The sequence below is a fragment of the Artibeus jamaicensis genome, unplaced genomic scaffold, assembly GCF_021234435.1.
Source record: "Artibeus jamaicensis isolate MK-2021 breed Jamaican fruit bat unplaced genomic scaffold, CSHL_Jam_final contig_519, whole genome shotgun sequence".
Classification (NCBI taxonomy): Eukaryota; Metazoa; Chordata; class Mammalia; order Chiroptera; family Phyllostomidae; genus Artibeus; species Artibeus jamaicensis.
Genome location: NW_026521871.1, coordinates 29,746,782 through 29,818,870, shown reverse-complemented (window position 1 = coordinate 29,818,870; position 72,089 = coordinate 29,746,782). Strand labels below are relative to the sequence as shown.

The window sequence follows — 72,089 nt, the reverse complement described above, 5'->3', positions numbered from 1 at the left end:
TGCAATAGAAGATGCAATGATAATAATCTTCTTTGTTTGGATCATTTGCAACACCTTTAACATGCTGGACAGACATCTTGAGGGTTTTTTTTTGTTTGTTTGGTTTTATCAGAAAATCTCCCTGTCTGAGCTATTGAAAGCACAACCTAATCCAGAGCAAATGTAACCCAGGCTACTGCTTTGGGTTCTTTTAGAAGAAAGTTATACATTCTCCTAATTGGAACCCATTACCTGTGATTTATCACTGTGGAAGTGGTTTTGTAGACCTCAAGAAGACCAGCTAATAAGTGTGAGTCCAATTCTGCTCATTAGGCATCAAAATGAGAAGATACAAAAGCACATAAGGCCTGGGGAGAAAATCAGATGGAAAACTGTCTAATTAGATTTCACAGAGTTCAGGAGAGCCAACAGGATAGAATTTAGGAGAGAGATTTATAAATTAGCAGCCAGAATTCGCTGCTTGCATGTTCACACTCCCATAGCGTCTGGAGAAACCGCTCGCTGTGGAGTAAGAGACGAAGGTCCCCAAGACCTATTTGCCTTTCCAAGCCTGAAAATGAATCCATTGGTGCTCACAGACAGAAAAAAATGCAGCCTCATGCTGGCAACAGTCAAATCTCCCCCCTGACTTTGGCTCTGTTTCTTTAGAAAAGTTTTGTGGTTACCCGATGGGTAACCTAGCAGAGCTAGCTACCATGTGGCTCATGAACAGTGGGAATGGCTTCTTGTGTAACTTTTATTTCAGCTTTCTTATACACACTACCTGCAGTTATCTTAGAAGAAGTCTTGGTGGCAAAAAAAACTTAGGAGATTCATAAAAGGGAAGAAATCTGGGCCATGTTTGAGGTAGCATCATTAAAGTTTCCAACACATGGAAATGCAGGAGGGTTATTGTGCAGATGGTATGGGTCTCATTAGTGTGGAGTTGAGTTTGTGGTTATCCCTGCAGACACACCACATGCTAAATATACTGACTGCCATCCTGATGCACAGGCAAAACACCAGTGTCTTCTTGTCTCGTGGAGGTGATCTTGCAAATTTGATTTGCCTTTTTTGCAAATAAACAAGTTTTAATGTTTAATTTTCTGCAATTTATTTCGCTATTGAATTGTTTCCAAGATATCTTCTGTAGGAAATCCAGAGGTAAATGTCAAGCATCTACAAAACAGGGGAAAAGTTATTATGGGTACAGCTTAACTCATAAGAGCATCACGAGGTTTTGGGTTTTTGTTTTTTTGTCTTGTCTGTGGAAAAAAAAAAAGACAAAGAAAGATAACATAAGCCCAGGATCTGCAAATCCAACACTTTGTACCACAAGGTCATGAGCGAGATGTACAGAGGAAAAATCTCAGAGAAAGGCATTTTCTTTACAATGTGTTTTGGTTGGCTCAAAGCACAGTGGCATGTTCACGGTAAGAAATCACTTCCCAAAGCAGAGGTCAGCACACTATGGCCCATGGGCCAAATTCATTTCACCACCAATTTTTGTAAATAAAATCTTATTGGAACCCAGACACATTTATTTATTCGTGCATTGGCTATGGCTGCCTTCGCACTGTGATGACGGGAATGAGTAGTTGGGATACAAACTGAATGACCTGCAAAGATTAAAACATTTACTATCTGGCTCTGGGAAAACAGGAAATGGCTTTCCAACTCCCCAAACCAAAGGCTTGATGCAAATGGCTTCCTTGGTCTCTTTATCTTAGCATCTGTGTTTCATTACTCTGGTAGTAAAGGCAGGGAAGGAGAGAGAACCAGGGGACATGGGCACCCGGGAGGAAAGTGGGGCATTCCTCCCTGAGACCGCTGGCAGAATATCCCAAAGTCACCCATCCTCAGCTTTCTCAAGCCAGGAAGTGCCTCCCAATGAGGTGGCAGCTCCCATCAGCCCTCGGAGGAGAAAAGGATGCTCTAGAAAAACTTAGGAAGCAAATAGACCTTGATGAACTAGTAAGTGTGATAACTACTTAGATGACTTTATTCTCACGCCTCATATTCTATTCCTCACAGCTGGGTACCTTCTATACCTCAGACAAATCCTGTTTTTCCCCCACTTCATATTGTCTTTTATACCCATCTCCCAAAGAATGAAGTTGCTGTAGATGTATTAACAGCTATATGCATAAAGATGGGACATGGAGCAATCTTCAAAACGTCACCTCTCCCCTCTCCACATCCAAAACTATCCTTCCTAACACCATGACCCAATAACCCTGTGGCTGTAACTCGTATTAGCAATCGGTCTTATTGAGGTGGACTTCTGTGTGCATGTTGTATTTAGGGGGCAAGGGATAAGGAGCGGGTTAATCATACTTTCCTAGAGGCCAACTATGGTTATATCTCTACCTGTCTTTAGTAGCATAAATGGTTCTGAAAAATAAAGGTTCTGTTGGGACATGCCACTTATTCTGGGGCCATATTAAAAATTTTCTATGCACATAGAAGATTAAGGTCTCTAAGAAACAATGCAATAGAGAAATCTACTTAACTCTGCTTAACCCAATATATTAGGCAGCTATGGCCACAGTAGCACTGCATGACAAACAACCCCCTAAATCCTATGGTTTACAGCAAGCAATTAATCTAATACTCACAAGTCTGCAGGTTTAATGATTTGGCTGAGCTAGGCTGGGCTCAGTTGGGCACCTCTGCTTCAGGCTGAGGGTTGGCTGGGCTGGGCTTTGGTGTATAAAGCAAGAGCAGAGTGTCAATGCCAAAGGAGCATAAAATCAGGGGTGGGAAGTAAGGATGGCTGGGGTGGTGGGGAGTAGTTGGGAGGAGGTGGGAAAAAAGAGGAAAAAAAGAGCAGAGTGGACATTTTGGACACCCTTGACAGTCTAATACGGAGTCACTGTCAGCCATGACATTTATGCCAAGTGCTATGGCAAGACCAAGGCAATGGGGTGTAATGGGAATGCCCTTAGGAGAGGCCCAGAACATTCAAAACCACAAATCTGAACACTTGGATGAGGACTCCATCTGGGCACTGATATGAGTGGGACCACCACCCTTAAGGGATATGAGAACTCAGAGCTCTGAATATCCAACCACCAAGTTTGTCTCTATCATACACAGGTCACAACCTCAGAGCCATGCTGGACTTCCACTCCACAGGACACACGCCATACCACTGTAGCTGCCTGGCTTGGGACCAATGTCTGCCACTCCATCTTTGGACACCACCAGTGACCAGGACTTTGCATCGGACATTCTCTGCTCGCTTCTATCATGTAAGCTCCCCATTTCTGTGTGTAACCTGCCTCTGACCATATCGGCTTATTGGGGAGGTCTCCTCTAATAAACCTGGCATTGTGGAAAGTCACAAACATGTGTGAGCAACTAGGGAATATTCCCTTGCTCAAGACACTTTGGGAAATGGGTTGGACTCAGGTCAACTTCTGAGGTATATTCACTCTGGCACCCAGAATAAAAGGGGCAGCAGCCACCCAGGAGAAACTCTTGCACAAGCATATTTTCAGCTTCTGCTCATGTCAGGCCTGCAAATATCCCACTGGCCAAAGCAAGACCCATGGCCAAACCCTAGTGAAGGGGCAGGGAAGTACATCCCACCTACTGTGAGGTCGTGGCCTGAGTATGGGTGTGTTATTCTACTACCTTCCTTCCCACTCAGACCCCACCAATATTTCCACTGGTGTCCCAGCAGTTACTGTTTCTGACTACAGGACTCTGTTCTGATGCATAGCTGCCAAACTTAGTTCCATGGAACATACTTCATGCTAATTTGTACACAATCGATCATATGCACCACTATAGAATGAGGCTTGATTTTCAAATACAATACACATGAGACTCTTCTGCTGTGAGAGAGAGAAAAAGAGGAATATCCAGATGCCATCCTGTCTAAATATGCATGTGCTTTATCTATACAATGTTACCAGAAAGAATATGAAATTGTAAGACTAGCCTCACACAGAATTTGAAACCTCGTGCAAGTCTATGCCAGGAAATGACACAGAAATCCTCGGCAGCGTATGTGTCCTCCTTTTGGGTTTGCAAAGCCATGGCTTTGCCTCTTGCAGCTGTTATCCGGCCACCAGTGCCGACTCATTGGAGTAGATTTGCTTCAGTGGTTGTTGGACACTCCTTGTCACCAGGAGTCTCAGAAAGTTCAGCTGGGAGCCTGAGCTGGGTTAGGATGGGAAATGTCAGCTTCTTTATCATCTGTTTATTCTCAATTTCAAGAAGAGCTAAAAAGTTGCATCTGGCATGAAATGAACTGAGAGGCAAGCAGACAATGGTGTCAACTGAATTGGTTGCTTGCATAGGCAGGTAACAAGGACTAGATACAAAAACAGACATCGAGGCCAGAGCAGCCAGGTCCAAGGCAAAGGGAGGAGGAGACATTGCCTAGACAGTCCTGGGGTATTGAGGGAGCTTGACCTTGCCAGTGAATGAAAAAACCTGGGTCAGTTTGAACCAGTTGTGAGCTACCAGGTGAAGCTTGGGGACACAACTACCCATTAGTCTTGGTGATCATTACATATTTAATATAAGGGGTTTATTTTAGATTAGAATATTCTAAAATACTTCCAGGAAACACAAGTCTCATGTTATGCCAAAGGATATGACATGAAACAGCTTTCCATGAACTAATGAGGTCTAGAAACTCCCGTTAGCTTATCTTAGAGGATTATTTTTTGCAGCAGGACTTCATAATGACAATGTGTAGTGTAAGTCTCCAAGCAGAACATTAGTTCACAGCACTTCACAAGCTGATTAGTTATGAGGCCCACCTTTTCAGAGCACTTTAGGAAAACACACTAAGCATGAATACAGGGACACAAATGGATTAAATTTGCTTTTAGCTTACAAACTGCACGGTACCAGAGTCAAGTTATAAGAGAAGACTTAAGTATAACAAGTTATATTGTCACCAACTTAACCATTTTTCTTACCTATAATTATTTTCTTCTCTCTTTTTTTTTTTCAAAATCTACATGGCAGGGGTGTCAAACTCTTTCTCACCAGGGCCCACATCAGCCTCATGGTTGCCCTCAAAGGGCCAAGTGTAATTTCAACTCCTTAACAGTTGAGGAGTAGTTACATGTATACAGTCCTAAAATTATTTCAGCCCCTTGAAGGCAACCGCGAGGCTGATGCAGCCCTCAGTGAAAATGAGTTTGACACTCCTGCTCTATGGGATAACATTTTAATACGGTTAGGTAGCTTTCTGTTCTGCATGTCTTCATACTGGAAGTCCCATGAGTATATCAGAAACATCAATTTCCCGTGAGAAGGTTAACGATTGTCATAGTGAGAGTGAAAAAACCCAGCTAGGCCCTGGCTGGTGTAGCTCAGTGGATTGAGCGCGGGCCTGCGAACCAGACAATCACGGTTCAATTCCCAGTCAGAGCACATGCCCAGGTTGCAGGCAGGTTCCCTGCAGGCCAGTTCCCAGCAGGGGACGCACAAATGCAACCATACATTGATGTTTCTCTCCCTCTCTCCTTCCCTTCTCCTCTAAAGATAAATAAATAAAATCTTAAAAAAAAAAACAGCTAATATTCAGCTTCAGAATTCCAAAACAGAATTTTATAGCAACTTCATGGTCTGTAAAAGCAAGATTTTTCAAGAGAAAACAAAAGGGGGGGTGGTATTTCCTAAATCTCTTTAAGTTCCATTAACTTGTCAAGCGCTAGGCCAAGGTAAGCTAGATCACATTTTCTTCTACACCTGTGCCTCTCAAGGCTTAGTGTGCACATAGGTCTTGTTAAACATGCAGATTCTAAGTGGGGCCTGATAATCTGCATTTCTAATCAGCTCCCAGATGATGCCGGTGCTGTGGGCCCGTGGACCACACGTTCAGCAAGGAGACACAGAGGGAGGCGACCCCTTGCACAGTTGATGGCTCACCGTGAGGCTTGCTGCCCAAGGGTAGAAGGGAGAGAAGGTGTGGAGGAAAGCCCAAGTGTTCCCCTCTCGACCTGAAGGATGGTGGGAGGAATACGGGAGGCAGAGGAAGGGAGCATGTATCTCAACCTCTCCTATTTGGACTATAGTCCCAGAGAACAGAGACCGATCAGGGAGACGCTGAGGACATTTCCAGAAGGAAATGACATTCTGCCCAGCTTGTGGCTTCCAACCCTGGGATGAAAATACCCACAGAAGGTCCCCTGTCTCAAACAAAATTACATGATAATTGATTGTTAGAAAGAGGAAAGTTCTCTGTGAACTCTCTAAAGCCGTCTCTGGTCCCATGGAGGGCACCTGAAGCTCCCCAAAGCCCCTGAGAGTCAGTCTGGGGAGTTTCACAGGAGCAATCAGAATAGGGAGTCCCAGCCAGTCTTCCCTGGTCCCCTCAGCACAGCCAAGAACCAGGTGAGTGCTAAGTTAACACAAAAACCCAGTGCACGAGAGGTGCCACACCACTGGGGTTCAGCAGCAGACATTAGCTGAACACCCCTCTGGTGGAGCTCATTGACTTTGGAATTCCACCAGTCAGCACCTCTGTCACAGAGATCAGGGAAGTTCCAGGAAACAATAGAGTTCAAGAATCCCATCCCCATGCCACCAGCCAAGGTCACGCAAGCCACACTCCTTAATGTACCCACCATGACTTTGAAGAGGTCCAATGGGCAGGGAAAGAAAGAGTGTTTATGCAAAGAAAATAAACAGGAACCTATACAGGTGGTTTAAATTACTGGGTTGGACTAAAATTGTTTCAATAGACTAAACACTAGGACCTAGCAGGGTAGATCAGATGCGTTCATTAGGAAATAAATTATATATTCTCTTCACATAGAGAGGGTGTAGTCCCAGCCACAGATGCAGGCAACCTCAGACTATGTTAGCGTGGCCTGGACTTAACTACAGCTGAGTTCAACTGTGATTTCAGATTCGGTGATTACTTCTAGCAACCCTCAGCCAGTTAGAGGAATTAAATGACTCCAAGTAGTTAACGTTCCTCCTCATCTAAGTTATCCTCCTTCTTACATGGGACTTCAAACTTTGACCCTAACTTTAGCTCTTTTCCTCAAATAATTTTTTATGGATGCCCTGACACCCTGAGGAATGTTCTAAAACAAAATACCTTCCCATCCCAACATGGTTGGGTTGCCCAGTGAGGAACCCACTGTCCTTGGATCCCAAGTGAGAAATGATCTGACCTGCCAAAGGGATTTACCAAGAGGATTTAAACTCATGTCCCAAAGCCAGGGCAGACAGAGAACACCGAACACTGATGACTGCGAGATACACAGATGACCCCACTGCTCCCCAGAGCCTGGAGTTACAGCAACGTCTGCTAGCCAAGCACCACACAGCAGGTGGAGGGGAGGGTTCCTCCGGATTTCCGTGATGTTTCCCTTGGGGACTGGTGATATGTCCTTTCCTACTTTGCCCCAGTCCCATCTCCATTCCCATGAATCACTGCCTCAGGGAGCCACTGTTACTGATGGGAAAGTGTTTTGTCTTTCAAGTTGCTCAGATCAAATATATACATATGTAAATGGTCAACATTGGAGAAACTAGCTACTGTGTCAACAACCCAGATACAAACTGGTGCCTTACAGAGTGTATTGGGGGGACAGGAAGCCCTGTATAAAAATTAATGAAAAGCAGATAGTATTTTATTTAATTTTTCTAAACTAATTTTGGCTCTGTGTATTTTTAAGGTTTTGTTTGTTTATTTTTAGAGAGAGGGGAAGGAAAGGAGAAAGAGAAGTAGAGAAACATCAGTGCCTGGTTACCTCTCCTGTGGCCCCCACTGGGGACCTGTGCCCAGGCACATGCCCTGACGGGGAATTGCATCAGTGACCCTTTGGTTTGCAGCCCACGTTCAATCCACTGAGCTATACCAGCCAGGGCAGGAGATATAGTATTTTAGACAAGTATGTAAGCCAAGGCAAAAAGACCTATTGGTGATCAGTAATAAAAAGCAAGAAGCTAACATTTCAGAAGAGACATACAAAGAACATCTACCCAACTACATCATTACCATCTGGCCATGTACAGGGAATAATCGCCTCCATTTAGTGGGTAGAAGATAGATCTCTTGTGTCCATTACTGTTTAAGTGCATAGTTAACTCTACTTGGTTCTCAGAACAAGAGCATGGTTTCAGGAATTCTCTATAAAATCACCTGCCATCCTCCTAAAAGTCTGGATACAATCTTAAATATCCAGATCGGTTCTGAGCGGATCCCACCTATTCACAGAGTCAAGGTCACGGTGCCCCCACTGAAAGAAAGCAGGCAGCATCTCTGCCCTGGCAAACTCTGTCCTTGTGAGCTACCAGGGTCACATGCATGTGGCACCAATGTTTATTGTCTCTAAGTGAGTGATGCTCTCCTCCTACTGCTTAAAGAAGCTGGACCCTGTTCCTGTGCAACATGTTGGAAACCAGCAAACAAAACACAGTTTAACAAAGGCCAACGAGTGTCCTCATGCCCCAGGCCTCCACCAGCTCCAGGCACCACGATGCAAACCAGGGGCCTCCTCACAGCCCTGGCGACAGGGAGCTTTTCTGCTGGGGCTCATTAGGTGTCCTCCTTGCCTTCCCAATCATACCGGCGCAGGAAGGCTCAGATCGAATGTCACTTCCTTAAAGAAGCCTTCCTTGGCCCTTCAAACCTTCCTTGATCTGCCCCCTTCACTGACGCTTCTCGAGCAAGTAATGACTATACCATAATTGCATGTTATATCATGTCCTGTCTTGTATTTCTTAAGTTATTTTTCTAATACCAGTGCATTCTCCGACGAGAATTTGAAGATCTCATTACCAAAGGGTTTCTCAAATAAGAAATTAGGTTCTAGGTTTTTTTTAATGATCTGGTTATGAGATGTTCTTTGTCAAGAGCCATATCGTTTCCTGATTTTACCAGGGCAAGGGCTCGTAAGATGCTGTAAATCAGAATGATTGCCTCAGAAGAAGCTGGTGTTCCCTTATAGCCCATTAGCTCCCTGAAGTCCCACTATCGATCTCACTGTGACACAGCCACCCACTGCTTATCCTGCTTCTGACTCACCCAGCTTGCGTTTCTGACCTCAGCTTCTCTTTCACCCACTAGTCTGGGCATGAGAAATAACTGCCTCTGCTTCAGACCCAGCTCTCCTCCTTTAGGGCTAGATGTGTCCTTGGCAGAGGCTCTTGAGGTAGCCAGCTCTTGGCTGCTGTTCTAACAAATCCCCCAACCTGGTAACCTTGGTTCACCTGGCCCCATCTGTTCAGCAGCTCTCTGCTGTCCCCTGCTGGCAATTTGTGGCATTGTGTCAGCTCATTCAAGGAACTCAGCCAATTGCCCTAACTCTTCAAATTATCGTAAAATTCTGTGGATTTGGCACATCTGGCCGACCACCTGAGAGATCTTTTTTAAAGTTAAACTGCTGTTTCTTTAACATTTAATTTCCTTACTCTCACATTCAGCCACTCACACTCAGCTAGCCCTGCCTTTATTAGATAGTAGTCGTCTAAAAGACTCTCCTAAAAAAACAACCATCTATACTAGACATTTTTTCATATATATATTTTTATTGGAAATGTTACTATACATGGGATGCTGAAATTTTAAGTAAGTCATCATACCGTCGTGTTTTTCTGATTCCTCACCCATACAATAACAGATACTGTACAATGGTGATTCACAAAGATTAGTTTATGTAAGAATTGCCTTGGTAAGCTTGTTAAAAATCAAAATGCATGAATATCACCCTCAGAGGCTCTAATTTTCCAGGTGGACCCTAAAGTTCTCTATTTCTAACCAGCACCAAGCAATTCTACTGCAAATGGTCCACGAGAAACACGAATCCACTGGCCACCTTCTATTTCTCTCGATTCTATTCCTTGCTCCAGGCAAAACCGCATATGCTAAGGGTTTGGAAACAGAACCAGCCTAACAAGCACCTGGGGTAAAAACAGGCTTTAGTGAATAAGCACCTTTCAGAAGCACAATCATCATGTTTCTCTACTTGCTCCATGATGATTACAGAGGCCAAAATATGCCTACCACCAGCACCTGATGCAAGAGAGCGTCTTGTAACTTAATAACTCTCTTCCATAATTTATCTCCCTGGACCCTGCAGCTCACGGAGATGGTAAATGACCAAGTCAGCAAATGTCCAAGCACCCAGGAGACAAATAACAGCTATCAGAGTGCACTAGATGTGCCCTTCCTTAGGCGCGGAGAAAAAACTTGGAGAGCATTTTTTGAATTTGTTGTTTGCTTACTCACATGAAGGCTTCGGATTGACTGGGCTCCCTCATATTGTTAGAGCAAACACCAGCGGGAAAGCTCTCCCCGCCCGCCAGCTTCCACAGGCGCTGGGAGGCCGGTTCCCTGCACGTCCGGCGGGGTGCTCCATGGCTGTGCCTCTCTGACTTCAGCGTGGGTCGGAATCACTGGGGCTTTTGCTAAAATGCAGGTTTTGATTCAGCAGGTCTAGGGTGCAGCCTCAGAATCTGCATTTTTAATGAGTTCCTGGGTGATTCCAATGCTGCTAAGCCAAGGCTGCGCGGCCAGGCTTTTCCTCCGGGGTTCTGCTCTGGAGGGAGGCCGTCTGCCTTGGGTTAAAGAGAAAAGGGCAGGCCCAAATGGTGTCACCTGTGCTAAAAGCCCATGACATAAAACCTAGATTTAATACCTGATCTAACTGCAGTGTCTGCCTCTCCCAGAAACATAACGGTAATCCACCAGTGTGGAATTTTCTGGTCGACACCAATGAGGTAATCTGTCACGGGGGTCCCCTCCATCACCCCACCGAAAAAAGGCATCTGCAGGATGAACACCCTTGCCATTCCCTCGTCCCAAAAGGTGTGATGCTGCTCACTTTCTGAATTCATAATGAAGCTAACAATCTTCAAGTTTACTAAGTTGAATTTTCACACTTATAATCCCAGGGTTCCCACTTACGAGCCACATGGTTTGAGGTAAGTTGCACTTTGAGCCTTAGTTTTTTTCCCACAGGTAAAGCAGTACCCCGTCCCTTAAAGGGTTATTGTGAGAATTAAAGGACGGATGCCCACAACGCACCTGGCATGTGGAAACCTTCCAACACACATTTATTTCTGCTGCATGAGCACACGACTCACGGCCCAGCGGCAGCAGAGTGCAGTCATGGATTTCAGACTTTGTTCCCGCTGCTCCTAGATCACCTTTTAGATGCTTCACTGCCTCCAGACTCACTTCAGCTATTGATTCAATAGGAGGAGAAGGTGAGGTGATGGGAGAAAGATTTCAAGACACTGCACCAGTGGCTATGAAGATGGAGGAAGACACCGTGAGTCGAGCCCTGGAAGCTGGAAAAGACAAGGAGACGGGCTCTCTGCTTGAGCCACCGAAGAGACTGTGGCCCTGCTAACACCTTGCCTTTAACCCAATGGAACTGACTTTGAACTTCCGGCCTTCACAACTGGGAGAGGGTAATATAAAACATTATTTCACTGACCCGCCACAGTATTTTTTCTATTTTATTAAGGCCCCATCAAGATTGTTTCCTTTTTATTTATCCCACTACAATGCAAATGCCATAAGGACAATGATTCAATGTAACTGTAGTTCTAGCAGCTGAAACAGTGCCTGGCACATAGTAGATGCTCAAAAGATATTTGCTGAACGAATGAACCATGCCTATCTCGTCCTCATTCCCTGTCTTCAGGAGCTGGAGTCCAGTCTTCTGTGTTCGACCTTCGTTCTTGTTTACTCAGAGCTCAGCCATCGTGCTGCTGGGTTCTGAGACGTGAATACAGGTGAAACCACTTCCCATGAGCCACCGACAAAGCAGCTTGAAGGAACGGTGAGCTCTTGCTCATTGAAGCAGCAGTCATTGTTAGAAAACCAGGAGGAATGAACATTTGTTGGTCACAGATGAGGACACTAAATCTGAAAGGGTAAGTAAGGTGCCCAAGGCCACAGAATAAGGGTTCTTCTTCAGGTTTATAGACCGAAAAGATTTTACTGTACCAAAGGTTCTCGCGGTGTGCCCCCCGGACAACCGGCAGCTCACCCCCTGAGAAAGTGTAGAAATGCAAATTCTCACACCCCGTCTCAGACCAACGGAGTGAGGAACTCGGGGGCGAGGGCCAGGATCTGTGTCCTAAGGAGCCTTCCAGGGGATTCCATGCACACCAACATTTGAGGACCATTATCTTCTATCATGCTGTTCTCAGCATCTTCAAACCTACTCCTAGGAATTTTAAGTGTTAAATCAGAGGATCCAATATTTACCCTAAAAAGTATACACTTGCATAATGCAGAAAGTTGGGAGTATAGAGAGACAAGATTAGTATTTCTCATAGGGAGGAAGTTGCAGAGAAAGCCAAAATATGACAACCCTCACCCCCACCCTCACTCCCCACTCCCTCATCCCCACCCTCCATCCGTCCTCCCACCACGGACCCCTCAACACAAAGCACGACAAATTCCATGAGGCCTGAACAGGCTACCAGAGTGAGGAGAAATCACGGACTCCAGGGATGCTCCAAGGAAGGAAACAAAAGAATATTATCTCTTGAATGGAGAGAGCATTGTTTTATATTTGCTATTTAAGGGTAAAAAGTAGGATCTTGGGAAAATTCAGTAGATAGATATGCTTAGGGACAAGAAAGAAAATATAACATTTGAGGAAGAAATGTCGCATCTAAGAATGATGTGAGGTTTGGGATTTTCTTTAAAACCCTCCTGCAGAATAGAAAGGGTAGAGGAGGAGAGATGAAACGATATCGGCAAAATGCTGACAGCTCTTCAAACGGGGAGATGGAAGTTCATTATCATGCCACTTTTGTGCGTATTACAAAAATTTTCATAATAAAAATAGTTTTTTTTTAAGAAATAGAGTCATGCTACTCGGAATATGTGAGCGTTTCAGTCCACTAAAAGGCATCCGTTGAAACAAGGAAGAGTCCAGAAGTTTCAGGAACGTAGAGTAAAACTTCTCCGTGGTTCTGATCTCAGGACACGTGCTGGAGTCCGTTTCATCGGCAGGTTGCAGAACGCCAGCAGCATAACCCAGCAGCCCTAGAAAAGGAAAATCCCCAAACTCTTACACTGAAGGATTGCCGTGCAGTATTAATTATATATCGAAAGTATTAAAAGTATTAATTATATATCGAAAATTTAAATTCAACTGAGTATCCTTTGTTTGCTTTCATTTTTGCTAAATCTGACCACCCTACCAATATTCTATTATCTGACCAAAGCTTGACACCACCCTCAAAGGCTGACCCAAGCACAGTTTTATCTCAGTTCATGTCACCTTCTTCTCTCATCTGCTCACCCTTCCTGTCCTTTCTCTCCCTTCCCAGTACATTTGCAGCCCCTTTTCTTTCCTAGTGTCTGTATGATATGGTTAATTTCCTCCACAGTAAATCTACTTCACTCATACAAGTCCATGGAATATTTCCTCAGAATAATGCTGTTGGGGATAAACTTAGATTTAACACAAAATCAAGTTAACACCTCACTGGTGTTGGAGTTTTCTGAATAACTGCATTTCTTTACAGTACTGGAAACCCCAATTAGGAAGGTAGGGGAAGAAGAGTGAGAGAACTGGGGAGAGAGAGCCAGTCTGGCCCTGAATCCTCCCACCTCCCACCACAGAGGGATATTTTAGTCCAGTTGTTTACACCTTAAAAAGTGAAGATGGCCCTGACTGGTGTGGCTCAGTGAGCTGGGCGTTCTCCCGCCAACTAAAAGGTGGCTGGTTTGATTCCCAGTCAGGGCACTTGCCTGGGTTGCGGTCCAGGTCCCCAGTTGAGGGCCTGCAGGAGGCAACTGGTCAGTGTTTCTCCCCTTCTCTCTGTCTCCCCCTCCCTTTCTTTAAAAATAAATAAATATATATATTTTTAAAGTGAATGTAGATAATTGGTCTTTTAAAAAAAGAAATTTTATTTTGCAGAGGAAAAGATTTTTTTTAAGGCAGTAAAAGCAAGAGTAAGCAATATTAAGACACAGTGCACTTTTGCTAACATTTTGGGAAAACAAAGGATCTCCCAAGTGTCCTAATCAGGTGGCATGTCTTCCTATCATAGATTTATGCAGCGAGAAACAGCACAGCAGGGCGGAGGGATGAACTGGAATTCTGATGTCGGGGCTTCATGCGTAAGAAACCTGGGCTTTGGGCAGGAAGAGCAGCACCCGGCCTTCCTGGGCGTCTGCAAGCGCCTGAGCAGCGTGGCATCAGGGTGCGTTCCCAAGGAATGTCTGTTTGCAGGTGACAGAAAATATGACGAACGGGCAGTTTTCTGGATATCATGACTGAAAAGAGCAGGAGGTGTCCAGCTTCTGGCATAAGTGGGCCCAGCAGCTGCAACCTTGTCAGCAGATCTTGGGTTTTTCCTCTCCGTTCCCAGAGAAATTTCTTCCTTACCAGCAGCTCCATCCTCAGAACAGACAACTCCTTGCGGTTTTTAGTTGGCAAAAATAGCTCCAGCCTTTGCATACTTTCAGGGTCAAGACCTACAGGAAGTGAACAAGCAAAAAAGGAGCCCTTTTCTATTGTGGATTGTTCTGCCTGGCTTCAGGAATTGTAACTCTATCCCCCATGGCTGAGGATGAGCGAGTGACCTCCGGGATGCCAGCCACAGGAGACAAAGCTTGTCTCTGGTAGCAAACGCTGCCTCAGTTTCCTCTCCCTGCCCCCAAAGCTTGATCTATGCTGTTGAAGGGTAAGTCTCCTCACAGTGGGGAGCAACCTAAGCCAGACATGATCATTTGGGAGGTCATCATGGAAGGACTCAGGGGGCTGCAACCAAGAGCAAGAAATAGACCCGTGCCCCCAGCTATGTGACAAAGCCCGAGTCCCCAGGTTCTCTGGGAGAAGTACTTCCTGGCTCTAATGCACTTAAGCCTGAATACCTGATGGGGAAGGGTGCAGCTCCTTGCCTTTCCAGAGTAGATCCCCAGGGGGGAAAATCTGGCATCACAAAGAATTCCTGAAAACCTGTGAAACCTACTCTGCTAAGAGTGCTTTCATTCATATGTTAAGGGTCCAAGTGGGAAACCCTAAAGTTTTTGCAAAACTCCCTTCCTGACAGACTCTGACTCAGACTAAGCCCTCAGATTTCTTTGAAATGTTATCTACTCTTTGATCCTTGCCGCCCTGTATTCCTGTGTATTACAACCCAATAAAAATCCTTGGAGGAAGGGGCTAGAGGCCCTTCCGTTTTGAGGGGTCGGCCACCTGTCCTCCCCAAGCAGATCATGTCTTGGTGTTTACTTTCATCTGTGGCAGACGGGGGGACTTGCGGGAAAAGTCGCCCCCACACTTTCTCAAAAGAACCGGGAAATGTCCTTTGGAAAAGCATCGGTTATTCTGGGGTTGGGGGTGACTCTACTCCTTACTGTAAGGGGAAAATGCAGCTGACTGGCTTAGAGCCCTGAACCAAGAATGGGTCACTCCAAAGTGTGACCCATGGCCTGAAATAGGATAAACTCAAGTGACTCTGTCCTGCCTTGTCATCGCACCTTTGGGTGCCGAGAGGCAGCACAGCCAAGTGGCATTTCTTAGACCACCAGAGTCCTGAGCTCTTGCCTGGCCCTTACTCAGGTGGGTCCACCTGCCTCCTGTGTATGAGGAGAACACTCTCTGGTTTCCCTTCGGAAGAGTCCGTACCTGTGGACATCAGCTCCTGCTCCTCCGAAACAAACTCAGAAGTGAGGCAGCATGAGAACAAGAAAGGAAAAGGCTGGAGACATCAAGGAATGACACATGCAAAGTGTCCCGTGAGGATTCCTTCAGCCAGGCTGCAGGGTACCTCGAGGAGGCCTGGCCAACAACTGGATGGAAAATAACAGGGAACAAGAGAAAATCCAGAGGCTCTGTAAGGGATGCCGGTCTATTGCTGATACCGAGAGGCCACGCTGAGCTGTGTGATCGCTGTTCAATTCACAGAGAAGAGAACCTGTAAGTAACCTGAGGATAAACTGTGAATGCCACAACATTATGAGTAAAACCCACATGTTTTCTGTATTGTTTTCTCAGTTCCCTTTCTGTACTTTGACTCTGTGCTAACTAGTCATATCAAAGTGTGAACCCAGTGAGTGGATGTAGCAGGTCTGAATGGTTTTCAATCCACCCAAGATCTACTCCCCTCTTATTTTCTGGTAAAAACATCCCTTTTGTTTTTTAGATAACCACCCCCTCCCAATCTTAGCATGGTTTGAATGGGGCAGAACCAACTCCCCAGCTCTAGAAAGGGTCAGATCAGAGAGTCCATGGTCATTGCCACGCGATTAGTTCAAAGAAACCAGTGAGACTTAACCACAGGACTAGAAGCACCAGAAAACTTCCTTTTGTCCTGGGATGGCAAAAAGGGAGGAGGTAAACTTAGTCCACCTGCAGCCACTTTGAGATAATTTCCCCGAGATTAATATTAACACAGGGGGAAAAAGCGGATCTGAGAAAAGGAGAGAACCAGATCATTGGTAACATAACTTGGGGTCCTGGACCCAGCCATATTTGAAACCAATATAAAACATAGATTTTTCATTTAAAAAATGAAAAATCATTTTGAACTGTTTGGCTGAAACCAGTTTGAACTGGGCTTCTGTTGTGTGTAACTGGAAGACGCCAGAGGAGGACACTACGGGCCCACACGCCTCTGTGAACAGGAGCCCAGAGCGCTTAACGCTCAGCAGGCCGGTGGCACACATGAGTCCCAACAAGGCCAGGGCCATGGGCTGACCTCACCCGCCAGTCACCCTCTCACCTGAGCAGCTCGGCGCTGTGTTCTAACCGCATGCGCTCGTGTGGCAGTGCTGAGCCTGGGTGACGTGCAAAAAGCCTGAACTTGTGGACCCAGGCTGATCTCCAATTGACGTGTTCAGGTCAGACTCACCAGGTCAGACTCACCAGGTCAGACCCACCAGGTCAGAAACAGGCAAACAGGGGGGACCAAATGCACCAGTTACCAAGCCGCACAGTCGGTACTCAATAAATTACTGAATCATATCGTTATCAATACCAACCTGGACCGAATACCACAAATAGATTTTTAACAATGGAAGAGGGGCTCCATCTGCTGGGTGGTACTGGACACCTGGCCAATGACAAAGATTTAGAATCTTCTAGAATGGGCCAGCAGAACAAAGCATCTTAAGAATTGGGTGATACGTAGCAGAAAATTTGTCCCAAAGGCTGACTGTGGTGATTTTAAAATATGCCCACACACTTTTTGACACTTCTCCCCTCAGAAGGCACAGCCTAATTCCCCTTCCCTATAGTATGTCCTGAACCTTAGGGGTTTGCTTCTAGCAACTAAAATGTGACAGAAGTGATGATTTACGAGCTCGAGGAATAGATCGTTTAAAGCATGCTCTACTCTGTCTCGGAGCACTCACTGTAGGAAGAGCTAGCAGCCCCATCGTGAGGATACTCAAGCAGTCCCGTGCAGAAGTGAAGACGGCAAAGAGCTGAGACCCCTTGCCAACAGCAAGCATTAGTTTGCCAGCATATGAGCCTCCTCAAAAGCAGCAGGTCTGTTGGCTGCGAAGCCTCCATCCATCCACACCTTGACTGCAACCTCATGAGAGACCCTGAACCACAACCACTTACAAGGCTGTTCCTGAATTCCTGCCCCCCAGGAAGTGTGTGAGATAACAAATGGTTATTGTTGTTTTAAGTCAGTAAGTTTGGGGATAATTTTTATGCAGCAACTAATATGCTGAGATATGATTCTAGATAACTAATATGCTGAGAGGAACATGACTTCAGCCACTAAGAGTCCACAGGAAGGACTCCAGCCCTAGAAGATAGGGCACTGAGCTAGCAGCCAAGACTGACACTCAGATATGGAAATTGAGGTGGTTAAAGCAAGAGGAACCACACATATGCCTGAGTCCTGGAGGCAGAACTATACATTCACAGGTTCTTATATTTCCCCTGACTTGGAGTCCCATTCCTGCAGAACCTGGGGCAGGACTGAGCCCGGAAGGTGAGTTAGTAATGGGCCATTCCTCTTGCAGGGCCCAAAACCTGGTAGAAATGTTACCTTCCCATTTGGCTCCAGGTAGACTGAGGTCCCTGAGGCTCAAGTGCCCAAGGATGAGATGTCTGGAGCCACCAGACACAGGGACCAAGAGACAAATAGAATCACATCACATGCCAGATAAGTATACTCGTATGAAAAAGAGAAGGAGGGGTCGAAACCAGAGCTGGAAAGGAGTACATAATTGAGGCAGTATGAATAGCATCACCTCAGGATGAAGGCTAGAAGAGGGGGAAGCAGAATCAGGCAGGGCCCTCAGGGCTGGCTGCGGGATGAGGGGCTGGGCGGGCCAGGTTAGAGGCTCGGGCTAGACCAGTGGTTTTCCAACTTGAATGCACATCAGTAGCTTAAAAAAAAAAAACAGAATACTGCCCCCATTAAGATCCCAATTCCAAGACCAAAGGAGGAACCTGGTCATCTGCATTTCTAACCAGTTCCTGGTTGTTGCTGGTGCTCCTGGTGCACTTTGAGAAGCCCTGAGCTATGTGGAAGGGCTGGTATCATGCAGGAATTTGGTACCAACTCCATCAGAGTAGGAAGAATATGTAGAGGAAATGTCTTTGAGCAGAGAACCGTTCATGTTCCCCAAATCTAACTAGATGACTGCATGTCCCACCCCCTACCTCCTTCACACTTTTTAAGTTCCACCCTCTGCTCTGGGCTACTTCTTTCACTGCTGAAAATAAAGTCACTGTGAAATAATTGCTACCATTCATTGAGCAATGAGTGTGTACCCGTTGACATTATTGTGTATAATTCTGACATCACACCTAGTAAGGAGAGTGATACAATTATCCCCAATGAACAAATGGAAAGAGCCCAGAGATGACAGAAGTTGGTGAACTGGCCCCAAATCATTCATGGGACTAAAATTAAACTTTAGAAGTTATTCTGCTGCTGCTGCTGTGTGTGTGTGTGTGTGTGTGAGAGAGAGAGAGAGAGAGAGAATCCAAATTTGTCCCACAGTAAAGAAAAAGAAATCTATCAGGTAGCAAAGTGCCATGTAATGTGCTTTGGCTGATATTTCTTTTCAAAACTGGTAGAGATGGTACTTTGTCTAATGAAATCTTGGGTGCCATTTACTTCCTTTTAAAGTAGAATATAATCAATATTTCTTTTATTTTTCTCTGAAGAACCCCTGCAATATGACAACCTTCAGAAAAACCCCACCAAACAGAAGTTGGGAGAATTGTCTACATTGATTATTTCTGTCCCATTATGTGAGGAATGACCCAGCTGTGGTGGATTTATTTGCCACTCCGACCCCAGAGACGCAGCCTGTCTGGGCCTGTTGAGCCCTGAGTTGGACAGAGTTGGATGGAAACTCTGGGAATGACGGAAATGTCCAGCACATCACTTACACGCCACATGGTACATGTCACCGCACTGGAGACTCATATATTTTAGAAAAGTTTTAATATTTAACATCATGTACAGCACATATTATTAAATGGAAAAAATCCACTTATAATAATTTTTAAAATGATGTCTTAGGCTGTCATGGCTTGGGTTCCCACAGAGCCCAGTAATTCAAGCTCCAGCAGCTCGTTGGGTGCCAGAGGAGGCACCGGTCCAGGAGAGGGGAATGAGACGGGAGGGAACACAGCCGTTGAAGCCTGCACCGCCGTGAAGGTTCCTACTGAGGACACCTCCGTTCTGCGGGGCAGTCTGGAGCCAGGTAAAACGCATCCTGGCTCAGAGTTACCCCTGGAAGAGGCAAGGAATCTGGGGTATTTATTTATTTTATATGTATTTATTTATTTACTTTGTTCATTTTTTTTACAATTGAAGGGAAGAGCAACTTTGTCAGCCATGGTTTGAGAGACGCTCCCAGGGGCCATTCATTCTCTGGCACTTCTGACTTACCACAAACAGTTGTAGAACAGGCTCTGGCTGCCTCCCCAGCCCCCCACCACCAGCAACAACAATGACAACAACCCTCCACAAAAGAAATGCAGTGGAGTATCTGTCCAGGGCATCTGTCCGGGCTGAACTATTGCGGTAAAGGCTGAAGAGAAAACTGGCAGAGCATCCGGACTGTCTGCTCTACTGACATATGCTGGAACCTAGAGCTTGAGGCTAACGTGTATGTGCTTAGTCTTCCAGAAAGTGCACTCCCAGGAACCAGGAGTGAGGTGAAAGGGAGTGAGGCAGAGAAAGAAGGTTTAGTCAACTCTAAGATGTATTTCCAACCTGGCCGTCATTTGGTAACTAGTGCACCTGAAATTGATTGCCTCATCCCCTAATGCTGTATCCTGCTGCATCCCAGGACAGTCTGTCTGAAGGAAGGGAGGAGAAGACACCAGCCCTCCGCTCTGTGTCTCACCGGTGGAAGTTTCCCCCCCATGGTGCGTTAACTCCTCAGCACTTCTAGATTCTGCCTGTGGGGCCACCAGCTGGGTCTCTTGGCCTCTCACATCTCAAGACCAAAGCCAAGAGGAGGAAGTGGCACCCAGCAGAGGTGGGAGGGAAGGGACTGCAGGGTGGTGGTGCCTGGGTGACAGTAATAGAGTCCATACGTGCTTGGTCACCCCAAGGGCATCCAGGGCAAAAGAGCTGGCCAAGGACCTCAGAAAGAGTCAAGGCCAAGAGGATCTGGGTGTTGCCTAAGGTATGCCTGGTGCACTTTTATTTAATAAACATTCACATACATACACACATAAAACACAAACTCACATGCACAAACACAACCACACATTAAAAAATACAATAGTTTAAACAAGACAGTGGTGAAGATCCAACCAAATTTTTTCCCCTACATTCTTCAATATATGTTTAAGGTTTTATACAATAAAGGTATTTTGACATTATAATGGGTAAAGTTCATGTAGACAGTTTTAGAAAGACACGCACAGTAGCAAACATTTATTTTTATTATTATTATTTTAATTCTCACCCAAGGACTTTTTTTCATTGCTTTAGAGACAGAGGCAGTGGGGGAGAGAGGGAGAAACATGGATGTGAGAGAGAAAACGTGGATTGGTTTGCTTTCTCGTGCATGCACCAACCAGTGATCGAACCTGCAACCTGGCATGTGCCCTGACCGGGGATTGAACACACAACCTTTTGGTCTACGGGATGATGCTCCAACAAACTGAGCCACACTGGTCAGGGCAACGTTTATTTTTCTAAAGTAGTAAAACAAACTGGTAAAAAATTATTCTGTTTTCCTTTTTTAATGTTTGTTCTTATTTATTTGTTACTCTCAGCTCTGCCTGGACTCAGACTTAGAGGCAAAAAGTTGGAGATCTGTTCCTGAGGTTTTCCTTTGGCCTCCTTCATTCTCTCAGCTGAAAGTTTAGCATACTCTGCGGCCTGTTCCTTATTGCTCTTAGTACATTGTTCCCTCAGAGCAATACACCGACCTTTGTGTTTCGGGACACGTGGAACAACAAGATGCTGAACCCTGGGTGCTTTGGTCCTGGGTCTTTTACTGTCTGTGGTTAGGGGCTTTCTCACGACATAGGGGCGGACGCCATCTTTGTTAGAGAGGTTAAAAAATTTGAAGATTCTGCTAGTTCTTTTGGGCCCCAGGTGACGAGGCTCAGCATTATGAGTGAGATCAGAAATGTATTTTGCTCTGGCTGGTATAGCTCAGTGAATTGAGCACGGGCCTGCAAACCAAAGGATGGCGGTTCGATTCCCAGTCAGGGCACATGCCTGGGCTGCAGGCCAGTTCCCAGCAGGGGACTCACATGAGAAGCAACCATACATTGATGTTTCTCTCCCTCTCTCCTTTCCTTCCCCTCTAAAGATAAGATAAATAAATAAAATCTTTTTAAAAAAGAAATCTTTTTCTCCCCTTTTTCCACAACACAACCCCAGACAGATTTGCACCTTCGCTCTCCAGTCCCCCTGGGTCTGTAACCGGAGTGCCCTCGCCCAGCAGCAGACGGACATGTCCTGGGTCAGGACACCCTGCTTCGTGGGGCAGCCTTGTGCGGCGTTCCCAGCATTCCATTCTTCACCCAGAGCGTCAGCAGCAACGTCTGAGGCCACATGCTTCTCACAAAAGGTACGCGGTTTTCGTTCATCGCCCACTTCACTGAGTTTCTGGCAGCCAGTGGCTGGGAAAAGTGCTCAGCCTTAACCTGAAGCAGCCGACCCCCTCCAAGATGCCGCAAACGAGCTTGTTCTGTGTTTTACTGGATGGTCATAGTCAAAGTTGTCATCTTAAATAAAAGTTTGAATCTTTTAAGAGTTTGTTTAGGAAAGTAGCAATAAATTGTTTTTTTTAAAATGAGAAGTATAACTATTGCCTTATAATAATTAGTTTCCAAATAATTTTAAAATATAGGTTGTTTATATATCTTGTGTCATTCATTTATGTATTTGCTCAAGTAGCCAATAGCTGTTACTCACCAACAAATACTTCCTGAGTCCCTGCTATGAAAAAGGTACTTGCCAGTCACTGGTGATAACAAGAAGAGTCAGAAAAAAGTGCCACCACCAAGGCCCCGTACTGGGGTGGGTAAGATGGGTTATGGCAGGGAGAAGTAGCACTCAGCGGGTGTCCAAACGCTTTCTCTGTTTTGAACCCCCGCCACAGTGAAGTGGGGCCTTGGGACAAGTCCTGCCCCGCCAAACTGCAAGTGGAAGCGGTACACGTCCCTCCTGGGACACGGCACTCAGCAGCTCCTCCAGCCCTCTCCGCCCCTGGACCGATGGCCCTAGAGGCCACATTTTGCTAGACGCCATAGCTACAAGAGGGGCAAGGACTGCCAGACCTTCACCAGACTTTGTGTGTATAAGATACAAATCTCTACTGTGGTAAACTCCTGGGATTTTAGGGTTGTTACCATGGTATAGCCACGATTAGCCTGACTAGTAGGCATATGAACAATGACAACACACCATATAATAACATAAAAGAGAGTAAATTCAGTGTGCTATGGAAACGAAGAGAAGGCAAATTAACAAAACTAAAACTGCCAGTTACAGTCCAGAGACTAAGTCACAACACCTACAGGGTGAAATAGTTTCCCCCCTCCCTACGCCCCCCAGCAGCCTGGATTGAGTACGGGCCCTTTTCTTTCTCTGGGACCCCCCCCCTCCTGCAAACTGACAATATTACGGCTTATTGTTATCTAGTAAATATACCAGAGAAGCACATCCAGATACACTGCCACCGAAGTACAAAGAGACCTACTAAGTGACGCGCTCTGTGCTGCGTGCTGTCCCTCACTTTAGAAGGCAAGTCCCAGTGAGTCTGGGACACCAGACTCTTGAAAATTTTACAATGTAGGAAACTCTTAAATTGTTGCAGTGGTTTTCTTCTACCCCCAACACAAGGATACAGCAGCTTTGTGATAGTTTTCTCCCCAATATATAACCTCAGTTTAATCATGAGAGAACACTAGACAAACCCAAAGTGAGGGGCATTTTACAATATATCTGACCAGGACTTTCCAAAAGTGCTCAGGTTACAAAAAAAAAGAACAAGGGAAGACTGAGAAACTCTCAGAGATGGAAGGAAACAGAGGACCCACGATGATGACCCAATGCAACATAGTATCCTGGACCAAACGCTGGAACACACAATAAAGACATTAGGAGGAAAACTGGTGAAATCCGAACGAAGTCTGGTTTGGTTAATAGTGTTGCACCGACGGTTATTTCAGTTTCCATAAACGTGCCATGGTTATGCAAGACAGTGCTGAGAACAGGGTGTATAGGACCTCTGTATACTACCGGGCTGGCCCAAAAGTTGTTTTTTTGTAAAATAAAAGATACACTTTTCATTTTCAGTAATAACTTTATTGATTTGGATATTTTGAGTATGTTGGCTATCTCTTGCATGGTATAGCATTGATTGTTCTCGTTTAATATCTCAGTTTGATCACTATCAATATCAGCTGGCCTACCTGACCATGGAGCACCATCCAGCAAGAAATCTCCAGCATGAAACTTTCAAACCACTTTTGACACATTCGATCTGTCACAGTACCTTCTCCATACACTGTACAACCTTTTTTTGCTTTTCAGTTGTGTTTTTACCTTTCTTGAAATAATAAAGCATGCTATGCTGAAAATGTGTATTTTCTTCCATCCTCAGTATTAAAATGGCTACACAAAAATTCACTGATTTTGATAAGTTTTCTAAATGCACGCCAATATGACAGTTGTCACCATACAATCTAACAAAATAGCTAAGTGCTACCAGAGTCATCTTATGGAAAAATCCAAACTCTTTGGCCAACTCATATCTTTACAACTGTTATGAAAACCTAAAATTATTAAAAGATTAAGCATTTGAAGAAAGGAAAATAGAAATGTCTGGTCGATAAGATTGAATATACAGACAAAGAGAATAAGAGTACCTGTGAGAAAGCACCTGTGCGCGAGTATAAATTTTTGTCTGTTGGTGTGTCTGTGTGATGGCGTGTGGGCCTGTGTGCTCATGAGACACATCTGGTGTGTGGGGGTGTGTGTTTATATACGTGGCTGTGTTTGTGTATATGTTGGAGGAAGGGTGTGCATTAATTCCCTCTACTGTTGAGGAAATCAATGAGCCAAGGTGTTTGCAGGAACATGAGGACCAGCACCTCCTTACATTTTGAGCCCTAGGCACCTTGCTGGCCTCACCCCAGATCCACTATTTCAATGAAGTTGCCAAGAGGAGCAAAAATGAACACACAGGGGGCACCTGGATTTGAACCAGGGACCTCTTGATCTGCAGTCAAATGCTCTACCACTGAGCTATACCCCCTGACATGATATGTACCTTATAAAACACCTATTCCACTTTTATGAGTTACATCATGCTTCATAAGTACATGAGCAACTGAGACTCATCCTGGATTTAAATCCATCCCAATTCCCTTCTAGCCACACTACCTACTGCCTTTCTCAGAGCTGATATCCTCACTCTCATCCCAGCACCCAAAGCTCCGCCAACTGCCCATAAATCTCTGGGTACATGCATGAATGTTTTAAATAGTACAGACCAACGAGTGTTGGACCTGGAGGGAATCTTACCAGGGTATCCACAGTGGACTTCAGGGGCCCATGTACAACTCTGAAATTATAGACAAACACTGAATATTGTGCATGTTTTCATCAAATTTTCACAGGAGACCTCATTCAGGACAAACTGTCTCCTTTCACAGTTAAAAAAAACAATTGGATGTTCCAAAGTTCAAAATTCACCTTTGAACACCTTTAATTCCTATGCCCTTGAGTTCCAATCTGAGGATTTTTAATCTGTGTACACCCACGATGAGAAGAAAGGTCAGGACGCCTCTGGCATCGCAACAAATTCTCCCTGGCGAGACCTGTCGGCTGCAGCGGCGCATGGAGCAAGCAGCAGCCAGGGTTCCAGCTCACAAGCTCTCTGAAGCCCCGGGACACCCATCCCTAGCCTGTCCACCCAGAGGCCTTCCAGGAGCCTCAGATTCAAACCCAGTGGGCCCCCAAAACCTGTCATCTTCCTGCCCACACCTGCACCTCCACCTGCTTTGCTTTCTTGTGATAATAACAGCTCGTATTTACTGGACACTTGCCAGGTGCCCGACATGGTCATGAAAGTTCTACCCACAACTTCCCAGGGATCATTGCAAAACCCCCCCCGTGAGCTAGGTCTTACTGGTCTTTGGTTTGCATGCTGATTTTGCAGGGAAGGAAACAGCCCCAGAGTGGTCACATAGCAAGGAGGAGGTGGGGCTGGGATTCCGGTGCAGGATCAAGGTGAATGCTGGCCCTGGCTGTTTAACCATTGCATCAGCCTCCTCCCTGTCTTGGTTGGTGACCTCATACATACTCGGTCATTTGGCCAAAACACCCAGCACACCTCCGGGATCCTCCCACCCTTTCTTCCCCAGTTCCAGGTTAATTGCTAGGCACTGTTGATTTTACCTTTGATGTCACTGGGATCCATCCCCATGCCCAGACCAGCAGAACCGCCACCTCCCAAGCAGCCGCCAGGCCTCCATCCCTCACATCCATCCAGGAACATCCAGCCTGTTTTAAAACCAGGTCTCTCCAGGTCACTTCCCCTTTAAATGCTGTCATGAAACACTCCAAGTCTCTCTTCACAAAGTGAAGAGTTCTTTACATATAGATCCCTATCTGCCTCTTCAGCTTCAGCTGCAGCTTCATCATCTGACACTCCCCATAGCACATTTGTGCTCCAGCTGCTTCCAGCTACATGCATCAGGCTCCAGCCTCTGTCCCTGCAGTTTTCTCTGCCTGCAACTGAACCGCCAGTCCCCACGTGCATCCCCTGCCTCTTTTGTGTTCCTAATGCTGGCACAGCTCAGTTCCACTCACATCACCCTTTTTATTTTAGAGGCCTGCTTTCTGGTTGAGAGTACACTGATCCCAGGGGCTGTGCATATTTACCTCTAAGCTCACACTTTGCACAGTCTGGCACATAGTAGTTGCTCAATATATGTCGTTCAAGCTGCTCAAAAGACACAGCAGTGCCTGTGTTGTGGGCAGAAGTTAGACCTAGATTAAGGTTTGCTCTCCGACCCTTGCCTGGGTCCCGAGGGAAGGCACCCAAGGTACTAGGATACTGGGCTGCAGGAAGTGAATGGGGGGCGGGTAACAGAAATTTGTCAAGGTTTAGAGCAGGAGAAGAATGCAGCTCCCTAAACTTCAGGCCAGCTCATGCTTGTTGCTAGCCATACTTTGTGAATAAAGACTCTACGCCATGACTTGCCCCGGGACACTGCAAACTGTGGTCACAGTCACTCAGTGGCTGGGTTGGCTTTGCAGCCAGAAGGTTCTAGAACTCAGTGGACAGTCTCAGCACCTTGAGAGCATTGCTAAGTGGAATTTTGTTACAAAGCTGTTGTCACTAGAAAAAAAAGTGTGAGTAGTATAATGAAGTCATGAGAGTGTGTGCTCTGAGTTCAGATCCCGGGCCTGCTGTTTGTAGCTTTTGGAGCTCCAGCCAATTACCGAGCATCTCTGAGTCTCGGTCTCCTTGTGTAAAATGGAGATGCTGAAAGTAGGTACCTTGAAAAATGTTGGCAAGAAATTGAGGAGATAATTAATGTAAAGAACCTAGACTGATGCCTGGCATATGTACAAGGGATGTTATAATTCAACCAGCCATGAGCTACAGAAAATAATAAAATCAAAGTCAATCCACAGTCTTTGGAAGCAAAAATAGGAAGGGAACAGGGGGCACCTGGATTTGAACCAGGGACCTCTTGATCTGCAGTCAAATGCTCTGCCCCTGAGCTATACCCCCAGTGAAGCAAACTTGCTCTTCAAGTCTATCCCTCTCTCAACATTCTGGTTCTAAAAGCCTTCAGTGATTCAGGGGAGCTGTGATCAGAGAGAACACTGCCTGGAAGGAGCCTGGGCATTACAAGTGTTAGAAAGAAGTTTATAATGAAAAAAAAAAAATACTGGACTCCTGAGAACTAAGTTCTCCAGGCCAAGAAACTCTTCTTAGACTCTCCAGTAGCCAAAGCCTCTCCTGTCCACCATACCTTCCATGAAACAAACCTCAGTGTCAGGTGAAAACTCATCAGGTTTTCCACAAGTGGCAGCATCAGTATAATGTGGCCGGTTGGGCACCCGTCAGGCTTCCCTCAGCCAAGGCTCCGAGCGACTGAGATTCTTACTCCTCTTCACGACTGCACAGAACTGAGCTCATGACGGGCTCGCGACTGATACGTGCTGCATTAAATTAATTCTGAAACAGTAAGTACAGGAGTCCCCTCCCCCATCTGTACTATGCATGTCCCAAGGCCCCCGGTGGGTGCCTGAAACTGGGGTAGTACCAGCCCACCCCTATTTATAGTATGTTCTTTCCTATACATATTATGTATCAAAAAGTTGAACTTATTCTTTCCTATACATATTGTCTATCAAAAAGTTTAACTTATAAATTAGGCACAATAAGGGATTAACAACTATCATTAATAAGAAAAACAAGAATAACGATGTACTATAATGAAAGTTATAAGAATGTGATGTCCCTATTAAAATATCCTACTCAGCCCTGGCTGGTGTAGCTCAGTGGATTAAGTGTGGGCCTGTGAACCAAAGGATCATGGTTCGATTCCCAGTCAGGGTACATGCCTGGGTTTCAGGCCAGTTCCCATCAGGGGACGCATGAGAGGCAACCATACATTGATATTCTCTCCCTCTCTCCTTCCCTTCCCCTCTAAAGATAAATAAATAAAATATTTTAAAATATATCTTACTGTATTTTACTCACTCTTCTTCTTGTGATGATAATAAGACAATACGGTGCCTATGCAATAAGATGAAGTCAGGTGAATGACACAGGCCTTGTGACACAGTAGCATTAGGCTACTACAAGGGCCACCTGGACACAAGACCTGAGATGCTACAGACACCTCAACGGTTGATCTGACCATCAAGACAGCTTCTAGGTGATAACAGGCAGGGAGCGTGGGGACAATCGGACGATGCAGGGCCCCGGGCCCCGGGCCAGCCAGCACAGAACAGCTCAAGGATTCATCATCCCACTCAGCAAAGTGCACAATTTGAAACCTGTGAATCGTTCATATCTGCAATGCTCCATTTAATATATTCGGACCACAGCTGACTGCAGGAAAACGAAATCACAAAAAGTGATACTGTGGATAAGGAAACTGTATCAAGAACGACTTGTGGGAGATAGCTCTTCAAGGCATAACTCCGAGAGGATTTTAGTCACACGAAAACAGATGGTCAGCCAGTCACACTCTTACGTAACACAACTTGCCTGAAACTTGGGGGACTGTCAACTCCAAGAGGTCATTTGATAAGAAGAAACAGACCTCCCAACAAAAGTCTCTTATTCACTTCAGGAAACTGTTATCCTGGCCCTGCGCCCAAGACTCCTTCTCAACTTCCTAAAACAACCATAATCGCAGCCACCTGTATTTCTTGGCTTCGCCATCATCTCACACCCTAATAAATTGTTCAGGTGCTTCTTACGGAGATCTTGCGTGTTTAAACCTGTGGGGAAGTCTCCCCTTGGCCCATTTCCCAGGCCATGTACATTTTCCAGGTATTTTCTAAGGATCCTGGGTGTGGGGTGGTCATTTTGTGTCAGGCTGTGGTTGTTCGGTAGCCCGGTGAGGAAAGAAACCCCATTCCGTTCTTGTCAACCCTGCCTCAGGCTGGACTTGAGAGCTCAGAAAAGAATCACCATCTGCTCCACTCATTGTTCTTGCCTCGCCAGGGGAAGTTGCGATTTTAGCAGTGACAGATGTACTATGTGCTCCATATCACAAGACCCCAGCGTTGGAAGGGACCTAGATGGAGGTCCGTAGAAGGGACAGATGGAGGGAAGCTGAAGAGCCTTGCTTAACGTCACAGACATATCAGGGGCAGGATCAGAACAAAGGGTGCACCCCGCCACCTGCTCCTTAGAGGCAGGGACGCTTTGGAGGTCCCCAGTGCCCAGAACAACGTAGGTGCTCAATAAATGTTTGTGGGATAAATATCTAACTGTGGTTGCATACAGGTAGACCAAACATCCTGGTTTACTGGGGATTCTCCCGGATTTAACACTGAGTGTCCTGCATCCCGGGAAATCCCCTCTGAAAGCCGGGTTGGGATTGGTCGGTTACCCTAGATATTCCCTATCTTTTCTCATCCATGGTATTTCCCAGACCTAATCATTAACCTTCCACTGTCCTAATTTTTACCATTTCCACATACCTCCTTTACTAGTGGGTACTTAATATTTGTCTTGACATCAACCCACTGTTTTTTATTTAACCTCATTTTACACCAAAATATCCTTGAAATCATATCAATTGTATTTTTCTACTGCATACCAAAATAAATGCATAGCCATTAAGATATGTTAAAGTTATATTTAATATAGGTTGCCCTTACAACTTGCTATGCATGATGCTAAGCGCTGTATGCATATTAAGTCATTTAATCTTTAAATTAACCCAGTAAGGAAACAGAGGCCCAGTGAAGTTAAATAACTTACCCAAGTTCGCACAGCTGGTAAACTTGCCATGTGTCCCCAGAGTCATCTTGAGAGCATTCACTGGTAATCACAGTACGATGGTTAATATTAGATGTTAGCTTGACTGCACCATAGAGTGCCCAGACATTTGGCAGAACAATTGTTCTGGGTGTCAGTGAGGGCGTTTCTGGACTGAATTAACATTTGAATCAGTCGACTGAGTAAAGCACATAGATTCTCCCTTTTTGGGTGGGCTTCATCCAATCCTCTGTGGGTTTGAATAAAGTGGCTGAGGGGGAGGGGCCCCTTCCTGCCGGACTGCTTTGACTGGGGACATCATCCTGACCTGCCTTCAGAATCAAACGGAAGTATCAGCTCTCCTGGGGTCTTGAACCTGCCGTCTCTCAGACAGTGCCGCACCATCAGTGCTCCCGGCTCTGTCTTCAGGCCCAGGCTGCACCTACAGGTCTGCCCTGCTGGGTCTCCAGTGCGGTGACTGCAGAGCTTGGGATGTGCAGCCTCCATAGTAAGTCTACAGATGACATTGAACTACACCAGTTTGAACTGTGTGAGTCTGCTTTTACATAATTTTTTTACAATAAATATACAGTTGTCTCTCTGTACCCTTGCATTTCCTATCGGTGGATTCGACCAACTGTGGATCAAAAAAATAGTATTTTGAATTCACTGTGGGGAAACTGTGTATGTGGAGAGGCAACTTAAGCTATATGTGAATTTTCCACTGCACAGGGGCTGGTGCCCTTACCTCCATGTTGTTCAAGGGTTAATTGATTTTTATACATACACATACATTGTATGGGTTCTGTTTCTCAGGAGAACACTAATACACACAGAAAACTGAGAAAAATAGTGGGACCTGCACTGGCAGGGAAGACAGTCTCCCTATTTGTTGAGATTTCAGAGGCCTCATGCAGCCCAGAACGGTACATGCCCCAAGACAGAAGTTCAGTAATGATGGTCCAACTGACTTGCTGTTGGACTCCAAACTTCTGTCCCCTTCACCATCGTGGTGTCACACGTGTAAATTTGCTCAGGGTCAGAACATAAGCAAAAGTGAAAGTTAATACGTGGTGTAGTCACAAGGTATACAAACCAAATAGTCTAGCCTGAGCTCCAAAGCCTGTCACTCAAAGATTCATGTCAAAGCTACAGAAGAGGAAAGGATGGCAGCACAAAACATCTCGCAGAGACCTGGGGCTATTCAAAATGTGCTCAAGCACAGGGCTTTGGAAACTGAGTCGTACTGATATTTCCAGATACCATAGGACTTGTTCATAAGGGGACTAAACTAGAAATTAAATTTCAGAAATCAGGGGGATTTCCTCCCTTATACTAAGGTATTCTTTCTCAACTGAATGTTTTCACTTTTTAATCTTCAGTTTTCTCCATTGTAAAACAAGGATGTTGTAATAAAAAGATCTTCTAAATACATTCCAATCCCAACAATCTATGACTCACAAATTCAAAATTTAGCTTCTTAGTGGGACTAGGTCAGAAAGTACAGCATGGCCAAGAAATCTCAGGGGAAAAAAGTGATTGGATTGAGTGGGAAGATTTCAAATCTGGTGCAACAGAAAAAAGAAAGGCAATATGTTACCAGGGCCACAAGATGTGATATCAACTTCATTGTCCTAGTTTTTCCCCTTTTTATTCTACAGAGGATTTTCTATAAGTATCTATGCTCTATGAAAAGATGTTCAACATCACTAATCATAAGAGAAATGCAAATCAAAGCACAATGAAATGTCACCTCACACTCATCAGATTGACCACTATCAAAGAACATAAAAAAAGTAAACATTGGCAAGGATGCAGAAAAATTGGTCCCTGTGCACTGTTGGTGGGAATGTAAAATGGTGTAGCTATTATGAAAAACAGTATAGAGATTCCTCAAAAAAATTAAAAATATCCTGGCTGGTGTAGCTAAGTGGATTGAGGGCAGGCCTGTGAACCAAAAAGTTGCCAGTTCAATTCCTAGTCAGGGCACATGTGTGGGTTGTGGGCCAGGTCCCCAGGAGGGTGGCGCTCAAGAGGCAACCACACATTGATGTTTCTCTCCTCTTTCTCCTTCCCTTCCCCTCTCTCTAAAAGCAAAAAAATAAAATTTTTTTAAAATTTTAATAAAATTACATAACACTTCTGGTATAAATTCCAAAATAATTCAAAGCAGGAAATCAAAGAGATATTTGCACACCATGCTCACTACAGCATTATCTACAAGAGCTAAGAGGTGGAAGCAACCAAATGTCCACCTTCATATGAATGGATAAAGGAAATACAGTATAAACATACAGTGCAATGTTACTCAGCCTTTAAAAATAAGGTAATCTTGCCCTGGCTGGTGTAACTCAGTGGATTGAGCGCGGGCCTGCGAACCAGACAATCGCAGTTCACATGCCTGGGTTGCAGGCCAGTTCCCTGCAGGCCAGTTCCCAGCAAAGGATGCACCAGAAGCAACCATACATTGATGTTTCTCCTCCTCTCTCCTTCCCTTCCCCATCTAAAGATAAATAAAAATCTTAAATAAATAAATAAAATCTTTAAAAAAAAATAAAAATAAGGAAATCCTGCCATTCACAAGATAGATGGGTCTAGAGGACATTATGCTAGGTAAAATAAGCCCAACACAGTGTATGACCCCACTTTTATGAGGACTCTAAAATAGAGAAACTCATAAAACTAGAGAGTAAGACCGCACATGGTTGCTGGGGGCTGGGCAGAGGCGGGTAATGGGGAGGTGTCAGTCAGTGCGTTCAAAGCCTCAGCGAAGGCAGATGAGTAAGTTCTGAAGATCGACTCCCTAGCACACGGCCCACAGTTACTATCCTGGATCATTAGCCTAAGATTTTGCTAAGAGGGTAGATCATATATTATATGCTCTTACCACAAAAGAGAAATATATTATTTATAGATAAATAAATAATACAGAGGTGGGAGGAAGCTTTTGGAGGTGAGGTGATGTTTATGGGCTTGAATATGGTAATAATTTCATGAGTGTATACTTATTTCCAAACTCACCAATCTGCTGTATACATTACATTTGTACACCTTTTTATGTCAATCATACCTCAGTGAAGTGTTTTTTTAAAAACAAAAGAAGAAAGGGAAATATGTATGCCGGGAGTCGGCCAGCAACCGTCCCTTGACAAGGTCAGGACGGTTGAGATGCATTTGCAAGGCAGAGGCAACTGTGGCTGGATTTCCTGTCTATCTCCCCTTACAAGTTTGTTTTGGTGATCAAAAGGTGGTGGGATTGTTAGACACTTGTATTTCAGGTTCAATGATTAGCATAATTCCAATGAAGTTGTACAAAGTAATTTCTTGACCAGAGAACAAAGTTCCCTCTAATGAAATAGCCCCTGAATGTCTAAAAGTTGTTGGAGTGACAGCCCCTCCTTTACCTTGAACAGGAATATGTATTAATTAGAATTTAGTAGGCAAAGAAACAGGAAAAGCTTGTTAGATACTACAAACTAAGCACGTAGATACAATTACCAAGGAGTTAGAGTCCATAGTACATAGAGAAACATTTTGGACAGAAAGATAGATAGCTAAGTTAGACATCACAAAGGCTTATAATGAATTTCCTAATCTCACTCAGTCTAGCGTACCTTTTGCCCCATGCCAAATTCTAAGACCTTTAATAAACAATAAGACATTCAAACTCTGTACATAGAGCTAGTTCAAATTGTCTGATTAATGGTTCTCCTGGTCAAAACAACTTTTGTTTAACATAACTGAAACTATGGAAATTCTTGTACTTTTCCTGGTTACCTCTGTATTGATTTTTTCTGCTTAACTGATCAAGCCATGCACCTGTTGCTTTAATGTTATATAACAATCTCTATAAAAATAAAGCATAAATCAAACTCTACAAGTTCAGTCAGTCCCACAGAGGCTGGCTGTTCTCCAGCATCCAATCGGGTGTCTTGACTCTTCATTCGCCTGCGCCGTCCAACCTTCAGGGACCCTGAACCCTGCCGAGGCTGGACCACAGCATATGTATTTGTCAAGGGCTAGGGAAAGTGAGGAAATCATGTTTTATGGGCATAGAGCTTGTTTTGCAAGAAAAAAACACACATTCTAGAGATCTGTTGCACAACAGTGCGAATATACTTGAGATGAATGAGCTGTATACTGAAAAATGATTGGGATAGCAAATTCAATGTTATGTGTTTTTTACCAGAATTTAAAATACCTGTGTTCTAAAATTAGAAAAAAACATGAACAATGAAGCAGCAGCCTCAAAAAACAAACACGTGCCTTTTGTAGAAATGGCAAGCATGTGTCAGCTCCGATTTCCATCGGTGGTGGTCAGTTACTCTGTAACCTCCAACTGAGTGAATGGATTTTGCCTGATTCACAGACCAGGGCAAATAATTCCTCTAACTCCATAGCAAACCCCAGTGCAGCTCACTGCTTCCAACAGGGCATTACACCACCTGACATGCATTCTCCTGATGGTCCCTGTGTCATTTAGGTTAGCCCTTTTCATTACCCACTTGACAACAAAACAAAACGAAGCTAATATTATTGGGCTGGCCCAAAAGTTCGTTTGTTGTTTGTTTGTTTTTTTTCCATGAGATGGCTCTAGTAGCACTTAGTTGCCTGTAACTTCATTTGAAACAATTTTCTTAGATTGTATTATGACAACTGTCATATCAGTGTGCATTAAAAAGTAATCAGAATCAGTGAATTTTTGTGTGGCCATTTTAATATTGAAGGTGGAAGAAAATATACAATATTTTCAGCATGTTATGCTTTATTATTTCAAGAAAGGTAAAAGTGCAATTAAAACACACACACACAAAAGGATTTGTGCAGCGTATGGAGAAGGTGCATGACTGATGCAATGTGCCTAAAGTGGTTTGCAAAGTTTCGTGCCGGAGATTTCTCACTGGACAGTGCTCCCCGGTTGGGTAGACCAGTAGAAGTTGATAGCAATCAAACTGAGATGTTAACTGACAAAAATCAACATTATAGCACACAGGAGGTAACCAACATACCCAAAATATCCAAATCAATAAAGTAATTGGTGAAAATGAAAAAAAAAAGTATCTTTTATTTTATGGAAAAAACCATACGGACTTTCTGGCCGAGTTTCACCTACTTTTCTCATCCTGGAGAAGCAGCTTCTAGATTGATCCTGTACGTGCTGTGTTTGACTTGCAAGGTCTCCTCCCTTTCTTTCTTGCCTTCCCTCTTTCTGTCTCTCTCTCAAATCAATCCATGTTTTCCCAGGGTTCAGTTTATTCTCCAAATGAAACGAAAGCCCTTTTACAAGGTACATTCAATCTATTCACATTGTGGTGTTCTGGTTCAGAAGTTATAATTTCAGGTAAAGAAAAATTTTATAGGAAAGTTTGTTCCTTAAAAATATGGAACAAGGATAGCACCAGACACTGGGGAGCGGGCTTACATCTACTGTTCATCCAGCTCCCGCAGTTGCATAAGGTCTCATTCCTATAATAAGCCCTGTAAGTCACTTATATAATTCTGCTTCTCCGATTGAACTCTAATTACTGGAGGAAACGAAACAGCGAGTGGCTGAATTTCTTAAATCTGACTGAAATCCTACTTGCTACTGGCATTCACCTCATTGGATGACTGAAGGGGAGGGTAGTGACACCCAAATTTAACCTCTCGTTTTCTCTGGAGTCTCACTGTGAGCAATAACCAGGGAAATCACTCCTGGCCTCCCCTGGGGCGTCTTCACAATTTTACTCTCAGCCTTGTCTCTACTCTGCTTCCTCTGTCCCCGGGACTCACCGTTGTTCAAGCACTAACCTGCTGGCTCCTGTCGGGCAAGTCACTTTATATCTGACATCAGACCTGTGTACATCAGATCATAATTTCTTACTGCAAATGCATAAACTTTTCTTCATTTCTCTTGAAGCTCACTTGGCAGTAACTCTGAACACTTCAGACCTAAGAACTCCTTCATGGTACAGGTCGAAGAACAGGGCTGACAGTCAAGTCCAGCTCTGCTCAATCTGATCTTTGCACAAGCCACTGAATCTCTTGGGATTCTCCCACCTTCAGCTGCAGAGAGAAACAAACTGGAACTGATGATCTCTCAAGACCTTTATACCTTCAAACCTTCCATTTGAAATAAATCTTCTAAATAAAACTCTAAATATAGTAAGAGAAGCTGCAACTTTAAAGGAGCTAAAAGTAAATATTTCCAGAAGCAAATATTTCAACTGTTGTGCATTTTCAAACATGTATCACATCATATATGTGCTATATGAAAGCATGTTCTGGAATGAAACCCAAAGCAAATTCAATATTCAATTACTGATAACTAAATTAACTCTAATTTTTAGTATAGTTATTTACCTAGCTTTTGAGCCTTTATTTTTATTTTGATAATCTTGTGTTATTAATGTATACTGCCTCAGGCCTGTTTGGAAGTATATGATATATATATATATATAAACTGTAAGCAAATAATTAAAATATTCTAGTAGCTCTAAAAAAACCCTGCTTTTGTGAAAACTCCTTTATTACGTCTCCTGGGAAAAGCAAATTCATACATTATATGAAAGTTTCTGGGAAAATAGAGTTCTCAAAGGGCCCTAACTGACTTCTAGGAAGTGAATTCAGCTTAGGGAAAAAATAAGCATATAGCATTTTCTGACTTGATTAAACTTACATAAAGTTAAACAGCTTTGGTCTTTGCCTTATCAGAAAACTCCTTCATCTACCTGGGTCCTACATTCAACCTGATTTAATGAATATCTAGGCACCCTCCCCCCATTTTTGTATGAGGGACATCAGACACAAATGTCTGTCTAGCACCCACAAAAAGGACCAGGGCTGTGTGTCTCACTTTATCATATACCTTGGGGACGGCAGATGCCGTCCATGACCAAACCCATGGACCAGAGCTCTGTTCCCTACAGACTGGAGGCCAAGGTACTAGCCGCCTTCCTTCCCAAACCTCTTGCCATTACCTTTGAGTCCATTTCTTATGGACAAGGAAGGGTAAGTCATGGGGAAAACTAAGAGCCCAGAGGGCTCAGTCAAGAGGCATAGGGAATTAGCCACTCATACCTGGCTGGATTTCTAAATTGCTATGGACCAGCGGCTGCTCTGTGCCTCCTGTTTTCCTCTTTTTAAATATAAAAGTGTCTATTGTGGTTATCCTATGCCTGTCCCACCATAGTGGGACAGATAATCAGTTCACAGACCTTCAGGTTGAAAAGGATGGTACTCAAGGAGATAGATTTGAGGAACCACACCGAGGAGCCTCATTTGCACCTGGACCTCAAGATTGGGGCTGATTTCCTAATGAGGTGAAACTTTTGCAGGAATTTGGAAGGTATAGAGTTTGCGTTTGCCAGAAATGTAAACAATTATAGTCAGAGGATAGACTGTGTTTTAAAGCATGCTTTAAAATATAAGCCCAAAATTCTTTATCACTTATCCCATTTAAAAGTGGTACCCTGCCTTGGCTGAATGGCTCATTTGGTTGGAGCATCACCCCATGCACCAAAATATTGTAGGTTCAATACTGAGTCAGGGCACAGACCTAGGTTATGGGGTTCAATCCCCATTCAGGGTGCATATGGGAGGCAACCAATTAATGTTTCTCTTACATCAGTGTTTCTCTCTCTCTCCCTCCCTCCCTTCCTCTCTCTCTAAAATCAGTAAACATATCCTTGGGTGAGGATTAAAAATAAAGAAAAGAAAAGAAGAAAGAGAAAAGAGGTGTCCTCCACACAATTCTGACTAGGGTTTTGGGACTTCTACAACTGTTGGAGTGTGTCAGAAGTAATGTTGTGTGACATCTGAAGCTAGCTCAGAAGAAGACATGAGGCTTCCACCTTCCTCTCGTAGGATTCTTTTCTTAGAACCCAGCCACCATGCTGTGAGGAAGCCCAGGCTGCCACATGAATAGGTAACGTGTAGATATTCAGGCCAACAACCCCAACTGAAGTTCAACAATAAGACGTGTGAGTGAAGTTTTTAGATCCTTCCAGCCCTAGCTGCAAAGCCATCCCCAGCCTTCAAGTCTTCCCAGCTGAGGCCCCAGACAATGCAAACCACAGACAAACCATCTCCATGTCCCCTTTCCAAACTTCTGACCTACAGAATTCATGAGTATAATAAAAAGCTATTGTTTTGCACCATTAAATTTGGGATGATTTATTATGCAGCAATGTACAACTGGAACCACCTTCCTGTGTTCCATGTCATTTCTGTAGCTCTTAGGTCATTCTCTGGCTTCACGCCTCACCCAGGACTGGGCATTGTAATGCCCTTGGGTCCCAGTCCTTTTCTGTCTTGCTGAGCATATCACACCACCATCATAATGTGTGCGTCTAAGATCCAGAACCTGCCCCTCCCCTCACCCGCTCTGATTGGCCATAGTGAACTGCACTGCCTTAGGGTTGGAACCCAAGATAGTGTGAACATAATGGTAAGTAACATGATTATGACTAGGCAGTAAATGTAAAAAAAAAAAAAAGAAGAAATCATGGTCTAATAGTTGACACTTGGCAATATGGTCTGGTGAGCTGAGTCTGAGACTTCTGATTTTTTTCTGTGTTGTTTTTATTTGTCCTGGCATCTCTATCTAGAAAGCTGCGTTCCATCTTCAGTTTCCTATTGGTCTAGGACAGGGGTATCTAACTTTCTCCTGTCTCTGGACCACACGGTAGAAGAAGAGTTGTCCTGGGCCACACATTAAATACACAAACACTAACAAAAACTGGTGAGTGGAAAAAAGGTTTTAAGTAAATCTACAGTTTTGTGTTTGGCCGCATTCATGACCATCCTGGGATGCATGGGGCCCACAGGCTGTGGGTTGGACACCCCTGGTCTAGGGCAAGGACCCATGACCAGCATATGATGAGCTTCTGGCAAACCTCCAGCTTTACTTGGCAGAACTCCAAGCCAGACACCAGTGCCTCAGATCCCTCTCTGGGCAAGCCTCACAGGATCCCCTGTGAGGGAGAGGATGCAACCAACAGCAATGCTTTCTCACACATTCAAAGTTCCTGGTCATCACCTACCACTCCTCCTACACATTCAGTCTCAGTCTCCTCTGGGTCTGACATTTCAAGGCTTCAAGCAAGTGAGATGTTCTCCTTTGGCCAAAATGGTATCTGGCACACACCATCTGCCTCTGTTCCTGCCTAATTCTGCCAGCCAATGACACGAGTGCTCCTCTTACTGAACATCCATTTGTTACACCCATTCCAAAATCATTCTCAGAATAATGATGGTAATGCCAACAAGAAGACCTGGGGCTGGGAAGTAGGGTGCAAGATTAGATAAAAACAACCACTAGACTTACTAGGTTGCCAGCTGATAAGGGATGTGGCAGCATCTACTTTTCACTGGCATGAGACCTTGAATGTCATCTCTTAGAATGAGGTAGCAAGGCATCTGTGGAGGACAGTGTGGCAACCCAGGCAGTGTGGATAGTGAGATTAGGAAGAGAAAAACAGAAATGGACAGATGGCGGCTCCTGCAGCCAAGCAGTGACTCTCCACTTTGACACGGTGGGCATACAAATTTTAAATGACACTTGGTAAAGATGAGGTTGCTTCACCCTGGGCCAAGACCTTGTGGCCAAGGCCTTTAATTTTTATTTGTTTGGTTTTCACCAATGTTTCTTTGCTTTCCAGAAACTTCAGAAGAAGGTGAGGTAGCAGGGAGAGGAAGTGAGTGGCAGATCAAGGAGAATTGAAGTCCTAGATCTAAACTTTAAAATCCTAAAATATTTTCAGTTATAAAAAGGTGTCCCATTTTCAGTATCCAGTTATGTAAATAGTTTTCAGAAGCCAGGAGACTTGCCGGGATTTAATTTGGCTGACAAAGTTTTCATTTGCCTCTTCCATATTTCAGAGCGTCACCCTCTGTGGCTTTCAGCCTCTAAAATTATAAATTATTGTGGACATCTGCTTCTAGCAAATATAGGCAGAGCTGTCCTGCCACCACCAGTTTGCAATCACAAAACTGAAAGAAGGAAAAAAGGAGAAGTGAAAAAGAACAACTCCTACAGTTTCCAGCAGACAGGACCTTCCCCAACTACCACCCCCTCCTTCGACAGTCCCAGCCTGCCTCCCCCACCGTGTCCCATCCTAATGTCATAACTCAGCTGCCATGTATATGTAATAGGAAACATCAGTCCCAATTCTATTTGTTCTATAATTACTCAAAAATAACCAACATTGGTCAGAATATCAGGAAATGAAAACTTTGTGAACACGCAGTGCATTCATGTACACCCCAATCATTTCAGGCACGACATACTTATAATCAGGAAAAGCTAACGCCTCCTGGGCTGGCCGGCGCCTGGCCCCCCGCCTGACTGTAGGTCTCCCTGTCTTGGCTTTGCCCTGAGGCCAGCACTGTCCATTGGAAACATAAAGCTGACCACAAATGTAAGCTAAATATATAATTTTTAATTTTCTGGTAGCCAAATTTATGAAGTTAAAAAAGGCAAAGTTAATTTTCATAATATTTTAAATTCAATATATGAAAAATATCATCTTAATGTATAAAAATTCATTGAGTTATTTCACAATCTCTTTCTCATACTAACCCGTCCGAATTGAATGGGTGTTTTTACAACTCAGAGCAGCCCCAGTTCTGGTGCTCCAGAGCAACCCGTGAGCAGTCCTGCTGCAGCCTGCCCGCTCTCTTTCCCTCTGGGAGTATAGGTTGGCCTTAATGAATCCTGCCCCTGCCACTTGAACTCAGAGAAAAAAATGCAGCCTGTGGCTGGTGGCTATTTTATTAGACAGCACAGCGGAGTGCAGTTTAATAAAACTGAGTGCATCCTTTTTTTATGAGTAAGTGTGCTCCTTTCTCAGAGAAAGTGCCTCTCCTGGTGTAGGCAGCTGAAAAGGAAATCCCTGTTCCCTGGAAGTAAGTTTGCCAGGTAAAATATAAAACATCTAGTTAAATTTGAATTTCAGATAAATGGCAACTCAGTTTTTTAGTGTAAGGATGCCCCATGCATGGCTTTCTGTATTTTTGGTGGATAAATGTAACAACCCTAGTGGAAAAGCATTGGTATAATTGAGTCTTTAGTGAAGGTGGTGAGGGAGCAGAGCTTTCTACCATGAGGCCCACAGTGACAGAAATGGGAGAGAGACTTGTCATCAGATAGTGAAGACAAGTGGGAAGGGCCAAGGTGTATTATTCTACCTTACTCTAGTACTGGCGATGTCACCATGAGAAAACAGCAGGAAATGGGGGCGGAGGGGAAAATATGGCAGATGAGAGAAGGAGCAGAAAATTAGGGTGCGCCAGGAAGTCAGAGGCAGGCCTGCTGGGGGAGCCATTGTGTTCGAGGTGAGAACCACCATCATTAAGGATGAGTAACATGGAGGCATCTGCCTGAAACATGTACAGGCTGCGCAGCAGGTGGTACTGACTCTTGGTGGTGCTGACTCTTGGAGCCTACACCTCTCCCCCATTTTCTCATTCCCCCCTTTCTGTGAATTTTGTAAAGATATCTGCACATCCTGCAAAAATATACACTTCACAAGACCTTAATGTTAATGTGGTACCTGCAGCTGTTCAATTTGCTGTGGATTTCCTTTGCTAATAAAAATTGCCTTTTATTTTTATTTTACGTACTAAGAGCTCTGGCAATGGATGAGAGAAAGCATTGAGTTTGTTCAATTTATTAGATATTCCTTTGTTTGCCTCAATATAGGGAAGAAACATGAACTCTTCCCACCCCACCCCCAGACTCTTCAAATCCCTAAAAATTCCAAAACAGGAACTTGATTAAATCAAAGGGACACAGGGATTACGAACTCTGGGGAAGACGTCTGTTTCAGATTGGCTAGGTGTAGAGCATCTTTTTAGGCTCAGAGATAAGACCCACAGAGTCTGATTCAGTAGGTCAGGGGTAGGGCTTGAGAATTTTCATTTCTAGCCAATGCCCAGAGGCATTAGTTATATTAATGTTGGTCCAGGGACCACACTCTGAGAACTACTGCCTTAGATAGTACCTGTTGAGATTTATTCTTCTGTTTTCTAGTTAGAGTTTCCCCAGATTAGAAACCCAAAGAACATTAGCTATATCGGCATTGGTCCTGCAAGGCCAGTGGCCTCTTTTCTTGCTGTCGATCATTGCAGCTATACGATGTGGGTTTTCACATCCTGCACCATCAGACGGCTGATTTGAAGCTCTGGGAGTTGGAGGAGGGAGTGTCTCAAACATGATCCTTTGTGAATAAATATCCCAAGCCAGACTCTTCCAACTTTCTGGTTGTTTCTGCTCTTTCCACCCCCCATCACCCACAGTGCTTTCTTTAATCAATCCTGAATTTCCCTGGTCCGTTCCTCTGCCTCAGCCTCTAGTCAACCTCAGCCTGTGCACAGGAGGTTACCTTCCCTGGCCAATTCTCAAGTCTACTGTGCCCCCCAGAAGTTCACTTCCAGATATAGGAACCCTTTCATGATCTTTTCCCGAACATGGTGGTGAGGAGACCCACTTGGTAGCAACATCTTCAGTTCCCTAAGCTAAGTAGTTACTTCTTGTCCAGAAAGAGAGCATCACACTTATCAGTCCCAGGCAAACAAGAAAGAGGAACTCTCTACATCAGGGTAATATCAATGGGACTCAGTGAAATTTTCAGCACGTACAAAGACACTCCCATTTTCTCACCTCTCTGGAAGTAACACCTTTCTCTCCAAAAGCCCATTTGCTTCCTTCCTAGCAGGCTTCTGGGGTGCCAGCCTGTTCTCTATGACTCTTTAGGAATTTTGTCCCCTCAGAACTCTCTGTAAGGCTTCCCCTTTACCCAAGTGCCCCTTGCTCATGCCATCCACCCAAGAAGGAATGAACACCACATATGTAAGGACTCAATAACTAATTTAAATGAAGTCATAAGGGATGCCCAAGATCAAACATAAGGAAGCCCCAGAGGCTCAAAACACTTAGACATGTTTTTGTCCTTGTTCTGTTGCCAGAAGCTCCTCTCTGCTCTCTTTTACCCCCAAGCAGACAGAACATCGACCCATACGTGTCCCTCCCTTGTCAAGAGGAGCCGCTCTTCCATGAAGATCCCTTAATGGAGAGGCCTTCCTTTTGGCCAGAAAGGACGCTTAGGGAAGATCAGTAACAGTGAACTAGCAGAACGGGGCTGCCTCCTCACTTCAAGTGGGAAACATCCCTCGGGCAGACTGGAGAAGTGTCTTTGAGAACCGGTGGAGAGGCGCCTGCTGAACGCAGCAAAAACTTTGATTTCCACTGTTGCCCAGAGCTATGGCTAGACAGCCCTGCCCTTGGGCCCAATTATAGAACTAAATGAATTATTGCTAATGAACATGTGTTGTAAATTAAATAAATCTTAAAATGCAAGCAATTCTTTTCCTCTCAGCCATTATTCTCAGTGAGGTCGGCCCATTTTCCACATGTAATAACTAATCTCCAGAATTCACTCACTATTTGCTTTAGATGCAAATATCTCTGGATATTAGAAATTAAAACTAATATTCACTTCGCACTTTTCTTCTTTTGAAAGGAAAGCTGGCCAGGAAATCTCCCTGTGGCCTGACTTTTTGCTTGCTCATTCCATTGTGCTGCTAAACTGGTACGTCTCAAACTGTGGTCAGTAGACTCACCTGCATCAGAAGAGCCTCTGCCGGGGTCAAGGGGAGCGGCAGGGGGGAAATGCAGACAACTGAACTTGAACCACAAAAAAATGAAACGAAATGAAATGAGATAACAAAATAAAAGAAAACAAAACAAAAAACATATTCCCTATTCCTACAATATTTCCTTTTGAGAGAAGATGAGCACAGCTAGGGCCAGTCAGCAGAGAGCTAGCCAGGAAACCTGCTGACTTCTGCCTGCTCCTGTTCCCCAGTCTGGCCATGCTGCATGACTTTCAGAAGCGTACATTCCTTCAGCTTGTCTGGACCTCTGCCCAAAGTGTTTCTGTAAGCATGAGGTTCTAGAGTAGTGGCCTCACGTGGCAGCAGAGAGGAAGAAATGATACCGTGTTTTGTACAGAATAAGTTCATCCGTGTGTTTAATGAAATGATTATATTATTGTACAAAAAAGAAAACAAAAGAAATATCTGGAATGGTTATTAAAAATACAAATTCTTGGCCTCATCCCAAACCTACTGAGGTGAGGGGGGTGTTTGCTCAGGGAATCTTTATTTTCTTATAAGCTCTTTAGAAGATTCGTATGCTCACTAAAAGTGAGGTCCACTAAACTAAGTATAATTTAGATTTATCCTGCAGGGGTTTTAGAGGCACCTGTGTACCTAGAGGGCAGAGAGGAGTTTGACAAAACCACACCTCCTTGGGGGGTTGAGTTCCTCTGCTTGTGTAATGAGAGCAGAAATGCTAGCTTTTCTTCTAGGTAGGATTCAACATCGCTCAGAGAAGTTCCTTTGTTTTTTCCTTATATGCTTTGCCCTTTTATTGCTTCCTCCCCACTCCCCCACCTGAGCATGCCTTTCTCCCTAGTTCCTTCAACACCTCTTGACTATTTTATGTCTCGAGTCAACATGTATGTTACCATTTTGTTGCACCTTCTCTAAAAAATGACTTCCCAATTAATACACAGATTCGATGACATTAATTTAGCTGACATCCCTAATCCCACTAACATAATTCATCTTCTGATTTAGCAATAGCAATAGTTAAAGTAGTTAGGGTCAGAATCATCACTTTCCCCACAGACCAGAAAACACTTTCTCTATTCTTTTTACAGTGTCCTTGGCTGAATTGGTATTCATCAATATTTCCTCATAGATCTTTTTTTCTTCAATTAAATAACACATTGCCCTTCCCCTACATCCTTCAAATACCAACTTCCTCCCACCTTCAAGGAAGAGATGGTTTATTAAACATTCCTTTGTGCTGATTCCATATTTTAATTACACTTACATTATTGCGCATTTCATACTGCAGTGTAATATTTGGTTAGATGATGAACTCCTCCTATGCAGGAATCTGATTAACTTCTTCACTATCTGGCATAGGGTGAGCATTCGGTACTGTTTACGTTGAACTGAACTATGCTCCAACTTTTATGGACAGAGACATATTTCAGTTAATGCTGGCCCATAAAACGTTCCTTTGTTATACCACAGTTTATTGCAGAAAAACTAATGTATGTTATATGTAGTATAATATGTACAAATCATTTATTGTGTTTATTATATGTAATATATTATATATGAGTAGTGTGCAGTTAACATATGTCTTCATGTAATCAGACAGCTGATGGAGTCTAGAGTAACATTGTCTATAGAACTTTCCGTAATCATGAAAATATTCTGTGTCCGTGCTGTCCAATATGGTAATCACTAGTTACGTGGAACTGATGAATTCTTGAAATGTGACTAGTGAGACTGAGGAAGCGAATTTCAAGTACTATTCAACTTCAATTGATTTAAATGTAAATAGCCGCATTTGGCCAGCAGCTACCCTAATGGACTGCACAGGTCTAGCGCTTGCCATTTTCATGCTCTCGTGCAGATGGCACTCATGCAGCGACCTGGGCTGCCTTCCCTGCAGAAAAAGCCAGGCAATCAGTGTTTGCTGGACAGTGCTGTTTCCAGTGGGGGGGGTGGGTTGTGAGAGTGGTCAGCTGAGACACACAGAAGTATTTCATCACTGACATTCTTTAGAATTGCTGGTGCAGGGTGAGCATAAACAGCAGACCAACTTTTAGTTTCATTACTATTTTTATACTCTTTACAGACAGCGCACCCACTGATTGCTGGTGCCCAGAGGGAACGGCTCCCACCACTACCCCTGTTACAGCACTGTCTTTGGTCACCGAATTCCTTCTTGCCCCCACATCACATGCCAGTGAACACATTTGACACATGATGGATACTAAAGTGATCCAAGTGTTGGTGTTGAAAGTGACTCAAAAGTGTCAAAGAAGGTTATCATATTGAGTATCTTTATATTGAATATTAAAGTGGAAGTTTTCACACAGGGGAAAAGCTCCTTAATATCGGTTGGCAATGATTTTTTGGGTAAGATTGCAAAATCGTAAGCAACAAAAGCAAAAACGACAAGTGGGACTACATCAAACCACAAAGCTTCTGCACAGCAACATAAACCACCAACGAAATGAAGTCAGCCTGTGGCATGGGAGAAAACATTTGTACACCATGTATCATATAAGAGGTTAGTATCCAAAATACATAAGAAACGCATCAACTCAACAACAAAAACTCAAATCATCTGATTTTAGAATGGGCAGAGGACAGTTTTCTGAAGAAGACATACCAATGGCCAGCAAGTCCATGAAAAGGTGCTCAACGTCATTAATTACCAGGGAGATATAAATCAGAACCACAATAAGCTAGCATCCCACATCTATTGTGGTGGCTATATTCAATACACAGAGATAACAAGTGTTGGCGAGAGTGTGGAGAAAAGGAAACCCTTGTACCCTGATAGTGCTTGGTGTGCATTGGTACAGTCATTGTGTAAAACAGCATAGAGCTCTTCAAAATGAAAAATAGAACTGCCATGGGATCCAGCAATCTTTTGGGTATTTCTCTGAAGGCAATGCAACCACTGTCTTGTAGAGATGCCTGCATTCCCTTGTTCACTGCAACACTATTCATATAGGCAAGATGAGAAGATGTGGTACATACGTACAATAGAATATTATTCGGCCATGAGAAAGAAGGGAATCTTGCTATTTGCAACAATACTCATGAACTTGAGGGTCTGAGTGCTTGTGAATTGACCTGGGAATAAAGCGCATTTTAATTTATGTATCCGTACATTGCCATGAAATAAACTCAATATATATAAAAGAAAAAAAGCAGCTTATAAAATAGCATGTATAATATGACCCTGAATATACATAAGTGTACATACATGTGTGTGGTAACCATTAACTACATTGTGTGTGTACATGTGGTATGCATGGTACATGTGTGCAAGTATACATGTCTATACCTATTTAGAAAAACAGGAAATAGAGAGAATGGTAGCCAATGCAATTAAAAAGTAGATGTAATCATGTCCCTATAGTAAAATCACAGGTTATTCTACTCCCCAATTCTATAATAAATTTAAGCAAATATGAAATTTGCCTCTAAAAGCACACAAAGAGTAAGAAAATGCATTGTTTTTAAATGTCAGCATATTCAAATTTTACAGTTATTAGATATATCTTGCAAGGTTCCCCATCTTATCTGAGCTCTCAAATTCTCAGTTGAGGTACTGGTTTTTTGTTCATTTGACTTCTCAGTTTACTCTTCTACTATGTTCACTTATAAATGGATTTCCTGGGTCAATATGGGGATCTGTGCTCATTTTTCTCCTGAATACACTCTTATTTAATGACGTCAGTAAAGCCATGGGTTAGATGCACTTCCTCCTTACATAACTGCTCTTAAGTCTTCCACTTTATTTAAGATGGTCCAGGACCATGGTTCTCAAACGTTTTGGATTCATGGACAAGGGCAAAGTCTCCATAAATACCTGCTTCATTGGTTTCTGCTTATCACTGTTAGAAGCTGAATATTTGGCATTGTTTCAAACAGCTACCACTAAGGTGAGAAGGTTTTTTTTTTTTAATTACATCTCAGAGTGAACGATTATTTCAGTCCCCAAATGAAAACATAGATACTGTCATAACGCTAAATATAACACAGAGCTGCCTACGACAGCCAGCTTACTGGGCCTCAGGCATCACCCTGGCACCTCAAAAAGTGCTGATAAGCTGGAGGGATGGGTGAAGTCAGATGCACCCTCCACTCTAAGTTGAAATCCAATGCAAATAAAATAAGATCTTTGGATTTTAAATTAGATATAAACTGTTTTCTCCATATAGGCAATTCTTATGTAACTAGAAGATAATTCTGCTTGATCAAATGGTTAGACTTGCTGAACAAAATAACCTAGACAGAGCAGAACTCTGACTGAAGTAAATCTGCCGCCCCACTGACATGTTACCTTGCCTTGAGCGGGCTAATTAACTTCTCTGAAACTTAGCTCCCTTACTGGTAATGCTGATATTACTGCCTAACCGGATTTGTTCTGAAGATTAAATGAGTATATGTATGTAAAAGTCGAAATGTAAGGTATTCTTATACTAAATTTCTATATTTTTTATTCACTTTAATGGGATTTTGGAAGGAAACAGGCACATTCAGTCAACCATGTTGAGCAGGAAGTTTTACTCCTAGTATTATTATTATTATTATTATTATTAGCAGGTACAAAAACATTTCCTGTACCAAGAAGACAGCAAATAAGATGGGAGCTGCCTATTTGGAGATCCCCTAAAATATAAATTACCACTTGGAAGTAGGCAGACTTTTGAATCACCTGCTGATTCACCTCCACTGGCATGTTCAAAGTGAGTCTTCAAACTTTAGGGACTGACTCCAGACGTCTTCCTGGAGAAATAGATCAAAGGAAGATGGAGTGATGAAGAGCAAATGGAGGGGGAAGGAAGCTACTGAACAGCTTCTCTTGAGGATAAAGGCCCTAATCCAATGGGCCGGGTGTCTTTGTACAGAGGAGGAAGGGACACAGCAGGAAGGCCATCTGCAACCCAAGAAGGAAGGTCTCAGAAGAAAACGATCCTGTAGACACTCTAGACAACTAAACGGTCGTCTTCCTGTTCCTTTCCTGAATGAAAATGGTGCTTAACCTGAGAGTGGGCCATTTGGGCAGAATGAGTAGGCGGCAAACAAGAAGGCTCAGAGCTCCTAAGGAGCCAGCTAAGAAAATTAATCCAGACGAGAGACAAGAGAAACCAAGACAAGATTTATTATTCCCCTGACTTGATGTTTTGTGTTAGCCCATGTCTATTTCCCTGGGGAAAATAGGCAGTTAAAACCCTTCAGCTATTACTGAAATACATGCAACTGAATTTTAAAATTTTAGGCTACAACATCTTCATTTAATACTAAATAAAATAAAACAACAACAAAGAGCAGCGAGCTGAGCGGCTGATGTCCAGCTCCTCAAGAAGAGATCAAAGACAGGAAAAGAGTGTCAGCACAAAAAAACAGGCGAGCAGGAGACCAGCATGCCGTGTGGGAGAGGGAGGATTCACATTCTCACCGTGCCACTTCCAAGCTATGGGATCCTGGGCAGGATACTGAAATTCTTCCAGCCTTGCTTTCATGACTGACCAAAAAATGCAATAATAATAACAATAACACTGTTCCGGGCTGAACTGTGTCCCCCCTCCCAAAATGTATCTATTGAGGGCCTAACCCCCAGTTCTTTAAAAGGTAATTGAATTTGGAGATAGGGTCTTTAAAGAGATCATTAAGGTTAGATGAGGTCTTTGGGCCCTAATCCAATGGGCCGGGTGTCTTTGTACAGAGGAGGAAGGGACACAGCAGGAAGGCCATCTGCAACCCAAGAAGGAAGGTCTCAGAAGAAAACGATCCTGTAGACACTCTAGACAACTAAATGGTCGTCTTCCTGTTCCTTTCCTGAATGAAAATGGTGCTTAACCTGAGAGTGGGCCATTTGGGCAGAATGAGTAGGCGGCAAACAACAGAAGTCCAACCACGAGCCACTGAACTCCAGAAAACCTTTGTTGTTGCAGATTCCAAATTATACAAGAAATATTAAGAAGTGTTGGTGCAGCCCTGGCTGGTGTAGCTCAGTGGATTGAGTGCAGGCCTGCGAACCAAAGGATCGTGGTTTGATTCCCCATCAGGGCACAGGCCTGGGTTGCAGGCCAGTTCCCAGCAGGGAATGCACGAGAGGCAACCACACATTGACATTTCTCTCCCTCTCTCCTTCCCTTCCCCTCTAAAGATAAATGAATAAAATCTAAAAAAAAAAAAAAAGAAGTGTTGGTGCAGATGATTTGAGAAAAGTCAGTTCTAACATCAAAAGTTATTTTTACTAGAATTTATAAGACCCTCCAAATTATTGATTTGCTAAGGAAGGGAGGGAGGGAGGGAATATGTATGCCATTTTTTCTACAGATGAAGAAATTGTAATTTTGAGCTATACTAACTGGTATGACTGAATCACCACTTGGAGACTCAGGCTCTGTGAGTTTTGCAAAATGACCCATCCCATTTTTGCAAAAATTGTTTGTATTGAGTGAGCACAAAGAGCTGATCTGGTGCTAAATTTTTACATACATTCTGTGCCTGTGAATGAAGACATGGAAAGACATGAGAAGTTTATGCTTCACACTATTACCCACCCTCTGACTCCAAAGCAGGAGCAGGTGCATCAGCTGCCCACAGTTCAGTCTTTCTGAGCAGCCAGGGGTTTAGTCACCACCCCGCTTCTAGCCTTTCAGGTAGTTTTCCTCCCTCAGAGGACAGTTCCCAGGGATGACCCACAGATGGCACCAATCGGCCACGATGGAATAGGGTTTCTTAAAAACTACTTACTGTGGAAATTTTCAAACACCTACAAAAGCAGTTATTATAATGAACCTCCACATACCAATCATCCGATAACAACAATTACCAACAAGTGGCAATCTTGTTCACCTACCCCTTCCACTCACCCCGCCTACTGGATAATTTTTAATGAAATCTCAGACATCCTATCATTTTGTCTACAAATATTTTTGTACGTATCAACAAAAGGTACAGGTAGGATAAGCACCTTGACTAGAGTGCAGCCTGTCAGGAGGTTTACTTTTGTTTTGGTCTTTTAAACTTCTACAGCTAAATTCGCAAAGCATTTTTTCTAATGAGTTCACTCAGCTCCGTGTAGGAGGCTCCCAGGTCTTGGCGTCCTCTTCCTGGCTGCACACTGCCCCGCCCGCCCTTGTTTCTCTGACCACTACATTTGCGCCCACTCTCTAGCCTCACAAGGGACCATAAAGTAAAAGCTGATTTTGCTGAAGCAACGTAGAGTTTCGTGAAAGTTTTATTACATCGAGTTTTTTTTCATTATGCACAATGAAGAGCGGCAAGAAACGGCTCAGTTGAAAAATAGTATTTCAAACTAAAACAATGGATTTTGTTTATGGGTAGTGTTCATATGTTGTTTAAAAACAATAAAAAATAATAATATATTTTTCTTTCTAAGGCCTTTACCATACACGCTTCATAATTCATCGAGTTTTGACCCAGTTTCTGACTCACCAGAGCCCAGCCCACACCTTTGGTCTAGAGAAGAAGCAGAGGCTGGAAAACAGCAGATTTCCAAGAGCATCAGGCTGGTGGGGGGAACTGGACTTGGAGACTGTATGGATCCTGGCCTTGATCCCATCACTCATCACTATGGGACCTTGAGCCCGTCACTCAACCTCTGTGCCTCGGTTTCCTCTTCAGCACCAGGGGAGTATTGCACCTGCTCAAACAAACACAACTACGGCAGAGTTGGAGGGAGATGAACGTGCAAATGCATTTTCATTCACGAAAAGCCACAGGCACACATGAAGTCAGGCAGCATGGCACGGTGGCTCAGAGCAAGACTTCAGGTGCCAGAGAGATCTGGGCGTGAGTCCTAGCTCTGCATGACCTTGCACACGTGGCCTTAGCTCTCTGGTCCCTAGTGTTATCATCTAGGAAATACAGGTAGTTGCAGAACCTATATATTAAAGGAAACAGTGCAAGAATAAAATCTTAGTATTTGCCACAGCATGGATAGACCTAGAGGACATAATGCTAAGTGAAGTAAGTCAGACAGAGAACCACAAATACCATATGATTTCACTGGTATGTGGAGCCTAAAGAGCAAAATAAATGAAGAAACAAAATAGAAACAGATTCATAGTCACAGACAACAGACTGCTGGGCGCCAGAGGGAAGGTGGGTAGAGGGCTGGCTGTAGAAGGTAAAGGGATTTAGAAGTACATATTGCTAGTTAGAAAATAGTCATGAAAATGTAAAGTATAGAATAGGGAATACAGTCAATATTATAATAACTATGTTCAGTGCCAGGTGGGCACTGGAAGTAGTGGGGGGATCACTTTGTAAGGTATATGGTTGTCTAAACACTATGCTGTACATCTAAGGCTAATACAAAATAATATTGAAGGTAAGGTGAAAAATAAAAATTTTAAAAAACAATGCATGTAAAGCACTTAGAGTGCCTGATGCATAGTAAGCAATCAGTCTCTGGCAAGTGTTACTACTCGTATTACCATCTCATTTCTAAGCTGAAGGACCCTGGGATCACAGAAGCCAAAGGGACTCTGGGGAACACTTTCCAAGGGGACCCGTGAGGGTTGTTCATTCAAGTTCACATCTGTTTCCTGGATCCAATTTACCCCAGAGCTTCCCCCAAACCTCATCTGGCACCTTGGATCATGGCCTTCCCAGGATCCTTTAGACCAGGTCTTATCTCCCGAAACTATCCTCCTGGACCTAAAACAAAGGGGAACCAAGCTAGGGGGCTCAAGGTCAGGGAATTCATGTTCTTTCCTCTGCCTTCTTGTGACCCCACAGAGTAGATCATGTCAAGCGGCCATGTGCAGCGCAGGTGCAGCTTAAAGAAAATGACACTTGGTGATCTGGCACAGATGGTGATATTATGGTGCCAAAAATGCAGTGACTCACTCGACCCCTAATCACACTCATGTAAATGTTGACCCATCCACCTCCAGGAAGGCCATCACCTGACCGGCCTTTCCGCAAAGCAATTTGCCTCTTTACTCTGCCGTGGGAGGGACCTGGGAAGGGGCAGATGCTTTAGAATAAATCTGCCCTCCACTTTGGAAAAAAAAAACCAAACTTGTGGGATTACCAACAGGGGAATTAATGCCCATGTGATTTTACTTTCCCATCTGTCATTTTAAAATCAGGAGTGATATTTTATATTGTTGATACTCTGAAAACTGGGATCCTAACAAAAAAAAGCTTGCAGCAGACGCACGACAACTGTCAAATCATCACTTAGACACCCAGAAAAGATCTTGTGTTTGGCTCATAGAATTTCTCAGGGCAGCGGCATGAAGGAGGGTTTCTGCACCAATTTTCTGTAAGGGTCCTTGTAAGCAAACTCACACCAGTAAACACAGCCACCTTCTCCCCTTTTGTGACAGAAGCCAAAGTTATGATCCCCAGCCAAGCCCTTTGTCATTCACAGAAAACTTTAAAGCGACAGGTCTGAGCTGGGACGAAATGTAAACAGGAAGGGGAGGTGGGGGAAGTACCCCATTATAAGGAGAAGACAGACTGAAAGGAAGTCACTAGGAATGCCATCTCTCTCCCACCCACAAAAGCAACACCACGCCAGCATTTCACAAACCTATTTGATCAAATGATACCGTAAATTAGTAATTATGCAAAAATGAGGGGATGGGAGGATTCCTTGCTAAAAATAAGTTCAAGAAATATTTAATTCCACAGAACAAGTCAGCTCACGTTACTGCAAGACTACCGGAGCCTTTTGCACGTCACTGTGCCTTATAACACTCCAACAGGGTAATGGCTGTCCAAAGTGTTTCCCAAACCTGTTTTACTATCTATTTTTTTATTCTTAGATTATGCAAGAGATTGGGAAAAACTTCCCTAGCTTGATATTTTATTTCTTTAATCCCATGTATTCAAGGTATTATGTTATCCCACAAAAGGGAAAATTAAACATCCAAGTATAGAAAGAAGCAAACCTCTTTTAGGTGAAAGAGTTTATATTCTGGATTTATTACTTCCTCACTGAGTGCCTCCCCTGCTTTTGTCCCTTTAAAACATATCCCCCACTGTCTTGGCCAGGCAGCTCAGTCGGTTGAAGCATCATCCCATACACCAAAATGTTGCTGGTTCAGTCCCTGGTCAGGGCACATACCGAGGTTGTGGGGTTGACTCCTAGTCGGGGCACTTGCAGGAAGCAACCTATCGATGTTTCTCTCTTTCTCTCTCTCTCTCTCTGCTTTCCTCTCTTTCTCTCTAAAAAATCAACGAGCATATCCTTGGGTGAGGATTTTAAATAAATACATAAATAGATAAAACAAAACAAAACATATTCCCCCTACACACAAACCACCAGGAACTTGCCATGCCTCTCAGATTCCCATGGCCAGTAAAGGGAGTAGTCTACAACCCTGTATTATGGGTTGAATTGTGCCCCCCACCCCAAAACTTATGTGTTGGAATCCTAACCCCCTAGTACCTCAGAACGTGACTTTATTTGGAGATAGAGATTTTGCAGAGGTAATTAAGTTCAAATGAGGTCCCTCGGATGGGGCCCAATCCAGTATGACAGGTGTCCTTATAAAAAGGGGAAATCGGGACCCAGAGATCTGCATAGCAAAGGCAACGTGGGACACAAAGCTCTCCTGTGGGACACAAAGTCTGAACTCTGATTACGAGGTCCACTCACCAGCCCTCCCCACCCCCAACGTTCTGTCTCCTCCCTATCTGCCCAAACCCTTCGCATCTCCCCCCTCCCCCACACACCCTTGACACTCATACCCCTGCTAATTCTGCTCCTCCTGCCTGAAATTCCCCCTTCTTCCCAGCCCCCCAGTTAACCCCACACTCTTACCTGCCTAAGGAGCTCTCCCTACTTCAAATTCAGCTTAAATAGTTCATTCTCCGTGAAACCTCCTGGAAAAACCAGGCATTTTCTCCTCCAGTCTCCCACACTTCTCCAACATTGGTTTGAATATAACTATGATTACGAAGTGAGAATGACTCGTTTTACATGGCCGTCTTGCTCATGGCTTTGCGTTCTTAAGGGCAGGGAACACAGCTTCTCACGTTCGTCATGCAAGGGGTCATGAACTTTACAAGGGCTGTCGGGTAGGGCTCTAACGGGGTCTCTGGCCCTCCCCACAGTTCCATCAGTGACTCGTGGGTTTTCCCCTTTAAGATCCCCAGTCAATTAACCATAGGCAGCAAACATTTAGTAGATGCTGCCTCTCAATACACAGAGGAAGACACACAGACCTTTTCAGAAATTTCTTTCTGCAGCACTGGACAATCCCATCCCCCATTTCCACTCAGCAAATACTTCAAAACTCACAATCCAGGGGGAAGTTAGGGTGATGGCACTCTTTACATGTTCAGCAAAGCTATCAAGGATTTTTAAAAGCTAGATTAAAAACACTTATAAACTGGGCGATAGTCTAAATACAGTTGACTCTCCTTCACAGAAGCTGTGCTGCACACATGTGCCACCAACACCGGATTAGTGAACATCGAACCACTGCTTCTAGGGGAGGTGACAGGGTTGGATCCCTCTGAGCCTCCGGTCACATTTCCATCACCCAATGGATACGGAACCTTGTTGTACGTGTGTTTCTGTTGAAAGGCACCTCGTCTAATATGTATTGTGGATTACATTGAGCTCATGGCCGACAGCACTGTAATTCGCGCCTGAACGATGCTTATCTAACACGTGCATTTTCTCTTTAAGGCCCATCACAGCCTTCTGCACTTGGAACACTAGACAGCATTCGGCACCACTCTTCAGGGCCATTTTAAACAGTGGGTCACCAACAAAATGCCACACGCACACACACAAAAACCACGGTGCTAAATAAATTGTGAAAGGGACAGTCTGAGAGCTGGAACAAGAAGGCAGGGCATCGCTTTATTCAACAGGAATCTGCATGTTGGGCAAGTCAGATTTTCAACACTCTGCCCGTGTCCACAGATGACTTCAAAGGAACCATGAGTATTGACTGGGTGTCACAAATTTTAGCAAGTAAGCATATTGACAAACGGAGAATCTGCCAGTAGTGAGGACTGACTGTATCTAACAAGTCATAGGGGAGGAGCACCAACAAATTCAGAAGAGATGTAAATCACATGATTTAACGTCCTGGGGCCCCTAGTGTGCCAGAAAAAAAAATACTTTGATTGTTGAGTGCTACGTCGTGGGCTGTCTAGGAAGAGCCCAAAGGAAGAGCTGGGCAGCCAGGGTGGCTTGGGGACAACAGGCACTTACCAACCCATTATGAAAGAATTGCAGTCCCTTATTAATCAGATTGACTCTACTGGTCCTTGCCAATGTTAAAGTAATACCAGGCTGAGAAATCCCAAGGTTTCCCCCTTACTCATTATTTTGTAAGTCTGCTTGACCAACTTATGTTGGAAATTCTTTTTTTAAGTATATTTTATTGATTTTGCTATTATAGTTGTCCCAATTTTTTTCTCCCCTTAATCCCCGCTTCGCAATACTCTCCCCCATCCTCCAGCATTCCCCACTTTAGTTCACGTCCATGGGTCATACATATCAGTTCTTGGCTTCTCTATTTCCTATACTATTTTTAACCTCCCCTTGTCTATTTTGTCCCAGAGGTTTAAAACCCTGTCTTCATTTTTTTTTAATTCTTGTTTCTTCATTCTGTTTCGGTTTGATATTTATTTCTTCCTTTTGTTCCAAATCATTAATTTGAGTCCCAGTTTCCTTCCCTTCACTGTTGGTTCTCTGAGTATTTCCTTTATTTCACTTTGTGTATCTTTTATTTCTTCCTTCATTTTGCAATTGAGCTCAATCAATTCTGTGAGCATCCTGATCGCGGTGTTTTGAACTCTGCATCTTATAGGTTGTCTACCTCCTCATTGCTTAGCTCTTTTTCTGGAGTTTTCATCTGTTCTTTCATTTTGGACCATATTTCTTTGTCTCCATGCACCAGTCTGGATGAATGTTATTTTAACTCCTTGGTTGTCAGAATTCCATACAGTTTACTATTCTGGCATTTCTGGTTGTTGTTGTTTTTAAATTGGTTGTGTGAGGAAGAAAAGTTTTTCTACCTATGCCTGCATTTTGGCCTTATGTCAGAAATTCCATTACCCTTGCTTCAGACAAAAAACCTTAATTATATCTTAAGAATGAGGAAATCTGACAATTTTAACAGCTATCTATTGGCAACTGGCAAACTAATTATGTTTCAGGTGGCACCACCCTCAGTCTTTGTGGTCAGGAGCTGAACTTGCTCTGCAAGAAAACTTGGTGCTGTCCAGGTTTTCAAAACATCAGTTTATAATGGTAACACACAAGTGCATAGGGAAGCGGAACATGTCAACGAGCCTCAGTGATGTAATGACTGAGATGGGAGGAGTCATCGTCTGGCCCTGGCTCAATGCTCTTTAAGGTACAATCTGTCTTGAGCTGGGCTTCACAAACGGAAGGTACATACACATCACTGGGGAATCCTGGTAAAGTGCAAATACTGACTCAGCATCCCTGGAATGGGGCCCAACACTTCCTAATGAGCTCCCAGGGGATGCTGATGCTGCTGGTCTGTGGACCACACTGTGAATATTAAGGGTCTAGATGGGAGCGGTGGTTATCGATCACACCTGAGCATGCATTAGAATCACACAGTCTGTTAAAGCATTGATCGCCACCCCTCCTTGCTCCCAGAGTTTCAGACTCAGTAGCCCTGGGTTAGGGACTATGAATTTGCCTCTTCCACAAGTTCCCAGGTGACAAATGCTGCTAGTTCAAGGATCACACTTTGAGAATCCCTGGCCTAGACTAAGCCAGTCAGACTCTTAGAAACTTCTTTCCTGCAACTTCTTTATATGCATAATAATGCTAGCTTTTCATCATGCTGGCAAAGAATTTCAGAGCCTCATAAAAATATCACTCTTGAAGTTCTCAAGATCAGGGGCCTTATCTTATATTCATTTAATACAATATGAATATAATAGGGAAAAGTTAAGACAATCTGGATTTATGGCAATTAAATAATGACTTTTATTATCTCATGGGAACTTCCAAGTGCATTCTGTCTCAACTGACAGAAAGCTAATCACCAGCTACCAACTTCTCCTCTTAATGAATTTTTTTACAAATTTCAGATGATGATTTTTACAATTTTTTTTTGATCCTTCTCTTTTTGTAAATGAAAAGCCCGAGAAAGAAATCAACTGGAGGGTAGGAGGATGCGGTTCCTTCACTTTGTATCCCTTATGTCTAAAACAGGGCCTGTCAAAATGTTTGAGGAAGAAGGAAGGAACAAAAGAATAAATGACACATCGACCCTGAGTTCAAATGTACAGTTTGCTACTGGCCTGTCTTCAAAATGACTGAACTAATTACCTTTTTAAAGGGAGCATTCTAATTTTACTTAGAGTTGGGTCCTCCTCTGATAAAGTCCTGGCAATAAAAGTTCAAATTATTTCTTAACAGTAATAATTATTATAATTTAATAAATTATAAAAGCACGTGTGTTATTCCCTGACTGGTGTGGCTCAGATAGATTGAGTGCTGGCCTGCAAATCAAAGGCTTGCTGGTTCAATACCCAGTCAGGGCACATGCCTGGGTTTCAGGCCAGGTCCCCACTAGGGGGCCAGTGAGAGGCGACCATGCATTGAAGTTTTCCTCCCTCTCTTTCTCCCTCCCTTCCCTGCTATAAATAAATAAATAAGCCTGTGTGTTACATACAATAATCATTAGCTCGTACAAAGCAGTTGGCAACTATTTCACTGGGGAGGGTATAACTACAGTTCACTCATCAAGTAAGGAGAACATTCTCTTTCTTCTAACCAGGCTGATTGATCAGCAGATCGCTGTCTGGTACAAAGATGACATCTACCAATCAAATACAGTCATAGTCTATGTATTCAGCAAAAACAACTAAGGCCAGGTATTTGTTCGCAGAAAGTCAACTGTACGTCCTGAAATACCCCCAACTGAAATATCTTGGGATATTTCAAGAACTGGTGAGGCCCAGCTGCCTCCCCTGGTGATGACATCTATCTTGGCAAACATTTGCCAGGTGCTTATTATGTGCTGGCAATTTGCAAGAGTCCAGTACAGTGGTAGTGGGGATTAAAGAACAGTGAGGAGTAATCTGTACATAATGTAGTTCCCAGTTTATCTGGAGAGAAGAGAAGGTAAACAAGTGACTTTGTGTTATAATTGATGTGTGTACAATGGTCATGAAAAGAGCAGGTACTGACAATATAACTTGTTGGGGGAGTCAAGAAAGACTGATTTAAAAGTGACATTTACACTGGCTCTTAAAGGCTGTGTAGAAACTAACTTAGAGCAAAAGGCAGCACAGTACATTCTAGAAAGAGAACAGCATGTGCAGATGTATTGTGAAGTGCACCGTAAGAGAAAAATAAACATTGTTCAAGCAGAAGGGGATGGGGAGAGTGTTGACCCGGTGTTCCATGTCACCTGGGTCACCCAGGCCACACGGCTACGTAGAACAACACCTGAAACAAACAATTAGTTAATGACTGAGCCCAAACTATGGAATGAGAACCGCATATAGTTCTCTCCAGTCACATGAGCAACAAATCAACCTGGAAAGGTCTGGGATTACTTTCCAGTTTCTCATTACAAGAGAAATGGTAAAAGTCCTTAGCCACTGGGACCCTGTTACTTCAGATTATTTCTTCTCTTGTTGCTCACAATCTGCAGATCCACTCACTTCGTTGATCCATTCTCATTGTTTTCACCCCAGTGTGTTTGGCGCTGTTTTCTTGGATCAGAACCTGTACATTCATTGGCTGCCTCTGCATATATTTAAGTATTTAAGACACATTCTCCCACCTTTTGGGGTGCTTGTGAGGATTAGAGGAGATATATCTATATATATATAAAGTGCCTTGAACATGCAAGTCATTTAATCAACATTTCTTTTAACTTTTAAAATCAGAAAAATGTATGGTAAAAAAAAAGGAAAAAATTCTTGCTGTAAAATATCATTGCCTATTGTTGGCAGTTTTACATAGCACATTTTTATCACCTCTAAGATGTGGCTCGCTCTTGGCAACTACTCTCCAAGTAGAGTGGGGATCTTTGTTATGCAGCAGCCACATAGCTCAGCTAACTTATTAGGCAGGTTCTGACTCTGAGCTCCCAAACTCTGCAGGGCCTGCCAGAGTATGGGACAGCTACACTTCATCTGGAGAGCTGACATCTAATTTCCACTGTCCTTCTAGGGTCACTCCACCAAATCAGCTCATCAACAAGTATAACCCATGTAAAACAAGCCACCATGAGGCACAGTCTAAAGTCGAGTTTGTTAGCAAACAGAAAATGGAAGAATCAAACATTATCCTATGTCCTCCAGATCATCTCCCCGTCACAGCTCACAGCTACACTCCTCTCTCCAAAAGCCTCACCTTTCACTCCATTATTATCCAGGTCTCTCTGTTCAAGTTTCACCTATTCAGAGACCTCCTGATATCTATATCCAATAATATCTGTTTCTTCCCCTTTATCTTGCTTAATTTTTTTCACAGACCTTATTACTATCAGAAGTTATATCATGTAACTCTAGGGGTTTGATTTTGTTATGTTATGTTGTTATAACCATAATTCACTGCTTATATCCCTAGCACTTTAAAGTTGTCTGGGCACATAGCTCAATAAATATTTAACTGAATGTCAAAAAAACCAGTAGTCTAAAATAACAATGCATATTATGTACAGGGTGTAGCAAAAGCAGGTTCACAGTTGTGAATACTCAGTGTTTTGTAAATTTATTATTTCTTTTCCATACAAACAACAGTAAACCTACTTTGCCCCACCCTATATATTATTTATCGAATCCCCCTCCCGGCTCCCCCCACAAATTTTATGAGTTAAGCACTATTATTGTCCCCATTTTATAGGTGAGAAAACTAAGGCTTCAGGAGCTCAAGGAGTTTGCCTGGAGACACACAGGTCGCATGAAGTGAGATCTGGAGTCAAGCTATGCATGTGCGCTTAACCTCTGCACCACATCCTGCTCTGAAGAATTGGAAAGTGGACAAGTGGTTAGATTAATGGGCCTTTGAGGTAACTTTGCCAAGATCATCTTGGGAGGAGCAGTTTCGGATTTCACCTGGGAAATTCCTGCGGCTGTGAACTACCACTTGCAGGTTTTTTGTGAGGATGGTGTAAAGCCCTTGTCACAGGGTCTGACCACACAAAGCTTTCAGAATGCCCTGTGTGTTACCCTTAAGTTGCTGAACTCAGGGGGCTCATAACTTGGAATGTTCTATTCAAGAACAAGATGTGGCTGTTGTTGGGCAGTTTTATTTAGAAGAGACACGGGGGAATCACATCCAAAGCTCTATCTCCCAGAAGGGAGGCTCGGCCACTGCCTATACCCACTATTTGGTTAATCACAGGTTGATTTCTTCTTCGCTGTTGGTTAAACTTACCCGGTTGGGTTCCAGTCAAGCTCATTTGGTTGCAGCTGAGTCTGCAAAATACTGTTACATTTTAACATTTAGTCAGAATGCCGCTTAAAAAGATAAAACGACAAAAGAATAGCATTTAATAAGGACCATCCTCCTAACTACTTAGAAAGTGTTTTTATTTAATTGTGAGTATATCTTCAGACAACTAGTCTCGTTGGAGCTCTGGTAAATAATTGACTGACCATTTTCTGAGATTAAAAAGGCTGAACTACGTAAAAATTGAATACTTTATCATGACAAAAATTTCATCAACAAACCCGCCAAGATGGAGGCATAGGTGGAGACGTGCTTTCTCACACAACCAAGTTTAGAGACAACTAAATATTAGCAACAGAAAACACAGCCAGAACACAAAAAAATTGAACTTTTTGGAAGTCGGATAACAACAAATTCTTCCGCCTGACCGGTAAGGGGGGGCGAAACCAGCAGCTGCGCAGAGCGGGGTTGCCAGGAAAAACTCGGTCAGACAGACTCGGGTGCACGGAATCCAGGCGCAGGGTTGGACCTAGTGAGCGACCGAGCAAGAGACCTCGAGGAAACAGCGAGGGAGCAGGGCTGCGAGTTGACTGTGGTCTCGCATTCGTGTGCGGATAGACAAGCAAGGGCGTGGGCAATTGGACGAGAGCCAGCAGCCCCAGTGGCAAGCTGCAGCAGAGGGCACCGCCATTTCCCTGCTCCAACCACGCCCCCACATACAGCGTCACAACCCAGCGACCTGGGAGTCCAAGGCTCCGCTCCTCGTACTTAAGGGGCACAAACAGACCAAAAATGGCTCAAGAATATCTCAAAGCCCCAGAGCCTATAAATCTAAGCGATGAAGAAACAGCAAAACTCTCAGACACACAGTTTAAAACACTGGTGATCAGGGTCCTCACAGAATTGGTTGATTAAAGCCACGAATTAGAGAAACATATGAAGGAAAAACTAATTGAAATGAATGAAATTGCACAGGAAACCAATAGCGATGAAAAGGAAACTGGGACTCAGATCAGTGGAGTGGACCAGAAGAAAGCAAATAATGGCCAAACAGAAAAGAGTCAAGAAGCAAGAATTCAAAAAAATGAGGAGAGTTTTAGGAACCTCCAGGACATCTTTAAACACTTCAACATCCGAATTATAGGGGTGCCAGAAGGGGGAAAGGCACAGCCACCAGTGGAAAACTTATTTGAACAAATAATAAAGGAGAATTTCCCCAATCTGGCAAAGGAAATAGACTTCCAGGAAATCCAGGAAGCTCAGAGAGTCCCAAAGAAGTTGGACCCAAGAAGGAACACACCAAGGCACATCATCATTATATTAGCCAAAGTTAAAATGAAGGAGAGAATCCTAGAAGCAGCAAGAGCTAAGGGGACAGTCACCTATAAAGGAGTCCCCATCAGACTGTCAGCGGATTTCTCAAAAGAGACCTTACAGGCAAGAAGGGGCTGGAAAGAGGTATTCCAAGTCATGAAATCCAAAGACCTACAACCAAGATTGCTCTATCCAGCAAAACTTGCATTTAGAATGGAAGAACAGATAAAGTGTTTCTCAGATAAGATCAAATTCAAGGAGCTCATCATCACCAAGCCCTTATTATATGAAATGTTAAAGGGACTTATCTAAGAAAAAGAAGTTAAAAAAAACATGAACAGTGAAAGGACAGCAAACTCACAGTTATCAACAACCACACCTAAAACAAAAGCAAACTAAAAGGACAGCTAGATCAGGAGTGGAAACATAGAAATGAAGATCTCAAGGAGGGTTAGCAACAGGGGAGTTGGAGGAGGAGAAGAGGGGAGAAGGTACAGAAAATAAGTAGCATAGACAGTAGGTAGAAAAGACAGGGGGAAGGGCAAGAATAGTATGGGAAATACAGAACCTAAAGAACTTGAGACACATGGTCATAAACTAAAGGGGGGAATGGTGGGGATGGGAGGTAGGGTGGAGGGGAATGAAGGGGGGGAATAGAACAACTGTAATGGCATAATCAATAAAAAATAAATAAATTTAAAAAAAGAAAAAAGAAAAAGAAAAAAATTTCATCAACAAAATTTAAACAAATAACAGACTTCTGCCAAGATGAAAGCATAGGTAGAGATGTTGTGCTTTCTCCCACAACCAAGTTGAGAGACAACAAAATATTAGTAACAGAAAACACAGCCAGAACACAGAAAATTGAACTTTTTGGAAGTCTGATAACAATGAATTCTTCAGCCTGACCGGTAAGAGGGGCGAAGCTAGCAGCTGGCACAGCAGGGTTGCAGAGGAAAACTCGGTCGGACGGACTCGGGCGCGTGGATCCCAGGCGTGGAGTTGCAATGGGCGGACCCAGTGAGCAACCCATTGAGCAACTGGCGTACCCAGCGAGGGTGCAGGGCAGCGGGTTGACTGTGGTCCTGCATTTGTGCTCAGATAGACCTGCAAGGGAGTGGGTGATGAGACGACGGGAAGGAGCAGGCCCCAGCAGCCAGAAGCAGCAGAGGCGGCCGCCATTTCCCCACTCTTACCCCGCCCCCACATACAGCGTCACAACCCAGCGACCTGGGCGGCCCCGCCCTGGTAAAGAACTAAGGCTCTGCTCCTCATAATTAACGGGTGCAGACAGACCAAAAATGGCTTAAGAAGATCTCAAAGCCCCAGAGCCCATAACTCTAAGCGATGAAGAAATAGCAAAACTTTCAGATGCACAGTTCAAAACACTGGTCATCAGGATGCTCACAGAAGTGGTTGATTATAGTCACAAATTAGAGGAACATATGAAGGCTAAAATAATTGAAATGAATGGAAATGCATAGGAAACCAATAGTAATGGAAAGGAAACTGGGACTCAAATCAAAGGAATGAACCAGAAGGAAGGAAAAAAATGACCAAACAGAAAAGGATGAAGAAACAAGAATTCAAAAAAATGAGGAGAGGCTTCAGAACCTCCAGGACATCTTTAAATGCTCCAACATCCGAATTACAGGGGTACCAGAAGGGGAAGAGGAACAGCCACGAGTGGAAAACTTACTTGAACAAATAATGAAGGAGAACTTCCCCAATCTGGCAAAGGAAATAGACTTCCAGGAAATCCAGGAAGCTCAGAGAGTCCCAAAGAAGTTGGACTCAAGAAGGAACACACCAAGGCACATCATCATTATATTAGCCAAAGTTAAAATGAAGGAGAGAATCCTAGAAGCAGCAAGAGCTGAGGGGACAGTCACCTACAAAGGAGTTCCCATCAGACTGTCAGCAGATTTCTCAAAAGAGACCTTACAGGCAAGAAGGGGCTGGAAAGAAGTATTCCAAGTCATGAAATCCAAAGACCTACAACCAAGATTGCTCTATCCAGCAAAACTTGCATTTAGAATGGAAGGGCAGATAAAGTGCTTCTCAGACAAGATCAAATTCAAGGAGTTCATCATCACCAAGCCCTTATTATATGAAATGTTAAAGGGACTCACCTAAGAAAAAGAAGTTAAAAAAACATGTACAGTGAAAGGACAGCAAACTCACAGTTATTAACAACCACACCTAAAATGAAAGCAAACTAAGAGGACAGCTAGATCAGGAGCAGAACCATAGAAATGAAGATCACATGGAGGGTTAGCAACAGGGGAGTGGGAGGAGGAGAAGGGGGGAGAAGGTACAGAAAATAAGTAGCATAGATGGTAGGTAGAAAATAGATAGGGGGGAGGGCAAGAATAGTATGGGAAAGATAGGCCCTGGGTGGTGTAGCTCAGTGGATCGAGCATGGGCCTGCGAACCACACAATCGAGGTTCGATTCCCAGTCAGGGCACATGCCTGTGTTGCAGGCCAGTTCCCAGCAGGAGGCTCACAAGAGGCAACCATACATTGATGTTTCTCTCTTTCTCTTCATCCCTTCCTCTCTAAAGATAAATAAATAAAATCTTTAAAAAAATACTTTAAAAAAGAATAATATGGGAGATATAGAATCTAAAGAACTTGAGACATGTGGTCATAAACTAAAGGGGGGGAATGGTGGAGGGTGTGCAGGGTGGAGGGGTGTGCAGGGTGGAAGGGAATGAAAGGGGGAAATAGAACTGTAATGGCATACTCAATAAAGTATATTAAAAAAAACAACTGGAAAGGTACATTTAACAAACTGGTGCTAAAGAGAAGATAAATGAATAAAACAATACAAGTGAAGGAAAGTTGAAATAATTGCAGCCAAGACTTGAAGTGGGCCCTTGGCACTGCCTGGCAATCACCCTGCACATCCAATGGCCAGCTCCTTTTTCCACTCCCCACGACATGTGCTTCCCAACCCCTTGCTTCTGAAACCTTTGAATCATTCTCCATGCTCCTTGCTGCCGTTTACCTGCATGATGTGGCAGCTTATGTTTTACTGAGGGCACAAACACGCTCAGAATAGAACTTGGTCTCACTCCCATTGAAATGCATGAAGGGCACATTTCCTCTCCAAGCAGTGCCACTGTGTTCTGCATCCCATTTCCTCTCCCTATTCAAGGGCATTTCTCCATAGTCTTTGTGGCATCACCATACAAACTCAATACTTAAACACACACAAACACAGAGGGAAGAGGGAAGAAAGCCCACATCTTCTTCCTCAGCGTCTGTAGTAGACGGCTCTGCCTAGTTTTGGGACTTTTATCTCTACCACTTGTGGCTAAGGGCGAGGGACAGCCTTTGGAATGCAAGCCACAGGAGACAAAGGCTGTCACTGGTAGCAAATACTGTCTCAGTTCCTCTCCCTGCCCCCAAAGCTTGGTCAGAAGTCAATGACGGGTAAGACCCCTCACAGTGGGGGTCAACCGCAGCCAGACTCGATCACCTGGGAGGCCTTTATGGAAGGACTGGGGGCGGGGGCTGCAACAAAGAGCAATGAACTCTCGAACTTCCCCCCCCCCCCACCTTTGACAAAGCTCGAGTCCCCATGTCTCCTGGGAGAAGCGCTTCCTGGCTCTAATCCCCTTAAGCCTGAATACCTGTTGGGGAAGAGTGCAGCTCCTTGCCTTGTCAGAGCGTGTCCTGGGGGAAAATCTGGCATCACAAAGACTTGCTGATAAACCTGTAAAATCTGCTCTGCTAATAGTGCTTTCTTTCATATGATAAGGGTCCGAGAGGAATTGAGTATGTCTCCCAAAGTTTCTGCAATTCTCTTCCTGTTTGATCCTTGCTGCCCTGTATTCCTGTGTATTACAACCCAATAAATGGCTACGAAGAAAGGCTCTCGAGGTCTTCTTCTCCTCAGAGAAACTGGCCGCTGCTGGCCTTTGTCTCTCCTGAGAAACTGGCCACAGCCCACTCCTCCTCCCCAAACAGATCCAGCATGTCTCGGCCATATTTATTCATTCACGTGTGTCCATGGCACCAGGGGGACTCGCGGAGAAGTCGCCCCCACAAGCGTCTCCATCTAGCTCCTCATTTTTGGCTCCTTTTCATACAAAATTGTCCCAGAGAGGCACTGCTGGTCACCGCTTCTCTGCCCTCACCTCTCATTCCCTTCTCAGATCGTACTTCCATCACCCCCTCTCCCACGGTCAGCCCCCAGGAGAGTCTGCACAACCTCATCTTGCCCAATCCAGTGGCCACTGCTTCTCTCTCCGCCTGTCTTGTTGCAAACGATCCAGGCTTTCAAAACAGTTGACCACTTCCTCCATGAACCACTCTCTTGGCCCAGCTTCTGAGACACTGCACTCCTCTGTTCCCTCCCCAGTCCTCGAAACACCTTTCCAGGCCCCTCCAGTTCGCCACAGCGGTCTTTTCTCAACCCTTTCTTTTCTACTTTTTAAAGGACAACTTCCATAATGTTGTCCATAATTTACATATCACAAAATTCATTTTAAGTGTAAAGTTCACTGGTTTTCACTAAATATACCGAGTTGTGCAACCCTCACCACCATCCAGCTTTGGAAAATTTCTCCTGCCCAACAAGCTCCCTCTTGCTCAGCTATAGCTAATTCTGGTCTCCACACCCAGCTTAGGCAACTACTGGTCCACTCTCTCTATGGGTGGAGTGGCTTCTCCTTTTCTCTTTTGGCATGTTCTCTAAAGGCGATTTCATATAAGCCTATGGCTTTCTAGACTATCTCTATGTCCAGGATAATCACACAATGTCAATAGTCCCGGTCTCTCTTCCAAACTTCAAATTCACATATTCAATAGCCATTCAACATCTGCACTTAAATTTTTAATAGGCATTTCAGACACTTGAATGTTGCTTTTTTTAATCCCCATGGTATAGCGGCTAAGAGCATAGTCTGCAGCCAGACACCCAGGATTTGAATCTTGGCTTGTCACTTATTAGCTGTGTGACCTTAGGCAAGTAACTTAGTCTTTCTGTGCTTTAATTTCCTCATTTATATAATGAAGTTTAATATTAGTACCTATCACATAGCATCATAGCTATATTATAGGTATAGCAGAATTACTCTATACCTAAATAGCGATAGCCATCTGAGCCCATGAATAGAAATAAACTGAAAGAAATAAGATAGGATCTTGGTGACAACCTTGAGCCCCTGAATTAACCAATCCAGGAACATTCTACCTCTGTACTACTTGTATGAAAACTGAAATGGTTCTTCAGCCACTCAGGGCCCGAAGCCTCCTGATGTAAAACCTCAGCAACAGCCCAACCTCTCATCCAGTTCCCAGGCCCACCGCTGGGGAGCGCTGCTGGACTCCGCCGGCCCTCACATCTCATATCCACCACTGGTACTTCCAAAAATGTATTCTTCCATTCGCTTTTCTTTCACCTGCTCTAGGTCCACCCTGATCCCAGCTATCTGCTCCAATGTCATAGCCTCCTTGGCTGTTCTCTTTTGCTCCATCTTTTGCTCCTCTGTAGCACCTTCTTAACAAGTATCCAGAGTGATTTTTAACACGTATCGCTTCCTTGATTAAAATTCCTCATTTGTCTTCCCTCACTGCATTTAGAACACATCCAGGCTTCTCGCCACAGCAAACAAGACCCTGTGGGCTTCCACACCTCCTCCCCTCTCTGATCTCATTTCCTCCCACTCTTCCCCACGTTCACGAACCTCCAGACACGCTGGCCTTCTTTCCTTTCCTTCAGTACAATGACCTCATTCCAGTCACTGGGTCTTTTCACTCTGCTCCGTCCGCTCGGCTCCAGAGGCTCTCAGAGGTCACACCTTCATTCAGGCCTCAGCTCAAATGCCAACTCGGAGAACACCCGGGGCCCACCCATCTGAAGGAGCCCCACGGAGCTGCTCGTGGTCCTGCCGCACTGCTTTGTTGCACGCACTGTAGTTATCACTACCTGAAACCATCTTGTTCATTTATTAACTTACTTGTTCATCTGCCAAAGTAAACGTTTCAGAAAAGAAGACACTAGTCTGTTTGGCTTACTCCAGCATTCTAAAAACCTAGAACCGCCCCATACACGCAGATTCTCAATAAATAACTGAATCATTGTGATGTAGCGGGCATAGAAGCAAAAACAGACCAATGGGACTGATCCCCAGGGGTTTTGAACTGGCATTGGAGAGAAGCGCGTTCTTCTTGGATGAAGTTAGGAGCAGCCTTGGTTCTGGTCTCAGGTGGGAGGGTGTATGATTTGAGCAATTAAAGCCACTACGGGGAAAGAAGGAAAAAGGAATGAATTAGATGAACCCCAGTGGCCTGTTTGTTACCGGTCTCCCTTTGATCTTTACCTTTCCTTTGTTCCATTACTTGAGACAAAATTCTCCTCCTTGCCTAGAATGAACTAAAGTAGATTTCTGTCACTCGCCACCAAGAGACTCCTGAATACTAGAGGTTGACAGGCTTCGGAAAAGGTACCAAGCACCCTCTCAAAGGAAGTTCCATTCGGGGGGGGGGGGGGACCCTGGTCAGGAGCCAGGTTCCTAGAAGGAGGCCCTGCTGTTCCTCCCAGCAACACCAAGCCAGTGAGAGCTGTCTTGGAAAAGGAGCAGCTGTAAACTTTCTGGGCACACATGGAGGTGTGATACTCAGATCCTTCGAGAACAGACTCGCCAGGAAGCTCCAAGGACTGAAGTGAGCTAACAGCCCTTGGCATCCACTGTAGCACTTGCGGTGAGGCCCCCTTCCACTCAGGAGGCTCCAGGCTGTGGCTGCAGGGCGAGCAACTGAATCTCTGCTCAGTTTTGATTCCCCTATTGCCCTTGGGAGCCCAGGCCTTACTCAGGGTTGCACGCCACTGGAGATTCTTTCTACCCATTCTTCCTTCCGTCCACCTGTCTTTTTCCCATTGTTTGACCCGCATCACCGTCTGAAGATTCTCCCTGCCCCCCCTTTCTCCCTTTCTCTTTTAACAGACTTTAAGAGCTTGTGCTTCTGACCCTGTCTTGGCACCTACATCCTAACTGAACTTGGACCACTAACATCTTTAACATCTTTACCTTTCCTACAACGATATGATACCCCAAATTATGTCACGTTACAAAAGTGTTGCCATTTTCCTTGTGCTAAGAATAATACTTCAGTGTTCCATGTTTTTAGTGAGTGCCATCCTGTAAACAGTATAGATTTCAGGTTCCTGGATCTCCCTTGTTGTCAGACTCTCATAAAGTTATTGAAAAGGGAGGAAAGATGAAAGGGGGTAAATGGATATGTTTAGGGTATTTCAGGAAACATGCTTTTAGCCTCACTATACTATAACAGAAAATGCCCTGTGTCTACTGCAAAACTTCCCTATTAAACATTACAAAGTGTCTCACATTTTCTCATGCTAGTGCCCCTTTGAGAGTAATTAAGGCCACAGTTCCAGAAAAGGGTGTATTTATCTTGAGGCACGCATTCATGTGTGTGTGTATAACTTCGTTATGAAATGTGTGTCCCATGATAAGTAGTTTAAAATATTATTCTTATCAAAATAAACACAGATATTACCACATAAAATGAAGTTACATTAATTGTTCCAGTCAAATGCGGGACTGAAAAAGTGTCTCTCCCTCAGATCTGACTGATTCCCCCCAAACACTTCTCCATTGGCAGAGATCAGCAGGGAGGCTAAGGTCAACAGCCCAATAATAGAGAAGCAGACTCAGAAAATCACAAAGCTTTGAAAGTCTCACAATCAACAGATAAAGATGAACATGATTTTATTTATTCAAAGCAAGTCATCTAAGCTGTAAAAGTGCCCATTCTTCTGGTAATGGCATGAATAGAAAACCAGTTTAAAGATATTATAAGAAAGTCTCAAAATGTGTTGGAAGGTTTCTTTTAGATAAAGGAGTTGATTAGTAAGAATTTGTTCATTCATTCAACAAATATTTATTGAGCTCCTACTATGTGCCAGGCTTTGCTCTATCCAATGAGGTCAGAGCTATAAACTCCTCTGCTCTCATGGAATTTACATTCTAACAGAAGAGACAGATGAGACATAAAAAGTGTACAACATAATGTCTGGCATGAAAAGTGCTCTAACAGAAGTAAAACAGGCTGTATGACTGCGAGGGAATTGCTAGCTTCCCTGGGCGGTCAAGGAAGGTCTACATGAAGAAATGGAGTGAAAGAATCAGTCCCCCTGAAGGGAGGGAGCTCAGAGAGGGAGCTGTAAAATGCACCAGGAGTGAAGTGGAAGTTTGTGTGGCTTCAGAAACAACGAAGTCAGGGTGGCTAGAACAGAGTGAGCAAGGGGAGAAGAGTAAGAGATGAGTTGAAGAGGTGCAAGAGGCCAGATCAAATGGGGTCCCGTAGGCCATGGAGGGGTTTTGGATTTTAAGTATGATGGGAACCCAGTGGAAGATCTCTAATAGGCCACTGACGGAATTTGATTCAGAAAATTCTCAAGGACAAACTGAAGACTTCGTAAATGGACATTATGTTACTCTTAGATTTTCATGATGCTACAAGAAATTGTAGAATCTCTTTAAGACAGGATATATCAAAGGAGAAGGAGGCAAACAGGGGCAGGAGAAAGAAAATTTTCTCTTTAATAGCTTAGGAATTGGCTATGTGATAGAAATAAGCAGGCGAACTCTGCTATAAACTGAATTACCTTTCGGGCCCACCTTCTTCAACTGTGAGGATACCTAAGAATCAAGTGAGAAATAACATGTAGTTCATGTTACGCATTTTTTAATTTCTTTGATGATTTTAATAAAAATATTTGTTCAATGCAAGAAATTTGGAAAGTGGAGAAAAGCAGAAAGAAGAAACTGAAACCACTTATAATCACATCACCCAAAAATAACACCATCAAAAATGTGCCTGTCCACCGGTCTTTGCTTGAATATACTTTAACTGAATGAGATAGATAATATTGTTGTAAGTTGTGAGTTCTGTCCTTAACCCTGGAAATTCAATAGACTCAAAGTGCTGCTCTACCTGCAAGGCTACAGGAAAGGTGAAAGCAATAGGACAGTATTTCCCAGTTATTCCACCATCAGAACCCTGGAATGACATGTGAAGTGGACTGTAACAAAACACATGTGCCCCTTCTTTCCTGCCAGCACCTGAACAATGAAGCCTCAGTCCTGGGTAACAGTTTCAGAAAGACTTGACCCTATTCTGTCCTCCAGAGCTAGGAGTCACTGTCATCTCTGTTATTGCAAGTGTTAGATCTGGATGTGAGAAAAGCATCCTTATTGCAGGGGAGCCTTTATGAGGGAGGCCAGCCCTGTGCAAATAATTACAGCCCGAGGAGCAGCTGGGGGTCAGCTTTGTTCAGGCTGACAGACAAAATACTGGGCTCCTTTCGGTGCTCCATGCCTCAGTATAGGGGCCTCATCTCATCGCAAGCATTCATGTCCTTGTGGACAGAACAAAGTTGGATAATTCAATCCCAAAATAGAAAAGGAAATCTTCTTCTTTCTCATCTTCCGATTCTTAGAGTCATGTCTGGGAACGAGGGTGGGGGGAGTGAGGCACTCGCCCTGGGCACATCCTTGAAAGGGGGGCCAAAAAACCTTAATCAAGATAAATAATATTTTACATGATATTTTTAAAAATTAATGTAAACAAGCTATCATTTTTAAACTATCAAAACTTTAAATGAAGGCAGGATCAGCATTACTGAGTTTTCCCTTCATTTCACGCTCACACAAGACTGGGCATCGTACTGTTACTGATAGTAGCTGAACCTCCCGAAGTAGGACCTCCTGAAGTGAGGCCCAGGAATCTGTATATTATTAGGCTTTCCAGGTGATTCTTACATGTGTTATAGTTAGAGAGGAACAGGAAAGCTGACCTCAGTTAAGCCTTCTTTGATAATATTCCGAAGACATAGTTACTGGTGCAATAGGAGGATGTTTGCCTAAATATCACACACACACAACATGCGC

At 43.8% G+C, this 72,089-nt stretch overlaps 1 long non-coding RNA gene and 2 other non-coding genes across 6 annotated transcripts; all 3 read right to left on the bottom strand.

The window, feature by feature from the left end:
• Positions 1–12,393: 12,393 nt before the first annotated feature.
• On the bottom strand, positions 12,394–61,944 carry LOC119048289 (uncharacterized). 4 transcript variants are annotated; one of them, XR_008392370.1, is made up of 4 exons: positions 53,559–54,141; positions 15,570–15,833; positions 14,325–14,413; positions 12,394–12,973 (listed from the first exon to the last, which is right to left on the bottom strand). It is a non-coding gene; the product is annotated as an uncharacterized LOC119048289 (long non-coding RNA). The 4 variants fall into 4 exon arrangements; XR_008392371.1 differs by lacking the exon at positions 12,394–12,973 and adding an exon at positions 54,258–59,100 and having other exon boundaries at positions 13,855–14,413; positions 53,559–53,659; XR_005082307.2 differs by lacking the exons at positions 12,394–12,973; positions 53,559–54,141 and adding an exon at positions 60,834–61,944 and having other exon boundaries at positions 13,855–14,413.
• Positions 24,581–24,652, bottom strand: TRNAC-GCA (transfer RNA cysteine (anticodon GCA)). Its single transcript has one exon. It is a non-coding gene; the product is annotated as a tRNA-Cys (tRNA).
• TRNAC-GCA (transfer RNA cysteine (anticodon GCA)) lies at positions 27,071–27,142 on the bottom strand. The gene has a single exon. It is a non-coding gene; the product is annotated as a tRNA-Cys (tRNA).
• Positions 61,945–72,089: the final 10,145 nt, after the last annotated feature.